Source organism: Hypanus sabinus, chromosome 14 (genome assembly GCF_030144855.1).
Source record: "Hypanus sabinus isolate sHypSab1 chromosome 14, sHypSab1.hap1, whole genome shotgun sequence".
Taxonomy (NCBI): Eukaryota; Metazoa; Chordata; class Chondrichthyes; order Myliobatiformes; family Dasyatidae; genus Hypanus; species Hypanus sabinus.
Window position 1 is genome coordinate 53,635,171 of NC_082719.1, and position 60,948 is coordinate 53,696,118.

General features: G+C 40.9%; 2 long non-coding RNA genes across 2 annotated transcripts; one reads left to right on the plus strand and one right to left on the minus strand.

The window, feature by feature from the left end:
* The first annotated feature begins 32,046 nt into the window (after positions 1 to 32,046).
* Positions 32,047 to 39,208, plus strand: LOC132404411 (uncharacterized). Its single transcript, XR_009515527.1, has 3 exons — positions 32,047 to 32,159; positions 35,499 to 35,645; positions 38,951 to 39,208. It is a non-coding gene; the product is annotated as an uncharacterized LOC132404411 (long non-coding RNA).
* Positions 39,209 to 47,020: 7,812 nt separating this feature from the next.
* On the minus strand, positions 47,021 to 48,076 carry LOC132404413 (uncharacterized). The gene is made up of 2 exons (XR_009515528.1): positions 47,652 to 48,076; positions 47,021 to 47,184 (listed from the first exon to the last, which is right to left on the minus strand). It is a non-coding gene; the product is annotated as an uncharacterized LOC132404413 (long non-coding RNA).
* Positions 48,077 to 60,948: the final 12,872 nt, after the last annotated feature.

The following is a 60,948-nucleotide window of genomic DNA, read 5'->3' on the forward strand; positions in this document are numbered from 1 at the left end:
CAACATCACTTTGATCAAATTTCTTCCTTGTTCTGATGTTTGGTCCGAACAATAATTGAACCTCTTGACCAACTCTGCATGCTTTTATGCACAGAATTGGTGCCACTTAATTGGCTGATTAGATATTTACATTAAAAAGTGGGTGTATAGGTGTACCTAATATAGTGATGTCTGAGAGTATATACAGGTTATGTGAATGTGCAGGGAATGACCAATGGAATTCAATGTGGAAAAATGTGAAGTCATCCTATTGTAGAAAAAAAATAGAAAATCAGTGTTTCTTAAATAGTGAAAGAATGATAATCATGGAGTTCAGACTAAAAGAAACATCTTCTTATATGCACATCAGTGTAGGCACTTCAAGCCATTAAGAGGATAAATGGTACATTGAATTGAATTGACTTTATTTCTTACATCCTTCACATACATGAGGAGTAAAAATATTTATGTTACATCTACATCCAAATATGCCAAGTGCAAACATAGTAATTTTTAGTAATTTATAATAAATAGAACAGTCAAGGTAATATAGAATACACTCAAATCAGCGCGAGTTCATCAGTCTGATGGCCTAGTGGAAGAAGCTGTCCCAGTGCCTGTTGGTTTTGGTTTTTACACTGAGGTGCCGCTTCCCAGATGGTAGGAGCTGGAATAGATTGTGGTTGGGGTGACTCGTGACCCCAGTGATCCTAAAGGCCCTTTTTACACACCTGTCCTTGTAAATGTCCTGAATCATGGAAAGTTCACAACTACAGATGTGCTGGGCTGTCTGCACCACTCTCTGCAGAGGCCTGCGATTAAGGGAGGTACAGTTCCCATACCAAACAGTGATGCAGCCAGTCAGGGTGCTCTCAATTGTGCCCCTGTAGAAAGTCCTTAGGATTTAGGGGCACATACCAAACTTCCTCAACTGTCTGAGGTGAAAGAGGTCCTGTTCCACCTCTTTCACCACCCAGCTGGTGTGTATAGACCATGTGAGGTCCTTAGTAATGTAGATGCCAAGGAACTTGAAGCTGTTCACCCGCTCAACCCCAGGTCCATTAAGGTCAATCGGGGTTAGCCTGTCTCCATTCCTCCTGTAATCCACAACCAGCTCCTTTGGCATTTATTGCAATCGGATATGAGTGGTAACATCTTTCACTAATTATAGGCCTAGTTCTTTTACCTGAATGAGTATGTGCTTGTACTAGACAAACACAATAAAGGTGCACCAGACTGATTCTGGGCATGCTGATTTTGCCAGAAGGGGAGAGATTAAGCAGACTGCATCCATACTATTAAATTCAGGAGAATGGACAGATAGATTTTATGCTGATGTTTCCTTTGGTTGGGTACCTAGAACCAGGATTCAGATTCAAAACAGGAGAAAAGACATTCAGTTTTCTTCACCTTGAAGACAGTGAATCTTTAGAATTCTATCCATAGCATGGATGCTTAGTAGCTGTATATAAAAGCAGGACAGATTGAAAGATGTTTACATATTAAGCCCTTAAGACGTAGGAGGAGAATTAGAGCATTCACCCCATCTAATCTGCTCTGCTATTCCATCCTGGTCGATTTATTATCTCTTTTAACCTTATTCTCTTGATTTCCCCTTGTAACTTTTGATGTCCTGAATAATCAAGAACATAACAATTTCTGCCTTAAAGATACCCAATAACCTGGCCTCCAAACCTGTCTGGAGCAATAAATTCAATACACAATAGACAATAGGTGCAGAAGTAGGCCATTCGGCCCTTTGAGCCAGCACCACCATTCACTGCGATCGTGGCTGATCATCCGCAATCAGTACCCCATTCCTGCCTTCTCCCCATATCCCTTGACTCCGCTATCTTTAAGAGCTCTATCTAACTCTTTCTTGAAAGCATCCAGAGAATTGGCCTCCACTGCCTTCTGAGGCAGAGCATTCCATAGATCCACAATTCTCCGAGGGAAGAAGTTTTCCCTCAACTCCGTTCTAAATGGCCTACCCTTTATTCTTAAACTGTGGCCTCTGGTTCTGGACTCCCCAAACATCAGGAACATGTTTCCTGCCTCTAGCGTGTCCAATACCTTAATAATCTTAAATGTTTCAATCAGATCCCCTCTCATCCTTCTAAATTCCAGTGTATACAAGCCCATTTGCTCCAATCTTTCAACATATGACAGTCCTGCCATCCGGGGAATTAACCTCGTGAACCTAAGCTACACTCTCTCAATAGCAAGAATGTCCTTCCTCAAATTTGGAGACCAAAGCTGCACACAATACTCCAGGTGTGGTTTCACCAGGGTCCTGTACAACTGCAGAAGGACCTCTTTGCTCCTATACTCAACTCCCCTTGTTATGAAGGCCAACATGCCATTAGCTTTCTTCACTGCGTGCCGTACCTGCATGCTTACTTTCAGTGACTAATGAACAAGAACACCTAGATCTCGATGTACTTCCTCTTTTCCTAACTTGACACCATTCAGATAGTAATCTGCCTTCCTGTTCTTGCCACCAAAGTGGATAACCTCACGTTTATCCACATTAAACTGTATCTGCCATGCATTTGCCCACTCACCCAACCTGTCCAAGTCACCCTGCATTTTCATAACATCCTTCTCACATTTCACACTGCCACCCAGCTTTGAGTCATCTGCAAACTTACTAATGCTACTTTTAATCCCTTCATCTAAATCATTAATGTATATTGTAAATAGCGGTGGTCCCAGCACTGAGCCTTACGGTACCCCACTAGTCACTGCCTAACATTCTGAAAAGGACCTGTTGATCCCTGCTATTTGTTTTCTGTCTGCCAACCAATTTTCTAAACATGTCAGTACCCTACCCCCAATACCATGTGCTCTGATTTTGCCCACTAATCTCCTATGTGGGACCTCATCAAAGGCTTTCTGAAAGTCCAGGTACACAACATCCATTGGCTCTCCCTTGTCCGTTTTCATAGTTACATCCTCAAAAAATTCCAGAAGATTAGTCAAGCATGACTTCTACAGATACATTGCCATTTGGATAAAGAAATTCCTCCTCATCTCTCTTCTAAATGCCCCCCCTTTATTCTGAGACTGTGGCCTTTGGGTGTAGCTCATCCACTATAGGATACATCCTCTCTACATCCATTCTATCTAGGCCTTTCAGTGTTTGATGGGTTTCAATGAAATCCATCTCTTCCTTCTAAACCCCAATGAGTACAGGCCCAGAGCCATTTTGACTTTAGCCTATTTTATCCTGTGCCTCCAAGTATTCCAAAACCTCTTCCCTAATAACGGAGCAACACACACAAAATGCTGGAGGAACTCAGCAGGCCAGGCAGCATCTAGGAAAAGAGTACAGTCGACGTTTCAGGCTGAAACCCTTCAGCAGGACTGGAGAAAAAAAGCTGAGGAGTAGATTTAAAAGGTAGGGGGAGGGGAAGAGTAGCACAAGATGATAGTTGAAACCTGAAGGGGGAGAGGATGAAGTAAAGAGCCAGCAAGTGTAAATTGGTAACAGACTGTAGAGTGGTGGAAGGCAGTATCTTGTCAATACAAGTCAAGTCACCTTTATTGTCATTTTGACCATAACTGCTGGTACAGTGCATAGTAAAAATGAGACAATGTTTTTCAGGACCATGGTTTACATGACACAGTACAAAAAACTAGACTGAACTACGTAATAAAAAAACAACACAGAAAAAGCTACACTAGACTACAGACCTACACAGGTCTGCATAAAGTGCACAAAAACAGTGCAGGCATTTACAATAAATAATAAACAGGACAGTAAGGCAAGGTATCAGTCCAGGCTTCAGGTATTGAGGAGTCTGACAGTCTGGGGGAAGAAACTGTTACACAGTCTGTTTGTGAGAGCCCGAATGCTTTGGAGCCTTTTCCCAGAAGACAGGAGGGAGAAGAGATTGTGTGAGGGGTGCATGGGGTCCTTCATAATGCTGTTCCCTTTGCGGATGCAGCGTGTAGTGTAAATGTCCGTGATGGCGGGAAGAGAGACCCCGATGATCTTCTCAGCTGACCTCACTATCCGCTGCAGGGTCTTGTGATCCGAGATGGTGCAATTTCCAAACCAGGCAGTGATGTAGCTGCTCAGGATGCTCTCAATACAACCCCTATAGAATGTGATGAGGATGGGAGGTGGGAGATGGACTTTCCTCAGCCTTCACAATACATTGATTACCTGATAATCCAATGTCAGTCTGCATTCAGAGGTTCCAACTGCAGTCCTGCACATTTTCACTCCCTTGGTTTTTACTGGAGCAAGCTGTGATATACTATAGCTGCCAGTCTTATTGTTTCACCATTGTCATCCTTACTTGAGTCACTAGGGGCCACTGTAGAGGCCATTTCATATCCATCCTGTGGTTCCTCAGGGCTTGGATGGTGTCACTGTCTCAGGATTGTTCAATGTAGGGGATGTTTCCCAAGGAGAATTTTCAGGGAAAAAAGACTTCACTGGCAGTATCACCCTCTAGGCTAGCAGTTCTGCCCAACTGAGGTCCTAACTTTCTGATTTTGTTTCAGTTTGCTTCTAAGATCTACACATTGTATTTCAAATGAATTACAATTATAATTATTTTTGTTCGTTTAGTTAATACACAGATTTGTTCTTTAGACTTTTTACTGTACGGACTGTATCATACTGTTTTTGTAGTTTATCACACACTACTTTCTCAATTGATCTGTAAACTCCCTTATTCACCCCATTAACACTTTCATTCAGTCACACATTCAATCAAGCCAACTGCGTGTTCATATCTTTAACTTGCACATTCCAGGATTTTCCTTTCCCTCGGACATTCTCTGGATCTTCTCACATACCTCCTTAATAAACTTAACATTGTTGGTATACGGCATCTGAATTTTTTATTAATCTTATCAAAATGAAATGTTTTATTCAGTCAGGAGCTCAGTTTTATGTCTTTGACCATTGAGTTAATTGTATGTACTTATTATTATTTTGACCATGGTCTGAAATATTAATGGATTGCAGCTGAAGTTCGGTTGCAGTACAATAGATTGTCCTACACCCAAAGTTTTATTCACACCCCACTGGCTTGACTGTATTGTATCCCACTGATGTGAACATATTTAATTTTTCTTCCATACCCCATTGTCCTGCATCTATTGTACCCCACAACTCGCACTTATTTAAGTATTTTGACACTCCACTGGCTTGTATATATTTAATTATTTGCAGATCTGTTATTTTTTCCGAAACAGCAATGTAATAGTTTCCTCACTCCTGCTTCCATCAGAAGGTGTAACAAAGCCAGAACTGCTTGATTCTTTCAGACAAAGTGGAATTAGAGGGACCTCTTACCTCCTTTTAAAATATAAGTGCTGGAAATTTCAATTTCAACTGAAATTCTTCCAAGTCTTTAAGTCTTTACGTCCATCATTGCCGAACACACCAAATTGCTGGATTATGATGTCTTTTCTTTCAGAAAGTAAGAAAGAGACATGAAACTTGTTGCTTCACGATCACGTTATTAAGCGCTAATAGGACAAAGAGATTTGGAAACGGGGAGAAGCAAAGGTTAGTCACTCAGAACAAAGAAAGGGAAAGAATAAAGATGGTGGAGCAACATGTTCTTTGCTTCATATACCCCAAGAAATATTCCATTCAAATTCATGGATAAGATTTAATCAATCAGATAGCCTGTATTCAAATAATGCGACATCAGAGAAGCTTCCAGGATCATACAAATGTAACCACCAGGAGACAAACTGAACAATTGTGTATGCATACTGTGACCACTAATAAACATACCAAACAGTTTTTAATAAACTGCAAAGAAAATAACGATTGTACTGTCTAATTCAACAATGTTGACTGTGTTTTGTGAGTTGAATCTTGTTTTCATAATTACTGCAAATCATTCCAGTGATATACTCTGGAATAAATGACTAGTTCAAAATATGGCCAACTGCCAACCTGGTAACACTTGCTGTTTACATTTTAGGAGCTGTTTCCTTCTCCTCTGTGCAAGGGCACACCCCCTTGCTAAAAGGTCCAATCTCACCACAATTCATCCCATCCATATCTATTAGAATCCCTGGAAAAAATGGGAAGTTATGTTAGCTGACGTAAATAACATCAATTAAAAGGTAATACACAATGGTCAATACTGCTGCCTTGGAGCTCCAGAAGCGTGGGGCTCCTGATCTCCGGCACTTGTGCCTGTTCTTGGTGTGGTACTGGTTTTCCCTGGGTGCTCTGCTTTTCTCTCGCATAAAGGTCAAGTTAATTAGCTACTGTAAAGGGCTCACAATGAAGTGCGCATGAGGCAAGAAACTGAGGGGTAGCTGTGGAGATGGGGATTGTTAGGGATATAAGAGGAAAGATATAATTGGTATTGTTGGTTGCTTGGTGGTTGGCATTGAGAAGGTGCAGCAAAGGGTTGTATGAATTTGTGTTCTCAATATATAATGCTTATTTAGCTAGTTATTTATTAACAACAACAACAACAACAATAATAATAATAATAATAATAATAATTATTATTATTATTATCATTTCTTACTTTTTGTATTTGGACAGTTTGTTGTCTTTTGCACACTGGTTGAATGGTCTTTCATTGATTATATTATGGTTCTTATTCTACAGTGGATTTACTGTGGATTTACAAGAAATTGAATCTTATGGCTGAAAATTGTAACATACATGTAGTTTGATAATAGATTTAATTTGAATTTTAAAGGAATCCAGGAAATGGTAACTTAATTATGTGCATCTGTGAACTGAACTATTTTACAAAAATGTCTATTTCCTACCTTCTTTTCTGTAACCCATTTGCCATTACATATCCCATGCCTTTATTGTAGTCTGATATTAAACTATTCAATGGAATGATAAAATTGGAACTATGGCAGGTAATAAACATTTTCTATTCGACCCAGGCAATGGATTTAAAATGTAGTTCCTCATTGTCATCCACTAGGTGTCACCATTTAATCATGTTAGCTACATATTGATGTCTGAGACAGACTAAGTGAGGCTGACAACTTTTTCCAGTGGCAAAATAGGCATAATGTGTTTCAGTTGATCCAACCTATCCAGGAATTGATCCCATTGTTAGAGCCCATTTGTCAGGGGCACCAGTTCATTTTAGATTTGTGATACCTTCTGAATATTCTGGCCTGGAATTCGCATCCCTCATGTAGCATGGACATCCAGCCCCTAACCCTGACTTGACATTACCAACTGAGATGCCTATGTATACTAATCTCAATTTCCTGCTCTTGGCCCATTTCCTTCTATCCCTTTCCTACCCAAACATTTCTTAAATGTTGTGATTGCACTTGTCTCTACTACCTCCTCTGGCAGTGTGTTGGATAAACCCTATCAGCCCGTGTGAAAATCTTGCCCGCCAGATCCTCTTACGATATTCCTCTTCTCATGGTACACTACCACCTCCCAGTATCTCACTCCCTTGCACGTTGCCCAGTCTGGACCATATTCTTTAAAGTTCTTTGAGCTGCTGTCTGCTGAAGAGGGAGACTGACATTGATGCCTTCAAGTAGAGCAGTAACCATCTCAGTACAAAGATGTCAAAAAACGTAAGAATGAGCTTCCATTGCTTCCATTGGACCTTCAGATCCAAATGCACTCTAAGTAACACAGGATAAATAAGAAATGCATGCATTCAGAGACTAGTGGGTTAGAACAGTCCAGTTCCTGACCAAATGATGGGAGCTTATTGAAAAGGTATGACAGTAATCATTATGGATATTAAACTATACATGGTGGTCTGATTACATATAGTGGTGCTAGAAAGTTTTTGTACTCTGTAGAATTTTCACTATTTCTGCATAAGTATGACCAAAAGTGTGATCAGGTCTTTACCTAAATCCTAGTGGCGGACCAATCAATTCCAAGAGTGAGTGAGTTTTGCACAGATCGGTGAGAAAAGTGTAAAAAAGGAGCGTTTTGTGGGGCTCGGTGCATTAATGGCGGAACGGTCGATTTGAGGAGAGACTGAGCTTCGCACAGGTCGGGGAGAATTGCGCAGACGCAGCAGCTCATCATCGCACAAAGATGCTGAGAAAGGTCCGAAATAAAAGAGAGACACAGCACAGCGGAGTGGTGGGTAGAGTAGTGTAAGTCAGAGTAGTAAGGCTCTGGCTCAGGCTTTGGTGAGGACGGGCGAGGTCTAGGCCTAGGCCTAGGCCTTCTTGCCCCACCCTCTGACAAGAATAGTGGGTATGACTGCAAGGCTGGCTTTCTGTTCTGGGGAGACCTACCTGGGGGATGCAATAGTGGCCATGCCTCTGGCACTGAGTCTGACCCAGTGGCTCAGAAGAGGGTGCCGGCAATGATAGGGGACTCAATAGTTAGGGGGACAGACAGGTGATTTTGTAGGCATGAAAAAGAAATAGGGATGGTAATTTGCCTCCCAGATACCAGGGTTCATAATGTTTCTGAGCACGTCCACAATATCCTGAAATGGGAGGGTGAACAGCTAGATGTCGTGGTACATAGTGGTACCAACGACATAGGTAGAAAAAGGGTAGAGATCCTGATAACAGAATACAGGGAGTTAGGAAGGAAGCTGAGAAGCAGGACCTCAAAGGTAGTAATCTCAGGATTGCTGCCTCCGCCTTGCAACAGTGACTACAGGATTAAAATGAGGGGGAGGATAAATGTGTGGCTGAAGGATTGGAACAGGGGGCAGGGATTCAGATTTTTGGATCATTGGGACCTGTTCTGGGGCAAGTGCGATCTGCACCAAAAGGATGAGTCAAAACTGATTCCGAGGGGGACCAATATCCTGGCGGGGAGATTTGCTAATGCTCTTGGGGAGGGTTTAAAGTAGACTTGCAGGGGGTGGGAACTGAAGTGAAGAGGCAGAGGATGGGGATGTTGAAGCACAAGTACAGACAGTTTATAGGGAGTTTGTGAGGAAGGATAGGCAGGTGTTAGAGCAAAGATGCATTCAGCCTGATGGTTTGAGATGTGTCTATTTTAATAAATGGAGTATCATAATGAGGCAGATAAACTTAGAGTGTGGATCAATACGTGGAACTGTGGCCATTACAGAGACTTGGATGTCTCAGGGGCAGGAATGGCTGCTGAGTGTGCCAGGCTTTAGATGTTTAAAAAAGAACAGAGAGGGAGGCAAAAGAAATGGGGGTGTGGCATTGCTAATTAGGGATAGTGACACAGCTGCAGAAAAGGAGGAAGTCATTGGGTTGGTCTATTGAGTCAGTGTGGGTGGAAGTCAGAAACACAAAAGGGGCAATAACTCTACTAGGTGGTTTTTATAGACCCCCCCAATAGTAACACAGACATCGAGGAGCAGATAGGGAGGCAGATCCTGGAAAGGTGAAATAATAATAGGGTTTTTGTGATGGGAGATTTTAACTTTCCTAATATTGATTGGCATCTCCTTAGCGCAAGGGGTTTAGACGAGGTGGAGTTTATTAGGTGTGTTCAGGAAGGTTTCCTGACACAATATGTAGATAAGCCAACTAGAAGAGACGCTGTACTTGATCTGGTATTGGGAAATGAAACTGGTCAGGTATCAGGTCTCTTGGTGGGAGAGCATTTTGGAGATAGTGACCACAACTCTATCTCCTTCACCATAACGTTGGAGAGGGATAGGAGCAGACAATGTGGGAACACATTTAGAACATTACAGCACAGAAACAGGCCTTTTGGCCCTTTTTGGCTGTGCCGAACCATTTTTCTGCCTAGTCCCACTGACCTGGACCTGGGCCATATCCCTCCAAACCCCTCTCATCCATATACTTGTCCAAGTTTTTCTTAAATGTCAAAAGTGAGCCCGCATTCACCACTTCATCTGGCAGCTCATTCCACACTCCCACCACTCTGCATGAAGAAGCCCCCCCTCCCTAATGTTCCCTTTAAACTTTTCCCCTTACACCCTTAACCCATGACCTCTGTTTTTTTTCTCCCCCGGCCTCAGTGGAAAAAGCCTGTTTGCATTAGTTGGGGTAGGGGAAATATAGAACTTGGGAACAGATGTTCTCAGGGAAATGCATGGCAGAAATGTGGCAAATGTTCAGCAAACATTTGCATGGAGTTCTGCATAGGTGGGTTCCATTAAGGAAAGGAAAGGATGGTAGAGTTAAAGAACCATGGTGTACAAAGGATGTAGAAAATCTAGTTAAGAAAAGAAAAGTTACCAAAGGTTCAAGAAAACTAGGTACTATTAGAGTTGTAGAAAACAACAAGGTTGCTAGGAAGGAGCTTAAGAATGGAATTAGGGGAGCCAGAAGGGGTCATGAGGATGCCTTGGAAGGTAGGATTAAGGATAACCCCAAGGAATTCTACAAGTATTTGAAGATCAAGAGGATGAGCCATGTGAGAATAGGACCAATCAGGTGTGATAGTGGAAACGTGTACATGGAGTTGGAGGAGGTAGCGGAGGTACTTAATGAATACTTTGCTTCAGTATTCACCAGTGAAAAACACCTTGGTAAGGAGGCATGGGATCCAAGGGGACCTTGCTTTGTGGATCCAGAACTGGCTTGCCCACAGAAGGCAAAGAGTGGTTGTAGACGGGTCATATTCTACATGGAGGTCAGTGACCAGTGGTGTTCAGCAGGGATCTGTTCTGGGACCCCTCCTCTTTGTGACTTTTATAAATGACCTGGATGAAGAAGTAGAAGGGTGGGTTTGTAAGTTTGCTGATGACACAATAGTGGGGGTGTTGTGAATAGTATGGAGGGTTGTCAGAAGTTATAGCAGGACATCGATAAGATGCAGAACTGGACTGAGAATAGGAAGATGGACTTCAACCCAGATAAGTGGTTTACTTTGGTAGGTCAAATTTGAAGACAGAATATAATATCAATGGTAAGAATCTTGGCAGCGTGGAGGATCTGAGAGATCTTTGGGCCTGTGTCTATAGGACACTCAAAGCTGCTGCGCAGGCTGACAGAGTTGTTAAGAAAGCGTATGGTATGTTGGCATTCATCAATTGTGGGATTGAGTTCAAGAGCCATGAGGTAATGTTACAGCTATACAAGGCCTTGATCAGATACCACTTGGAGTACTGTGTTCAGTTCCGGTCACCTCACTACAGGAAGGATGTGGATACTATAGAGAGAGAGAGTGCAGAGGAGATCTACAAGGATTGGAGGGCATGCCTTATGAGAATAGGTTGAGTGAACTTGGCCTTTTATCCTTGGTGCGACGGAGGTGAGAGGTGACTTTGATAGAGGTGTACATGATGATGAGGGGCATTGATCATGTGGTTATCCAGAGGCTTTTTCCCCAGGGCTGAAATTGCTAACACAAGGGGGCATAGTTTTAAGGTGCTTGGAAATAAGTGCTGAGGGAATGTCAGGGGTAAGTTTTTAAACACAGAGAGTTGTGGGTGTGTGGAATGCACTGCCAGCAGTGGCGGTGGAAGCGGATACAATAGGATCTTTTAAGAGCCTCTTAGATAGGTACATGCAGCTTAGAGAAATAGAGGGCTATGTGCTAGGGAAATTCTAGGCAGTTTCGAGATTAGGTTACATGGTTGGCACAATATTGTGGGCTGAAGAGCCTGTAATATGCTGTAGATTTCTATGTTCTATGTTCTAAAACTAGATAAAGAGAACCCACTTAAATAAATAACATGAAACATTATACTTGTTCATTAATTTATTGAGAAAAATGATCTAATATTATATGTTGGAAAAACTATGTGAATCTTTGCTTTCAGTAACTGGTGTGACCCCCTTGTACAGCAATAACTTCAAACAAGCGTTTCCAGTACTAGTTGCTCAGTCCTGCACATCGGCTTGGAGGTACTTTAGACCAAAACTGCTTCAGCTCTGGGATGTTGGTGGGCTTCCTTGCATGATCTGCTTGCTTCAGGTCCTTCCAGAACACTTCTATAGGGTTAAGGTCAGGTCTTTGACTCAGCCATTCCAAAACACAAATTTTCTTCTTTTTAAACCATCTGTTGTTGATTTACTCTTGTCTTTCGGATCATTATCTGGTTACATTATTCAACTTCTATTAAGCTCCAGGTGACAGACTGCTACCCTCGCATTCTCCTGTAAAATGTCTTGATACAAATTTGAATTCATTGTTCCCTCAACAATTGCAAGCTGTCCAGGCCATGAGGCAGCAAAGCAGCCCCAAACTATGATGCTCCTTCCACCATGCTTCACAGTTGGGATGAGGTATTGGTGTGTCGTGCCCTTTTCCCTCCAAACATAGCAAAGTGCATGTCTGCCAAAAAGTTCAGCTTTTGTCTCATCTGTCCACAGAACACTATGGAATATGTAGGTGGTCTTTTGTACACTTGAGACGTGCAGCAATGTTCCTTTTGGACGGCAGTGATTTCCTCCGTGGTGTCCTTACATGAACACCATTCTAGTCCAGTGCTTTTCTTATAGTGGACACATGGACAGAGACTTTCGCAAGTTCTGGAGATTTCTGCAGATATTTTGTTGTTACTCTTGGGTTCTTTTTCACCTCCTTCAGCACTGTACTTTGTGTTCTTGGTGAGATCTTTGCAGGATGCGCACTCCTAGGGAGGGTAGTAACAGTACCAAGTTTCCTCCATTTGTGGACAATTTCTCTTACTGTGGACTGATGAACAATCAGGTCTTCAGAAACGCTTTTGCAGCCTTTTCCAGCTTCATTCATCTCTAAAATTCTTCTTCTAAGGTCCTCGGAATGTTGTTTTGATCAAGGCACAGTGAGAAGGGCAAGCTCTGTCAGTAACCTGAAATTTACAGGGCAGGGTATCTCTACAACCCATATCACCAATCTCATCTCATTGGAACACCTGTCTCCAAATAGCTTTCGTAAAAGGCATTACCACAGAGGTTCACATACTTTTTCCAACAAACACACGTAATATTGGATCATTTTTCTCAATAAATAAATTAATGAACAAGTATAATGGCTTGCGAGTCATTTATTTAATTGGATTATCTTTATCTAGTTTTAGGATATGTGAAGGTCTGATCACATTTTAGGCCTTATTTATGTAGAAATAGAGAAATTTCTACAGGGTTCACCAACTTTCTAGCTTCACAGTAACAGTTTATGAGGCATTGTTACTGGGGAAATTAGGAGCCGATCCGAAGCATGCTGGAACCTCATTACTGCGAAGTAGAGGATTTTAAACTAAATATGGGCAAGGTTTCAAAATTACGAAGATGTGGACAATCAGAGAGTAAAGGCGATACAAGAAAGGTATGAATATGGCAGTGACAACAGGCACAGGAATGAATAGAGAATAAATCAGCAGAAAAGATCAGAGGTTACAATCACAATTAAAGGATAAAACTGAATACATTGTCTCTGAGTTCATAGAGCATTCAAAACAAAACTGATGAACTGAAAGCACAAATATCAATTATGTTTGATTAGTTATCACAAGGTTAATGTTCCAGATGACACAGGCTGGAACATCAGTATTAAAGGGTCGTGACATTTAGACAGAATAGGAAGCTAGGGAAAGGTGGAGGAATAGCTCTGTTATTTAATGATTCTCTCAGCACAATAGAAAGAGATAACCTAAGTTCAGGCAACCAGGATATTGAAGCATTTTACAATGAGATGAGGAATAATAAAGGCAAGATGTCACTTGTGGGTGTGGTGCATACAGGCCCCATTAATGTAATCATAGAATTGGACAAGTATAAAGGAGCAATTAATGGGGAGGTATGACTGTAATCAGAGTGGATTTTAAACTCCACAGGGTGGGAAAACAAATGGGCAAAGATGGCTGAAATGAGGGGTTCACATAAAAGTGGTTTCTTACGACAACTTCGAGAACTTTAAATCGAAGCAAGAGGCGCCAAGGGAAGAGGTAAAAGTAGAGGTAAAGAAGCTCAGAGAGAAGCTGTTTTTTTTAATATAACTGATCGGGGCAAAGAGGCTAGACTGTGCAGGCGCGTGACATAGCGCGCCAAAGGTTTAAAAGAAAGACCGCCATATTCAACGGCCATCAGCGTAGCAGCCATTGTTGGAGTGGACTGAGGCAGAGTGGGATGACTTTGGCTCAATCAGGCTTCGGCGAGAACAGGCAGAGGTGAGATTGAACGGGGCCCGACTGCGCAAGCACGTGAAGGTCGGCCTCTGAGATCAGCGGGGGAATTTAAAAAGCGAACAGAGGCTGAGGACGAGCTTCACTCCAGGTGAGGTAAGGCTGGGTAAGATCCTTTAATTAATCTAATTAGCTTAGGAGTAGGTAATGGAGGCAGCAGTTAGAGCAGTCCAGTGCTCCGTTTGCAGTATGTGGGAAGTCAGAGTGAGCACAGCTGTCCCTGATGACAACACCTGCAAAAGGTGCAACCAACTGCAGCTCCTGACAAACCGTGTTAGGGAACTGGAGCTGGAGCTGGATGAACTTCTGATCATTCGGAGGCAGAGGCAGAAACAGACAGGAGTTTCAGGGAGATAGTCGCTCCTAGGAGTCAGGGGACAGGTAGTTGGGTGACTGTCAGGAGAGGGAAGGGGAATAGACAGGAAGAGCAGAGCACCCCTGTGGCCGTTCCCATCAACAATAAGTATACCATTTTGGATACTGTTGGTGGGGACGACCTACCAGGGGCAAGTTGTAGTGGTCGCGTCTCTGGCACTGAGACTGGATCCTCAGCGCAGAAGGGAAGGAGGGAAAAGAGGAGAGCAGTAGTGATAGGGGATTCGATAGTTAGGGGGACAAATAGGAGGTTCTGTGGAAGAGATCGAGAATCCCGGATGGTCTGTTGCCTCCCTGGTGCCAGGGTCCGCGATATCTCGGATCGAGTTCTCAGTATTCTCAAGAGGGAGGGTGAGCAGCCAGATGTTGTGGTCCATGTAGGGACCAATGACGTGGGTAGGAAGAGTGAGGAGGCCCTGAAAGGTGAGTTTAGGGAGCTAAGTGCCAAGGTAAAGGACAGGACCTCCAGGATAGCAATCTCAAGATTGCTACCAATGCCACGTGCAGGTGGGTTTAGAAACAGTAAGATAGTGCAGATCAACACGTGGCTGAAGACATGGTGCAGGAGGAAGGGCTTCAGATTTATAGATAATTAGGCAGTTTTCCCGGGAAGGTGGGACCTGTTCCAGTGGGATTGTTTACATCTGAACTGGAGGGGGACAAGTATTCCTGCAGGTAGGTTTGCTAGAGAGGCTCCAGTGGATTTAAACTAGATGCGAGGGGGGAGGGGAACCAGAGTGTAGGAACAGATGTATGGGAGAAGGAAGAAAAAGAAGACAGTAAAGTTCTTTGTACTGTTTGAGATAAACAGAGAGGAAGAGGTGGAGAATTTCTTAAATGCATTTATTTTAATGCTAGGAGCATTGTAAGAAAGGTGGATGAGCTTAGAGCATGGATTGATACCTGGAAATATGATGTTGTAGCTATTAGTGAAACATGATTGCAGGAGGTGTGTGATTGGCAACTAAATATTTCTGGATTTTTTGCTTCAGCTGTGATAGAATTGGAGGGACAAGAGGGGGAGGTGTGGCGTTGCTTGTCAGAGAAAATATTACAGCAGTGCTCTGGCAGCATAGATTAGAGGGCTCATCTAGGGAGACTATTTGAGTGGAATTGAGGAATGGGAAAGGTGTAATTACACTTAAAGGGGTGTATTATAGACCACTTAATGGGGAGCGAGAATTGGAGGATCAAATTTGCAAGGAGATAGCAGATATTAGTAGTAAGCACAGGGTGATGATTGTGGGAGATTTTAATTTCCCACACATAGACTGAGAAACCCATACTGTAAAAGGGATGGATGGTTTGGAGTTTGTAAAATGTGTGCAGGATAGTTTTTTGCAGCAATACATAGAGGTACCGACTAGAGAAGGGGCAGTGTTGGATCTTCTGTTAGGGAATGAAATAGGTCAGGTGACAGAGGTATGTGTTGGGGAGCACTTCTGGTCCAATGATCACAATACCATTAGTTTCAATATAATTATGGAGAAGAATAGGACCGGACCCAGGATTGAGATTTTTGATTGGAGAAAGGCTAAGTTTGCGGAAATGCGAAAGGATTTAGAATGAGTGGATTGGGACAATTTGTTTTATGGGAAGGATGTAATAGAGAAATAGAGGTAATTTAAAGGTGAAATTTTGAGGGTACATAATCTTTATGTTCCTGTTAGGTTGACAGGAAAGGTTAAAAATTTGAGAGAGCCATAGTTTTCAAGGGATATTGGAAACTTGGTTAGGGAAAAAAAGAGATATCTACAATAAATATAGGCAGCATGGAGTAAATGAGGGGCTGGAGGAATATAAAGAACGTAAGAAGAATCTTAAGAAAGAAATTAGAAAAGCTAAAAGAAGATACGAGGTTGCTTTGGCAAGTAAGGTGAAAATAAATCCGAATAGTTTCTACAGTTATATTAATAGCAAAAGGATAGTGAGGGATAAAATTGGTCCCCTAGAGAATCAGAGTGAACAACTATGTGTGGAGCCGAAAGAGATGGGGGAGATTTTGAACAATTTCTTTTCTTCGGTATTCACTAAGGAGAAGTAAATTGAATAAGGTATTGTGTAAGGTAAGGGAAACAATTAGGGAAGTTACGGAAACTATGACGATTAAAGAGGAGGAAGTTACTCGAGCTTTTAAGGAATATAAAAGTGGATAAATCTCAGGATCCTGACAGGATATTCCCTAGGACCTTGAGGAAAGTTAGTGTAGAAATAGCAGGGGCTCTGACAGAAATATTTCAAATGTCATTAGAAATGAGGATGGTGCCGGAGGATTGGCGTATTGCTCATGTGGTTCCATTGTTTAAAAAGGGTTCTAAGAGTAAACCTAGCAATTATAGGCCTTTCAGTTTTACATCAGTGATGGGTAAATTAATGGAAAGTATTCTTAGAGATGGTATATATAGTTATCTGGATGACAGGGTCTGATTAGGAACAGTCAGAATGGATTTCTGCGTGGAAGGTCAGGTTTGACAAATCTTATTGAATTTTTTGAAGAGGTTACGAGGAAAGTTGACGAGGGTAAAGCAGTGGACGTTGTCTATATGGACTTCAGTAAGGCCCTTGACAAAGTTCTGCACAGAAGGTTAGTTAGGAAGGTTCAATCATTAGGTATTAATATTGAAGTAGTAAAATGGATTCAACAGTGGCTGGATGGGAGATGCCAGAGAGTAGTGGCGGATAACTGTTTGTCAGGTTGGAGGCCGGTGACTAGTGGTGTGCCTCAGGGATCTGTATTGGGTCTAATGTTGTTTGTCATTTACATTAATGATCTGGATGATGGGGTGGTAAATTGGATTAGTAAGTATACAGATGAAACTCAGGTAGGTGACGTTGTGGATAATGAAGTAGGTTTTCAAAGCTTGCAGACAGATTTAGGCCAGTTATAAGAGTGGGCTGAACGATGGTAGATGGAGTTTAATGCTGATAAGTGTGAGGTGCTACATTTTGGTAGGAATAATCCAAATAGGACATACATGGTAAATGGTAGGGCATTGAAAAATGCAGTAGAACAGAGTGATCTAGGAATAATGGTGCATAGTTCCCTGAAGGTGGAATCTCATGTGGATAGGGTGGTGAAGAAAGCTTTTGGTATGCTGGCCTTTATAAATCAGAGTATTGAGTAAAGGGGTTGGGATGTAATGTTAAAGTTGTACAAGGCACTGGTAAGGGCGAACTTGGAGTATTCTGTACAGTTCTGGTCACCGAATTATAGGAAAGATATCAACAAAATAGAGAGAGTACAGAGAAGATTTACTAGAATGTTACCTGGGTTTCAGCACCTAAGTTACAGGGAAAAATTGAACAAGTTAGGTCTTTATTCTTTGGAGCTTAGAAGGTTGAGAGGAGACTTGATAGAGGTACTTAAAATTATGAGGGGGATAGATAGAGTTGACGTGGATAGGCTTTTTCCATTGAGAGTAGGGGAGATTCAAACAAGAGGACATGAGTTGAGAGTTAGGGGGCAAAAGTTTAAGGGTAACACGGGGGGGGGGGAATGTCTGTATTCAGAGATTGGTAGCTGTGTGGAACGAGCTTCCAGTAGAAGTGGTTGAGGCAGGTTCGGTACTGTCATTTAAAGTAAAATTGGATAGGTATATGGACAGAAAGGAATGGAAGGTTATAGGCTGAGTGCGGGCCAGTGGGACTAGGTGAGAATAAGCGTTCAGCATGGACTAGAAGGGCTGAGATGGCCTGTTTCCGTGCTGTAACTGTTATATGGTTATAACCCATTCTGGAGCCAGACGGGAGGCTATATTAGAGCTGTTATTGTTTCAGGTTTTCAGGTTTAGGCTTTAATATCACTTGCATAGGTTGTGAAATTTGTTAATTTCACTGCAGCAGTGCAGTGCAATGCATGATAAATATAGAGAAAAATTGAATTACAGTAAATAAATACTGTATGCCTATTAATTAGTTAAGTTAAAATTTGTAGTACAAAAATACAAAGAAGATTCGGAACGAAAAGGCAACGGGAGAGCACCTAAGGATTTCCAGCGGGAAGACATTTTGAGTTCTCAGGGGAAGAGAGAGGCCAGACTGCGCAGGCGCGTGACGTCAGCCAGTTGAGCGCGAACAGTTTAAAAAGAAGGCAGCCATATCCAGCGGGCAGCGGAGTGAGAGGCAGCAGGGTGAAAGGGCTTTGGCTCCACAGGCTTCAGTGGTAACGGGACGAGGTGAGGCGGTTGTTGATTGCAATAAGAGGTAGTATGTGTGTGAGGCCAGTTTTCTGTGGTCGGTGTCAGATGTGGGAGGTCCTGGAGTCTCCCGGCATCCCGGACGGCCACATCTGCACCCGGTGCAGAGATGCAACTCCTAAGGGACCGTGCTAGGGAACTGGAGCTGCAGCTCGATGACCTTTGTCTGGTCAGGGAGAGTGAGGAGGTGATAGAGAGGAGTTACAGGCAGGTGGTCACTCCGGGGCCACGGGGGACAGAGAAATGGGTCACAGTCAGGAGAGGGAAGGGGTGAGAGTCAGGTACTAGAGAGTACCCCTGTGGCTGTACCCCTTGACAATAAGTATTCCTGTTTGAGTACTGCTGGGGGGGGGGGGGACAGTGGCCATGCCTCTCGCATAGAGTCTGGCCCTGTGGCTCAGAAGGGTAGCAAAAGGAAGAGGAAGGCAGTAGTGATAGGGACTCTATAGTCAGGGGGTCAGACAGGCAATTCTGTGGACGCAGGAAAGAAATTTGGATGGTAGTTTGCCTCCCAGGTGCCAGGGTCCGGGATGTTTCTGATCGCGTCCAAGATATCCTGCGGTGGGAGGGAGAACAGCCAGAGGTCGTGGTACATATTGGTACCAATGACATAGGTAGGAAAAGGGAAGAGGTCCTGAGAGAAGACTACAGGGAGTTAGGAAGAAAGTTGAAAAGCAGGACCTCAAAGGTAGTAATCTCGGGATTACTGCCTGTGCCACGCGACAGTGAGAATAGGAATAGAATGAGGTGGTGCATAAATGTGTGGCTGAGGGATTGGAACAGAGGGCAGGGATTCAGATTTCTAGATCATGATCATTGGGACCTCTTTTGGGGCGGGTGTGACCTGTACAAAAAGGACGGGTTGCTCTTTAATCCCAGGAGGACCAATATCCTTGCAGGCAAGTTTGATAGAGCTGTTGGAGAGGGTTTAAACTAGTTTGGCAGGGAGGTAGGAATCAGAATGTGAGTGCAGGGATTAAGGTAGAAGGACAAGGGCATGATGCTAAGAGTTCCGAGTTGATGAGGAAGGACAGGCAGGGGACGGAACATAACTGTAGCTAGCTAAAGGGGTTGAAATGTGTCTATTTCAATGCTAGGAGTATTAGGAACAAGGAGGATGAACTTAGAGCATGGATTAGTACGTGGAACTACGATGTTGCGGTCGTTACTGAAACTTGGTTGGAGGAAGGGCAGGATTGGATGATGCAGATCCTGGGGTTCAGGTGTTTTAAAAGGAATAGGATGAGAGGTAGAAAAGGGGGGAGTGGCATTGCTGGTCAGGGATAGTATCATGGCTATAGAAAGGGAGGACGCTGCAGAGGGAGAGTCCACTGAGTCGGTCTGGGTGGAAGTCAGAAATAGGAAGAGATCAATCACTGTGCTGGGAGTAGTCTATAGGCCCCCAAATAGCCCTCGGGACACCAAGGAGCAGATAAGCAGGCAGATTTTTAGAATGGTGCAGGAAATACAGGATAGTAGTTATGGGTAATTTCAACTTCCCTCATATTGACTGGCACCTCTTGAGTGCAAGGGGAATAGATGGGGCTGAATTTGAAGGTCGGTGACTAGTGGAGTGCTGCAGGGATCTGTCCCGGGACACCTGCTATTTGTGATTTTTATAAATGACCTGGATGTAGAGGCGGAAGGATGGGTGAGTAAGTTTGCAGAGGACACGAAGATTGGAGGAGTTGTGGATGCAGCTGTAGGTAGTCAAAGGATACAAGAGGATATAGACAGGCTGCAGAGTTGGGCAGAAAAATGGCAGATGGAGTTCAATCTGGACAAGTGTGAGGTGATGCATTTTGGAGGGACAAACCAGAAGACTGAGTACAGGATTAATGGTCAGTTACTTTAGAGTGTGGATGAACAAAGGGACCTTGGGGTTCAAATCCATACATTCCTCAAGGTCACTGCACAGGTTGATAGGGTAGTTAAGAAGGCCTATGCTATGGGATGCTAGGCTTCATTAACAGGGGGATTGAGTTCAAGAGTAGACAGGTCATGTTGCAACTCTACGAATCTCTGGTGAGACCACACTTAGAGTATTGTGTTCAGTTCTGGTCACCTCATTATAGGAAGCTATGGGGAGGGTGCAGAGGAGATTTACCAGGATGTTGCCTGGTTTGGAGAACAAGTCATATGAAGCAAGGTTGGCAGAGCTGGGACTTTTCTCTTTGGAGTGTAGAAGAATGAGAGGGGACTTGATAGAGGTCTACAGGATTATGAGAGGCATCGATAGGGTGGATAGTCAGTACCTGTTTCCCAGGGCACCAATAGCAAACACCAGAGGGCATATGTACAAAATTAAGGGAGGGAAGTTTAGGGGAGACATCAGGAGTAAGTTTTTTACACCGAGGGTTGTGAGTGCCTGGAATGACTGCCAGGGATGGTGGTGGAGGCTAAAACATTAGGGGTATTAAAGAACCTCTTGGACAGGCACATGGATGAAAGAAAAATAGAGGGTTAGGGGGTAGTGTGGGTTTAGTACTTTTTTTAAGAATTATATGGGTCGGCACAACATGGAGGGCTGAAGGGCCTGTACTGTGCTGTAGTGTTCTATGGTTCTATGGTTCTAGTGAGGTAGTGTTCATGGGTTTCAATTTTCATTTAGAAATTGGAAGGCAGAGGGGGAGAAAGCTGTTCCTGAATCGCTGAGATTCTGCCTTCCCGATGGTAATGATGAGAAGAGAGCATGTACAGGGCGGAGGGAGACCTTTATGATGGACCTTTCTAAGGCACTGCTCTGTGAAGGTGTTCTAGATACTACAGAGGCTAGTACCCATGATGAAGCTGACTTATTTTACAAGTTTCTGCAACTTACTTTGATCTTGTGCCGTGACCACCCCACCCACCCCGGCACGCCAGACGGTGATTCAGACAGTCGGAATGCTCCGCACAGAACATCTGTAGAAGTTTTTAAGCACAATGAAATATGATTAAGGAATGTCCAATTTGCAAATACTATGGTAGAATTGTAGAGATAGAGATTTGAGATCAGACTGAGGAGGTTGGAATAATATGCAACAACAGATTGAGGGAGAGAAAAAAAATGTTCCAAGTCCAATATTTTAAACAAGTGGAGTAACTGTGAAAGCTGATCTAACTAGAGTGAACTGGCAAAATAGATTAAGGATCAGTCAAGATGCAGTGGCAGATATATTAGTGGATATTTCAGATATGAATCAATATGAAAAAAATCATTTTAAATTTAAAGTAAAAACAAAATTGCACGGAGACAAACAAGTGGCAAGTCAAAAAAATTGGACAAAATATAAAAATCAGGCATGAGTGTCTAAAATAGTAATACAAATGAGATAAAGTCAAAAACAATAAGAGTTTTGTGTGTGAGAGTGCTTGCATAAAATGGCAGACGCAGCTTTCTGTATTAATGGGGATACAGGTAGGTGCTTATACAGAGAAGAATGTAGTCAGTTGTCAGGAGTGATGGTTTTCAGTAATGTTAGAAGTTAATTTGCGGGGTTGACATAGCATGCAAATCAGGATATGGATGAACGTGGGACACTGCTTACTTATGCAGATCTGATAAGATCAGCAAACTGCTCGTAGTAGCTTGTAGTCCTCAGTCTCTGCATATGTGCCCAAAGGAGGGCTATAGCCAGGTGATTAGACTTGCCAAAGTACAGGCAAGGGATAACACAGTAAACATTATTGAAGGTGGTGTAACAGTAATCTAAGTGAGCTGGCTCCTCTGGTTCTGCAGGTTACATGTTAGTGATATCTGTCAGAAACTTCTTCAAGCTGGCCTGATTGAAGTTCCCCAAAATTATCAGGAAGGCATCAGGGTGCACTGCTTTGTCCCTGTTGATCACAGTGCTTACCCTCTCCAGTGGCAGCTGGATCTCTGTCAGAGTGTTCTGCGACAAGGTTGACAGTAGCAAACTCCTTCAGCAGATTGAACGGATGACACTTGACCACCAGATGTCCCAGGTGGGGGGAGCAGGTCTGACACAGAACTGCAGTGTCTGTGCACTCTAATGAGTTCATCATGAAGCAAATATCACCATCTTTGCCTTTACCTAATGCCACCTTCCAGTCCGTTCAGTGGAAGGTGACGCCTTTGGGTTGGTTACTACGTCCAGAGTGTTGTGGTTGAGCCATGTTTCTGTGAAGCAGAGTACACAACAGTCCCTGATCTCCTCTGGTAATGCAGTCTGGTTTTTAGATCTACAACCCACACAAAATGCTGGTGGAACTCAGAAAGTCAGGCAGTATCTATGGAGGAGAACTTTGGCCCAAAACATTAACTGTTTAATCCCCTCTATAGATGTTGCCTGACCTGCCAAGTTCCTCCAGCATTTTGTGTGCGTTGTTCAAGATTTCCAGGATCTGCAGAATCTCTAATGTCAGAGGTCTGCAATGGTAATTAGTAAGGATGATAGAGGGCGGGGGCATTAGGGCCTTGTGCTTCAGTTTTACCTGGAGTCTCTGGCAGCCACGTTTCTGAGACAGTGGAGATATTTCCTGAGCCTCCGGCTGCTGTACCCACTCTCTAGGTGAGCTGGAGATCCAGGGTCTGTCGGTTCTGGAAACCATTAGTTCTTCGAAACAATGATATCTCCTGCAATCTCTGTGGCTGGAAATGTTATCTGTAGTAGTTCCAAATGGGAATATTTGATAATTCTATTGGCACCTGCGCATAAAATTTTGAGTGTGAGCAAATTTCTCTTGATGTACGAAGGAGATCGTTCTAACCGATGCACCACAGCCTGACACAGAGACCCCAATGCACACGATCGGAAGAGGCTGCGGAGGGTCTTAGACTCAGCCAGATCCCTCATGGGCACAAGCCTCCCCATCACACAGGACATCTTCAAAAAGAAGCTCCTCAAGTAGCAGCATCCACAATAAGGACTCACATCCAGGATGGTTGTTAAAGCAAACAATGTACTTCACTGTATGTTTTATTACATGAGTATCAAATAAGCTTGAATCTTGAATACCCTCTTCTCATTACTACCATGAGGGGGAAGTACAGGAGTCTGAAGACCAACACTCAATGATTCAGAAACAACTTCTTCTGCACTATTTGTTGTGTAAGTTATCATCATTTTATGTCTTTATACTGTACTGCTGATGCATAACAACAGACTCCAAATTATATTAGATAGTAATAATAAAACTGATTCTGATTTTGAACTGCATGCAGCATCTTGGGATGCCATGTTGCAACCTTATTACATATTGCATCATATTAATATTAAAATTGAACATTATATAAAAATGTGATCTGGAAGATTATTTAATTCCTTAATGGACTCAGTGGCCTGTTGCATGATTTTTTCATTCACATCACCTCAAGTAATGAAAGAAAGATAGCTAAGGATTGATTCGAAAACTCATCGCAATTAAACAGTGAAACTGCTTCCTTTGATGATTTTTCTTCATGTAAGAAATTAATTAGTTATTTGTATTGATGATTCATTTTATTCAAAGTTTACATGTCTAAAATTCAAAGCATTAAAAGTACCTTTTTGATTTATTCATGACAACAGTCTAAATCTGCGAGAGGAATAAAAACAATACAGTATAGGTTGAGTACCCCTGAACTGAAATTCGAAAATCCAAAAACCTCCAAAATACAAATTTGCTTTGAGCCCTGACATGTCACAAATAGAAAATTCCACAAGACACTGGGGAAGTTCCCAGGTGATGCATAGGACCTGAAAATTGAAGGTAATCGTGAATATTCAGCAGGCTGTTTACAGAAATTTAAGAATAGACACCATATTCAAATTTTAAAGATTCGTGGTGATAAAGCATCTGCTGATCATGAAGCAGCTTAAAAATTCATTGATGAATTTGTCAAGATCATTGCTGATGAAAATCTAACATTCTGAATGACTGAATCAGTACATATATGTGACAAAAATTGCTAAAAGGTAGTACATAATTTCAGAATCGGGAATGATGGTGATGCCAAACAGTGAATTATCTTTCTGAAGGTTCAATGTACAAATTATTGTTCCATCAACAAAATTATTAAAAATTTTGTATAAACTAACACCCACCTACCCCCATCATAGCTGGTGTGGAACAGGTGATTATTTGAAACTGATTAGAGATATGAAGACAATTGTAGCGCTGGAACCCGGTAATATATGTAGTTGGGGCGGTCATTCAACCCCAACAATTAGTAAAGGATCCATCTCTGACTGCAGACTCTTCACACCAGCCGTACATAAAAAGCTGTGTATGTAATGTAAATGGATTTCATGTGTAGGCTTGGGTCCCATCCACAAACTGTCTCATTACATCAATGCAAATATTATTCTATTTCCTACTTATTCATGTCCCCATCCAAGAACCTCTTAAACATCTCTATTATATTTGCCTCCAGCACCACCACAGGCAGCACCTTCTTGGCATCCACCTCTCTAAAGATTTGCCCTGCACATCTCCTCTGAATTTACCTCCTCTTACCTTAAGTGCATGCCATAACTATCAAGTCTCCCATCACTATTGCTCTAGATTTACCCTTCCCTGCTGAGTCTCAGAGCCAGCCACAGAGCCACCAACCTGGTTGTTACTACTGTGCCCTGATAGGCATCATCCTAGCAGTAGCCAAAGGGGCATTATTACTGAGGGAAATGGTCACAGGAGAGCCATATAATGACACTGTACTCCCCTTACTTCTCTTGGTATAGTCACCTGTCTATCTGAAGCCTGTACCTTGGGTGTGACCCCCTCAGTAAAATTCTCATCTATGAAATGCCAGATGACCCTGAGTACCTCCCGATCCTTTTCCATTTCCTGACCTCGCCTGTCAGGAACTGCTGATGGGTGCATTTCCCCTATAGGTAGTCATCAGGAAGATTATGAGGTTCCCTGTCTTCCCACATATTGCAGGAGGAGTATTCCACTGTGCTATCTACCATCCTGTCTATACTGAATCATAGACTAAGGATGAACAACAAAATAAAGACTTACCTGTGCCTTCTCACTTAAGCTTTTTCTTTAAAGACCTGATCTCACTTCCCACAGCTGGGCCACTTAGTCCACCTTTTCACACCAAAGCCTCAGCTCTCCATTCTTACACTGGTCCACTCCAACGATGACCACTCCATTTGAGCTTAACATCTTTTCATTGGCTGCTTCTAATTAGCTTATTAGCCAATCAACTATTAACTAATGATTTACAGATGTGTCACTCGCTCAAAGTCCCAACTTCTTTAATCCATCAAGTCCCAAGGCCTGCTCCTTTTAAAGTCTCACGTATCTCAGCCCAAGTCCCACTCCTCTTAAGACAAACTCACTTGAGCCTTTTCTATTCAAATGACTGTGTCACACTATTCTATTCTAATTATGTGTTTTTTTTCACCACGTACAATCTATACACCTGTTGCTTTGTCAGGCTTTTTCTATCACCCTTTGGCAATGTTTGCAATTCATACATTGGCCTTGGAACCTTTGAACCCTCAAAACTAGAATGGAAACAAGTCATCTTTAATGCTAAATGGCTGCCCAAGGAAAAGAGGGTTATACAATGAACAAGCCCTGCAGTTTTTCATAACCCCTACTCTGTGCAATGTTTTTTAACATTTCAGCTCAATTTATTATTTCAACTCTTCTAATTCTCCCTCCAGAATAAATCTTGGTTTATCATTTTATCTTCTCTCAGATTTGATATGGACAAGGTTTGTAATAAGTTCTTTTACTACCAATTTGTTATCCAATTCTGTTTTAACATTTATCCTTGATTTGTATATCATCTCATTCCTTCTCCTTCTGTAAACAAGGGACCTCAAATTCATTTACAAGTAAACTATGCAAAATGCTTATATAATTGGATGTAAATCAGGGGTGAATCCTTCTCACTGCAGTCGTTGTGATTTTAGATGGCTGGGATGAGTGGAATGAAAAACATGTTTGCAGGCTTAATTTGAGGGTGTGGATATTTTAGTGGACAAAGTTTACGTACACAACTTCAGAAGTGGCAGAAAGCCACTGACCTGTGTCCTGGAGTCAATTGTCGAGTGGGCAGCAGCAACTTGTGTAAGTCAGTAAGTCTGATGCCGAGGGATGCTGACTGGTAACCCAGAAAGGAAGTAGGGAAAGGTTCAATAAAGGCTGGGCTGTGATTGTCCTTGTCGGGCCAATGAGATATTTTCTGGAAGGTGTTTGTTTTTGGTTCTGCTGTAAAATGTAATTGAAGATATTCTCCTGTTAATAAGCCAAAAGGGTTCTGTAAGATACAGCTTTCTCAGACACAACGGCCTCTCCAGGTCCTTCCTGAAATGTTACTGTCTCTTTAAACATCTTTGTTACAATCACAAGACACTGCTGGATATTAAGAACTTCAAGTACTGCAGGTCCATCAGCAGGAGCTGGAGAAGCTGGACTTGGTGCAGATCGTGTTGCTGCCTGCTACAGAAAGGAGTCAGAGTCGGAGGTAGCGTGTAACCTAACAGCAGATGATTGTCTTGGATGTTTTTGTTGTGATCACAAAATCCTGTTGGACATTGGAAATGTAGAATACTGCAAGTCTGCTTCACTGGTTTATTAGTGCGACTGACGGCAGAGGGGCTGCATAGCCTCAGTTGCTGCATGGACAAGGCATCATACCATAGGGTTGTCTACTGCAGAGGAGGCACTGGAGGCAGAGGGGGGTGTCAATTCCGGGTTGGGGACTGGCCCCTCCTATCCAATGTTCACTTGGTGGTTTTACAAAAATTCCAATAGGCCACTGCACCATCTTTGACCATGCTGAAGAAAGAAACTAAAAACTTAACAAATACTGTATAAACAGGAATAGATCTTCAGCCCAGCTTGCAGCCTCAGTCAATGTAACTCAAGATGTATTTGTTGACTCAGTGGTCAGTTACAGTTTATTGACAAGACAAAATTAAATTAGAGGGCCATTTGTTGAAGCCATTTTGTGCAGAAATGTCAAATGTAAGTTCATCCTGGCACTGGTGAAAAATGAGGGAAATGGATTTTCTGCTGCACATTTCTGCCAATTTGGTTATCCATGCAGAGCTGAGACAGTTTGGACTCTTTACTGGTTTTCCTTTGAATTACCTCTGTGATAATAGAGAGACTTTAGATTTGCATTTGGGAGAATATGTCAAGAGGAGGAAGTTTATGCAATTTTTTTTGTTATTTCCTTTTCCAAAGGTAATTGGGATAATCAATCAGTATTTCCATGATTAGTCATCCTCTTGAATTCAATCTTGTAATTGTGTCCTCCAAGAAACAGAGTCCATCTCTGCAACACACACAAAATGCTGGAGGAACTCAGCAGGCCAGGCAGCATCAATTGTATTTGTGCTGCTGCATTGAGTGGAATACCCTTCTGTGGATTGAAAATGGACACTAGTGGTTGATCTCAGCAGGCCAGGCAGCAGCTATGGCAAAAAGTACAGTCGATGTTTTGAGATGAAACCCAGTCCTGCCAAAGGGTTTTGGCCTGAAACGTCAACTACATTTTCCCCATAGATGCTGCCTGGCATGCTGTGTTCCTCCAGCATCTTGTGTGTGTCGCTCGCATTTCCAGCACTGCAGACTTTCTCTTACTCATGGTTGATGACCAGTAATGAGGGTAAACTTTCGTCCATGCAAGTACTAGTTGAGATGTTTTACACTCCAAAGCAGGCTCTGTCAATCAGTGCACAGTAAATGTAGCGGTAAATGAACATGATGCAAAGGCTATGGGGCGTTCACTTCCATCACTCATAACATGTGACGTGACTGCACCCATACCATAAGGCAAGCTACCACAGGCAAGCTTCACCGGACGATGTCACCATTTCCTTTACCTTTTGGAAAGCCACCTCCACTGCCTTGTCCATTGTCATTTCCTCCTGGTCTGTAGTAATGACTTCATGGGGTGGAGCACAGTAGCCAGTCTTGGCAAGAAGCTGCTACAGTAACTGACAAATCCTATTAAAGGACTCCAACTGTGACACATCCTTTGGCCTTAAAGCATCCACCACTAATTGAACTTTCTCAGCATACTTGGGTAAATCTTGTTTATCAATGGTGTAACACAGGGGTGGGCAAACTGTTTGACTTGAGGGCCACAAAGGGTTCTAAAATTTGACAGGGGGGCCGGACCAGGAGCAGATGGATGGAGTGTTTTGGTAATACACCTCATAAGAGAAAATAAAATGTCATGGGATATGTAGAAAACATGTGCTTTAATTTCAATTGAAAATGAACAAATGCAATACAACAAAATATCTGTCTTTGAAGTCCCATGGTATTTAACTATTTATTGAAATGATTCTTAAAACACTGAAAATTAAATGAATAAAACACAGCTTTTTTAATAGTAACAGTTATTCTTTTAAAGCACTGAAAATTCTGTTATCCTTCAAGATATTATCATCATCACTCTCCTCCTGACTGTCTTTATTTCAAAAACGGTAGGAGATGCAGGTCTACTTGTCCTGCTCCTTCTTATTCAATTGCCCCCTGTGCCAAAACTCAACAACGACCCGCACAATGACAGAACAGTGAGAGCGCGCCAGTATGCGGAGCGCGTTATTTGATCTGGAGCGCATTTTTTATTTTGAGAACGTACGTGCACCTGCGCACTACTCATGTCCATCACTTAACAGAAATGACATGTAACATGTAAGGCTTATTGAAAAAAATATTTTCAAATGCATTTTTTACATAACACAACAAAGAAACTTATTTTTAATTTCAGTGGGAACAGTGTTGTTGGTCTCCCTTTTTAGCCAGCGCATCAAAGTCTGGATTTAGTTTTGTTGTGGCGATTCTCAGGATGGATCTGAGGTGTTGGTCAGTTAACTTGGATCTGTGGCTGGCTTTGTTGATGTTCATGATGCTGAACGCCTGTTCACACAAATAGGTCGAGCCGAACAAAGAGTAAAGCGCAAATGTGGAGTAATACGCTGCACCTCAACAAAGGTCAATGTGTAGCGGTGTGCTACATGCAGCGCTAAAATTACGACACGGAGTCGGTAACTACTGTCGAAGAAAAAAACTTTATTCGAAATCCCCAGCCTCACTTTTAAGCCTCCCTCAACCTGACCCCCTGCGCAGAGGCTCCAAAGCTCTGTGCTCGCAAATCCCCGCAGGCTATCTCCCTTAGCCAGAATGCTGGCTAATTGTGAGCCGGTTCGGATGTGCCAGGAAATGGGTCGCCACAAATGTATATAGAGTGTGTCATCTATTGGGAAAATGCCAGAATTGCGGGGAAAAAACATTAACAAGGTTTATTAATATAATTTCATCAAGTTCTGCGGGCCGGATTAAAAAGCTTAATGGGCTGCATATGGCCCGCGGGCCGTAGTTTGCCCATGCCTGGTGTAACCACAAAAGTGATGCTTAGTTTAAAGAATTCACACTTGTTGCATTGTGCTCTGAGCACATGATCTTCTAATCTTTTTAACACTGCCTTGAAATTTTGGAGATGTTCTTTTGGCATCCTTACCAATGACAATGATGACATCCTGGTAAGACTGAGTGCCTGGACAATCTCGTTGCACCTGGTTCAGATCTTCTTGCGGGAGTGCAGGTGCAGATGCTACTCCAAAAATAAGCCTATTAAGCCCTTTGTGAGTGCTTATGGTGAGAAACACTTTGGACTCTTTTCCATCTCCATCTGAGGGTAGTTTCCTCCGCTCAGTCCACTTTGGTGAAGTGTTTTCCTCCAAAATGGCTTGCAAAGAAATACTGTGTCCTTGGTAGAGAGTATTGATTTACTTTCAGTACTGGGTTGATGATGACCTTAAAATCACCACAGATTCTGACAGACACAATCTTTTTAGCTATTGGAAACATTGGCTACTTCTTCAATTCTGCAATGTATACTGAAATGGACTCCCCTTCCTTTTGATTCTGCTCATGAAACCTAAAGCATTCTGCTATCTACAATGGTTTCATTTCTAAATGTACTTGCATTACTTAAATATCAACAAAGCTAATTTCAGCTGGTTTGGTTGGAGCAGTCAAACTTCTGAGCAAACTGTATGCCTTTAAACCCAGAGTACTCAGCAAAACTGGCACCTGCTTTTTATTGTCTATATCATTTGCTTCAAAATATTTGCTCAATTCACTCAATATACAATATCCAGTTATCTCTTGTGTAGTCATATTTATGTATCCTCCTGATGTAGCCAGGTATTTCTGATCTTTGTTAATTGATGCTGTTTATCACCTGGTACTCACTGATTATGAACTCGGGAATTGTCAGTTTTCTGACATTTCTTAACTCGAACATCTCTTTCCCTTCCCAAAGAAGTACTGTTTTTATTTACTTGGCCATTTCTTGCAGTGCTCTTTTTTGAACTCAAACGTCTTGCTGCATTTTTTAAGCTTGAAATCTTGCTGCACTTCAACAGTATTCATCTTGATGCATCCGTTAAAACTTCCTTGTTGCCTCTGTTATGCTTTGTAACCCCAAACCATAAAACTAATTAAAAGGAAGCAAGGAGTCAGGAATGCATGTCTTAGTTTCGTTTTTACCTTTAGTGAGCCACGCACTTATGACGTGGTGGTGAGCTGACGGATGCCAATCACGTACTTTTACATATAACCCATAATGATTTTGTAAACAACAAAGAATGCTTAATCAAGCAATATATTTACAATATTACTGAAATGCTAAGTACACAATAGTGGAAGCTGAGTGTCCCGTGTCGACCAAAGATGAGTGAACTTCCCCAGAATGAACAAGACAGGGCCCTTCACCACAGGTACTACTCCTTTCTGGACTCCTCATACACCCCTGTCCTCCATATATATGATGTGTTAATGTATGGAGTGTAGTGAGCATATGCTGCAATGTAAATCAGCGTAGAGTGTGGGCGGCACTTTAATGTAGACAGCAGAGCCACTGTCTCAAAGCGTCAGACACTCTAGTTCCATCGTGATCTCGGGTCCTGTACACGTAGGGGTTGGACATTCTCATTGCGACCACGTGGGTTTCCTACGGGTGCTCAGGTTACCTCCCACATTCAGAAGCTGTACCGGTTGTTTGGTTAATTGGCCATTGTAAATTGTCTCTAGATATAGGAGAGTGGTAGATTCCAAGGAGCAGCAGATGGGAATGTGGTGAGAATTTTTTAAAATGCACGAAGGGAGGATTAGTGTAAATGCATGGTTGATGATTGGTGCAGACTTGGCGTGCTCCAGGGCCTGTTTACTATATCTTGCTATGACTTTGTGACTGCAATACAGACCAGCCTCTTCCCTTTAGATAATTTGTCTGTTTGTTCCTGCCTTGGTGTTGACATCTGTCTGGCTTACCAGTGATTACCAATGGAGGGAATCTGGAGGAGAAGAAGGAATAAGGGTGTCTGCACCCAGATTAACACAGACCATGACTGAGACTCAGATTCTAATTATAACTAAAGACACTGTGGTTACAAAGGAGACATTGGACTTGAATTGGATATTGTAACCTTCCTGTGCATTGTCTGTAATGTTTAACCAGTAAGACTTTTTATTATGATCAAACATTGATAATTAAAAAAAGAACTGCAGAGAAATAAAGTACCTATACTTGGTCAGGTACTACAATAGGACGGATAAAAAGAAGATTTTGATGCTTATTTCAAGTATTTTGACCAGAGAAATTATATCACAAATGAGAAAAAAGGTAAATGTATTTCTTGCTATTTTGGGTCTTACCAGATTTTGGAACTTCTCCAAGGTTGATTGCATCAACATAATTAGCAGGTTTGTCTTACACAATGCTCACAGAAACATTATCAACGCGTTTCAACTCTGAGTCAATTCTCACTGAAAAACATTTCAGAGTCAGTATCAGTACCAAGAGGAAGGAGAAGCTCTTGCTGACACCATCATTACACTGTCGTGTCTGGCAGGCTCCTGTGACTTTGGTGCATTCAGGATCATGCCTGTTGATATAACTCTTTCTGTGGTCTCTGAGGGGGAAACTGACCATATGCGGCTGTTGTTTCAAGAGTTTTAAATCAAACTCTGATATTTTGTTGGATTTGGAAATTGCTTCTAATGACTCAAAGGAGTTAAAGTGCTCTTCTGACCCAACCTATATTGTGTGGCAAAGAGTCAACATAGTCCAGACAGCAACACAAATGCCAAAACATGAAGTGGACTTCTCCCTTTCATTAGCGAACAGAGAGCTCCCAGAAACAGTTTTTCCAAACAACTACCATGTGGCAGAACCAAGTGTCACTCAATTTCCTGAAGATTTCATTCACACAGTGTGGAAACATAGATTACTTACAAAGAATGTGTTTAAGTGTAAAAGCGTTATTCATGATTAACATCAAGGAGAATATTTTCTGGTTGTGTCTGACATCCGCTTGAAATGGCTGGAAGTGCTAATGGCCACTGACAGGATTGTGACTCTTCTGAGGTACGTATCTCCCTATAGCTATGGATTACCAAGGGAGTTTGTGTCAGACAACAGTTCTTAGTATGCTGCACACAGATTCAAGATCTTCCTGAAATAAAGTGGGACTCACTATATTTGTTTGCACCATATCGCCTGTGATTAATGGTGCAGCTGAGCTGGGTTTGCACAGTTTAGAGAAGGCCTGGATGAAACAAGATTCTTGTTCCATTCTTGCTTCTTAAAAGTTTGCATACCAGAACACACCTCTCACACTGATCATAAGAACACATGCTGATTTGATTCAGAATGTCAACATTGCCCTCAGCTGGCCTTGTTCAAACATGATTTTCCTTCCACTATTTCCAGTGCAACACTAGAGAGCTCAAAATGAGATGACCAGGTCTATCTAGATGTTCTCTCAGATGGATAGATGGTGATAATCAAGGATTTCAGACATCCAAAGTGGCTGTTGATATCTAGAGTGGTGGTCAAGCATTCAACCCTTTGATCTACATGTTAAATGTGAAATAGACATGTTCATGTTCAGTGTACAGCCATCATGACTTCCCAATGCTGAAGCATATGCTGGTAAATATATGGGTTTAATATTATCACATGTACTGAGGTACAGTGCATAACTTTGTTTTGCATAATTTCATCACGTCGATGCATAGTAGAGTCTACAGAATAAAGTGTTACAGTTACTGAGGAGGTATACACAAAAGTGCAAAGCTATCGCAAGCTAGGTTGCAAGGTCAACAATCCATTTGGGGACCATTCAATAGTCCTACAGCAGTGGGATAGGGCTATCCTTGAGCTTTTGTATCTTCTGCCCTGTGGGTAGTGTGGGTAAGCTCTTTCAGTTCAGTGACATGGAAGACTGTTAGGCCTGCTCCCAGCCTGCACATGTAGGCTCCTCCTAGTCTTCACCCAGTTAATAGGATTCACCTCCGCTTGTTCCAGATGCATCACTTGCAGCCTATTTAACCTAGTTCTCATCTACAATCTTTGTTCACTCATCGACCCAGCCAGCCTCAACCAGTTACTCCTAGCTTTCACTTTACCTGGTTAAGGTTTACCTTGTTGCCTATTGTGTTTAGTTTCTGTTGTCCTTTGTTTTGAGGCCCCTCGTGGCTTGTTACTTTGGGTCAATTATTAAAGTTATTGTTCACTGCTAAGTCATCACTGCTGCTCTACTTCTGGGTCAAGCCTCCTCTACATGGGTTTGTCAGAAGCCTCCTGACAAACACTTGGCTCCTGCTAGTGAGGTTGCAGCTGAACCCTTTCCTCATGCTAATGATCATCTGGCAGCTCCAGCCCATTTTATTCCTTACATTTTACGCCAAATGAAGGTGATAGACTTAAAATTGTACAAATCAGACTATAATTTGTAAGTGGGCACAATAATTGCCTGAACCTTTTCTGAGATTGAATAATCTGCTTCAGCTCAGATATTAGTATGTGTTATGTTCTGTGTTGATAAATGCTTAAAACTTGTATACAGATAATCCCCATGTAACAAGGGCTTTGCTTTCCAAGAAAATAGTCTGAATGGTGATTTTCCATAACACAAAGCTATGTCATCTGTAAATATATGAATAAACACGAGTGAAAAGAAGATGCTTATTAATTTATTTTTCACATAAATTCCATGGGAGTGAGTTTCTGGATAGCAATTAATGAATTCTATAAGGACAAATTTTTGTTACCTTAATGGTCTTGATGCAAGTTGTCCTTTACTTCTGTTAACTTGTGTAATTCGTGTGCTTGTTTGCTATTAGGCATCCATATTGGTGGCTTATCAAAATTCGCCAGCAAGGGAGTCTAGAGGAGCAGAAGAAATAAAGATTATTGCACTCTCGGTTTAGGGTACATGAGTCAGGCACGCTTCCTATTATTGTAACTAAAGTTATTATACTCCCTACCAATATCAATCTGCAGCCCACTAACCATCTTTAGAGCCTTGTTTTAACCCCTAACCGATGTCCACTGAGCAGGGCAGTGAATTTATCCTAGTTCAGCAAACCCCTCTTTAAGTGTATTAAAAATTAATCCCATGCAAATTTTCAAGCATCCTCACCTGGGTAATTACGAACACCTTTTCTGTTTCAATGGATGCTGTATGAAATGTTAGATACTTTCAACATGACCTATTTTTATTTCAGATTTTCAGCATCTGCAATAAATTGCTTTCAGACACTTCAGCCTTTTTTTCTCCTACTCATCACTCCTTTCCACACTGACTTTCCTCTGCATCTCTCCCCTTCCTCATTTGTGCACCATTCTTCTGTCCTACTCCCAACTCACCACCTACAAACCCTCAGCTCTTTATGGACTAACCTCATCCTCCTTTTATTGACTTTTTAAAATTCTTCTTTTTTGTTGATTCTTCTTTTTCGCTTCTAAGTGCTAGGCTTTCTTTTCCCCTTACCTTCCTTTCTTCCTCATTCCCTCTTTAAACAGGCTTGCATCTTTAATCACCCCTTCACTGATCATCCTCCCTGAACCCTTGCCTATTGGGACATGTTATTTATTGGGACACGTACTTTCGGCACAGACTAGAAGGGCCGAGATGGACTGTTTCCATGCTGTAATTGTTATATGGTTATTCTCCAGCCCTGCTTGATCTGAATCCCAGTCTTCCCGTGTGCAAGGCCACTGTTTATGAAAATCTGGCAGAGAAGTCATTGAAAAAGTATGACAATCATTCCAATGTGCATGGTGCAGGAGCACATTTATAACATGAGAGAGTGTATGGTGCAGGTGAGTCGGATCTTAAACAGGAAGACAACAGCACTGTTCACTCTTGTTTTTCCAATGTCAGGCCTACTTCTCAGCTGTTCTATATTTAGTCATTCTCCAGTTAGAATGCAGCAGCCAAAGTTATTTCTATATTAATTATTTTTGGTTTTCATGAAGTCAATTCAGGATAAGAAACTACAGATGACATGTTACATTCCAAAGGATACAGGATATCCCATACAAAATGTGGTTATGCAAGGAATGAATTTGGTTCTCATACTATCTGGCAATAAGATACATAAAGTAAGTCAGTAATGTGATAGTGGCAAGTCAGTTGTATGATTGCCTAGTTCAAAACAATATGGGAAGATTTTATCTAAAGGATGTTAAATGAATGCTAGGTGTTGTTGATCTAGAAAGTGCATTCATTTCTGGAATTGGATCTCAGTGTATGCCCCTTGGTATCAGTGGAGGAACATGGAGCATTCTTTTAGATAGGGAGCAAGAGTACAATAAGGTTAGACACTGACTGTGGCACACAATGGTAGCTCAGGGTGCAGAGGTGCTAATGGGGAAAGCACAAAATTTGTAATGGTGGTCTGAATATTTAAAGTGAACCTTCTTCTTACCTCTTAGGTGCAGTCTTCAGAGAACTATTGTCTTAGCTGGTGAAGAACTAAAAGAGTAAATTTAACTATGCTGTGGCCATTGACAGACAAACAACAAAATGTGTTGGCTTTCTCATGTGCAACTGTGCAGCCAAATGCCAGTTTCAAATACAGTCCCTGAGCCCCCTTCACACTGCATGACAAATAGATCTTTGCCCTGGCAAAAACTTCCCTAAACTTTCAAAGTTCCTGTTCCTTCCTTTCAGTATTACCAGTGATATCCAGATGCATCGTGTATGTTAAGTCTTTCCTTCCTGACCTGAAGCAGGTTAAATTAGGACTCTGAATAATTTCTCCCCTCTTTCTTTGCATGTAGTTAAAACCCAAAGTGAAGATAAAACAGTGAAGCCTATTTGTCTTCTGCTCTATTCTCATTAGCCAAGACCTTAATCTTTATTTACATACTTACCATGACATAGATGAAGATTATTCGGCCCATTAAGTCTATGCTAGCTCAATTCAGAACAATCTGCCTAGTCCTATTCCCCTCTTATTTCCCTATAATCTATTCTTCTAAATATACTCTCATTTATCCTTTTCAATTTACCCTGTCTTTAGCTTCCCAGAAATAAGGTGCACATTGTATCAAGACTGTTGGTGGCTCAGCAGACCATGCTCTGCAATTTGGAATGCCAGCATCTTTCTACGGGGCGTCCAAGGAGGGGTACTATCTCCAGTGAAGGGGCTTATTGTGTCCAGTCTGGGGCCACTCACTCAGCTTTGATCCCCACCTCTTACCTGTGCCTCCAAGTAGCTGTTCACATGCGATAGTAGCCACACTCCCAAACACTGCTTCAACAGGTAGATTAATCAGGTGAGGGTAGTCGGCAGCACTCATACCCCAGTGAGATAAGTACGTGCCTGTTTTAGCTTGCAAAGTCAGCTCTGGCTGTCTGGGTGAGTGAGATCCAACCACCAGGAGGGTGATTCTGCAATTCTCCATGCAGAGCAAAAGGCATGACGAGACACAGAAAGAGTCATGGTCATATACTGCAAACAAGGAAGTCCCCAGTTGTGACAACTGTTCGTCCCACTGGACCCAGCTTCCAAGGTTGAGAGAGTGGAACTGCGTCAGTGCAATGGGTTTTCCACTTTAAAAATTCTTCTGCACAACTTTCCTGTCATCATTAGATATGAGAACAGCTGCCATCTTTCTTTGGAGAAGCTCTCAAAAATGAAGGAAATACTCAAATGGAAGAATGCTATTTTTAAGACTGAAATAGGCAGGAACAATTCTAAAAAGATTAAAAAATATACGAGCCTGACAAAGATCAGTAACTGACTGCAATGTATTGTCAAAAAGAACTGCTTCCCTCCATACTCATGTTCAGTTCCTGCTTGTTACCTAGTCACACACTGACCACCAGAGTCTAGAATTCCCGAAGGCTTCTGCTTATTTATGATCCGGATATCTTTGATTCCTTTATGCTGGCTTGACACAGGAAACAACTTAGCACTGGATAGATATTGACTGGAATCTGTTTTTAATTTTCAGTCATCTACATATGTGGAAGTTGCAGTAATATTAAAATCTATATTTAGATATGTTGCTACTTAGTATAGTATTTATGTGAATGTTATTATTTGTACATTGCTGTATGCTGAGATGCACAAAGATGCCTGGACACCCATCTTTCTCTCACTTTGTGCCTTCAACTGACTGGATATTACTTCTCTCACTCAGAGAAGAAGGTCTAACTCTTGATGTGATATAGATTCTATATGTATCTGAAGATCTCATTTGTGGTGACTCATCTGAAAAAAGTAATACTAACTTAATAATAATTAGTATTTGTATAGTACCTATAATACATTAAGATGCAGGCTCAGAGTGCTTTGCATAGATCAAAAAGTTAAGACAAAATAGTCATAAAAATATGAGAGAGAAGATTACAAATCATAAGTAAAGACAAACATTATGTAGAATACAATGTAATTGAAATACTGAATTATACAAATGTAATCAACATCAACAGGCATTAAGTAATCCTATTAAGCAAAGGCCAAATTAAAAAGTAGGTTTTTACAAGAGTTTTGAAACTAGCCCAGCATATCTCAGTTGGTAGAGTATTCCAGATTTTAGTTGCATAAGAGCGAAAGGCCAATCTACTGGCTCTTATGTGCTTGGCTTCGGAAACACAAAGCAAACCAGTATTCGCAGGTCTAAGGTTACAACTAGGGATGTAAGGGAATAGGCTCTCCAAAATCTACAGAGGAACTATATTATTCAGGGACTTATATACAATTAAGAGAATTTTAAGATTGACGCTAAAGGACATAGGCAGCCATAACTGGTGAAATGTTCATGTTTTGGTGAAGAGTCTTGCTGCTGCATTTTGACTAAGCTGCAGCCTATTAACAAATATATTTCATAGAAGGTGCTGAAAAGACTACATTACAGTACTCTATTCAGCTAGAAACATAAGCATGTATCAATTTTTCTGCACCCTGTGATGTTATAAGAAATCCTACTCTTCCTTAAATGAAAGAACACTGTCTTAAAATATGGATAATATGTGATTTATAAGATTTATAGGTGTAGCTATTATATCACAAAGGACTTCACAGCACAGCATTTTTTTTATTGTGTGTGAGCATTGTGGCATTCTCTTTCTAAAAGTGCTTTGTGGATGATTAACTGTTTTTTGGTTTTTGCAGGTAATAGTTCTTCATCTAAGAAGAGTGCAATATCATGCAGGTCCAGCTTGCATCAGTCTGCTTCATAAGATTTAAGATTCAGGATTCAATATTATTTAATGTTACTTCCAGTACACAAGTGTAAAGGAGAATGAAATAATTGTTACTCCAGATCTGATGCAGCACAAAAATCACAATAAGATAAAGAATGCAATAATAAAAACATGATAAATTCAGAATAAATACATATCATAGCTTATTGACTGCACTGTATTTCCATAAAGTGATGCTAGGCACAGGAGTGTCTGTACATAAGGGGACTCTGACAATAAATGATAAAGTAGTGATGGTGCGTTACTGGGTAGAGGTGTTGATCAGCTAATTGGATCTGGACATTTCTAAATTGCACTGCAGGTGATAGGATTGGAGTTATAGTATTAACAGTAGCCAGTCAAACGCTGTTTAATTTTTCTGCTAATATCAGGAGGCTGACTGTTTTCTGTTCTGTGTCCACATAATGCTGGAAGCAGATTTTCTGTAATGTCAGGTATCCTTGACAGCTAAAAGGTGTTGTACACAAGATGGAGCAGTTACACAGGTTGTACAACAGCCTTACTTTGAAACTACATGCAACTTAGGAAGCTCTAGAAGACCTGTCAGCAATTCCAAACGAGCAACAAGGCATCTAATCTGGAAACTGCTTTTTTCACAAAAAAACACAACAATTAGAATTGGCTTAATGCACAGTTTTGAGACTATTCGTCAGTAGCCACCTGGTGGTATCAGCACTGGACTCTGAGGTGAAAGGTCCCGAGTTTGAATCTGGCTTGGCTCCTGACAAGCTTTCCATCCGCACTGGGCTGAAAATCAAGTTAGCAACTCAGCTTCATAAAAAACAACCAAATGCTAAGGAAACGGCAGAAGTGCTGCCTGATGTGCCATAAGGCATGAAAAGGAACAACAGCACCAACAATTCTTCAGTACTTTAAAATGCCCTGTTAGCAGCTGCAGTAAAGAGACCATACCCTGAATCCAGCTTTCAATCACTGCAATTGGTTGCCGTCTTCCCAGGGTGATCAATCCCAGGATTTTGTAAATGGTGTGAAAAACTCATTCATCGTTGGTTCTCAGATCCTTCAAGCTGTCCACAACTCATGTTCTCAATATCATTTATTTATTTATTCCTTACCTTTTTTTGCATTTGCACTGCTTGTCTGCTTTTGCACATTGGCTGTTTGTCTGTCTTTGTGCGCAGTCTTTCATTGATTCTATTGGGTTCCTTAGTATCTGCAGTGAATCCCCGCAAGAAAATGAATCTCAGGGTGATATATGGTGATATATACATACCTGGATAGTAAATTTTCTTTTAAATTTGAATTATCATATTGATTTGACTCACACCAGTTTGCAAATGAATCAGGGAAAGCTGATGCCTTACACCAGAGATACCGAGTGGTCACAGTCCTTGCTGTATTTGATCAGTTGTTAGGTGTCCTCATATCACCCAGCTCCTGAGGAGGTGTTGAGCAAATGGTTTGGAATATTGTTTGAACACGGGTTTTTTAATATAACTGATGTTTGGAAACGTGCTGCTGAACTTATTCAGTTCAGTACAAATGAGGTGGAACTAAATGGGCCCAATAAACTCATACATTTCAGATTCTTTGTACAAGTTAGATAAAATATCTCCATCTTTCAATGCACATTAGTTCCCAGTCAACAATACTGAGCTGTACATCATCTTTAAACTTCTTGTGACCCTGTCATTTACAGATTATATACATTATAGATGATGGCAAGAATAAAAAATGAACGGAGGTGAAAGATACATCAGAGACAACTAAATATCTTGACTCTGAATCAGAACGGATGCAACAAATTGGCTTTGGTATTGTTTTCCACTGTCAAAACTCAGAAGAAACTGATCAGTTAAAACACAAAGCCCACATTCTAATGAGGCTTTATAATGTTTGTACTTTTTCTCATTTTGATTTCACAATGACATGATGGAAGCAAAGGGCATATGAAAAAGCAATCTATAGTATAAGAAGGTCAATGCATGTTTGATGGTTCCAGAGCCATTTTAAAATGCTGTTGGGAAATAATCTGACTGCATTATTTTAAATGAAGGAGTCACCAGTAATATTCCTAGAATCATGCTTAGTATAGGCTGAAGAATACTGGTAGTCTCAAATGGAGACTATATATAAGTTCAGCTTTCCCAAAGTCATACTGAAACTATCGGAGAGGCTTGTATTTTTCTTCTAGCAGTTTGCTAGGATGTAATAAAATGTGTAATTAAATAAAACTCATGAATTTCAAAATATATTCATAGGCAGCATGTTTGTTCCATTCTGTGTGGCAAAGCTGATCAGTAAATTTAGACTTGGAGGGCTGTGCTTTATTTAGTGATTCACTAAGTAAAACATTTTACAGCATGCCAATACTATTCCTGTTTTTGAATGGTTTATGGGTGGTCTCCCAATTTTGAGTTTGCCTAGAGCTCCAATAAATTCTCATCATATTTCTGATGTAAAATTTATTTACTTACTTACTTATGGACTTGAGGCTCATGTGGATATACTTCAAGGGAAGCTGAATGAATCAATCAAGAATAATCAGGTTTGTATGGAAGCACATGCACAGAACACATGTTGACTGTGCTGTGCTTTTATTTAGCGAACTTAGCTTCAGGCAAGACAGATATTGAATACTCTTCATTGAATTATTTTTATGTAATTAAGAACATATAATTTCAATAATTAAAATTTCAGAGTATCATAGTTCTAGAAAATGTGACTTAAAAATAGCATGCTGATAACTAACATGAGAGCCTAAAGAATTTTGTTTCAAGTTAACTTCACAAAATTATTTAATGGCTTCTGTTCAACTTTCAACATTGGCAATCTGGGCAAAATGTGATGGAAATATTAAACAGACACAATGCATTCAGCGTAGATCTGGAATCAAGCAAAGTCATATTTCACTTGAGACTGACTTCTAGAAGAGAAAAGGCAGCTATAAACATCTGCTATGAAGGATTAACAATGTAGCTTCCACTGCTGAGACTTGAGCAACCTTAACAACAATGATGGGATTTAATTATTGAAAATAAAAATAAATTTGAAAAATGGAGGTCATGCAACAGCTGCCTGACTTGAGCTGTGGCCAGTTAAAAAGTATTTCAGAGCAAGTAACACTTCCGTTGACAGAGAACCCTGCAGAGGGACCTCTCTTACAAACATTCAGAATTGGCATAAGACTGGGCAAGATAGTGTGGGAAGACAAAGGTACTTAATCTCCTTTCTAGCTGCAACCGTTCAAGCAGGTGTAATGTGGTGTGCAGGATTTCACTTTGAGGGATTCAAGTAACATGTACTTATCCTGAAATTAATGCTCATAACATGCTTTTGGTGTTACTGGTCTTAAGATTTAAGCGCTGGCCAAAATGTGCTCTGCAAGTGTGAGGCCGGAATGGGGAAGCTGCTTTTGCATTCTGTATTTGTGCTGGAATCTGCATAAATCTGAAAATGGATCTACACTGACTGGTTTATGTAAATGTGGCTGTCATTTAAAATGTAATTTCTTCCACCTGCAAAAATCATTCACCTGACATATTTAATAAGAAGAATTGACTCTTTGACTCTTGTACTACATGCTTCTGAATGAAGCATTTAAATTACACAGAAGCCAGTAGTATTAGGGTGAAAGTCAGAGAATGGTACATCAATAAAACAGGCCTTTCAGCCCACCTAGCCCATGCTGACCAGCAACCACCTATTTACAGTAGCCCCTCACTAACCCCCTTTTGTTTTATTCTATTCACATCATATCAAACCCAGATTCTATGGACATTTACAATAGCCAAAAAATCTATCAGACGCACATCTTGGGATGTGGGAGAAAACTTGAACATCCAGAAGAAACCCACGTATTTACAGGGAGAAATGGGAAACTCCACATCGACAGCATCTGAGGTTGGGAGTGAACCAGGGTGTTTGACACCTTGGAGCAGCATGAATCCCACTGATTCAGTCACAGATGAACGTGAAATGGGTTTCTTTAGGAAAATTATCTTTGGTGACTAGTTTAAGACTGGTCATATGATGTGAGTAAAGTGCTGATTCCACTTCTGGGGTTTTGTCTTCATCTTTGATTCAGATAAGTAAATTATACCAAAATATTCATAGCTGGGGTACTTCACCCCACATGGTGAATCTTTCTCTAGTCTCTGGTATTGACAATTCACCTTGACCCCTCTATCTGACTCCTTACTCTTCCTATTCATTGGTAAATGCTAACAATATATTTACCACCTCAGTTTATTTATTCCTCACTCTGACTACGTCTTCTGCATTTACAGCACTGCACTCAGTAAGAACCAGCCCCAATATTGTCATCAAAGCCATCAGCTAGAGCAGATGTGAAACAATCTTCCACTCCATGGACTCTATTTATGGTTTCCAGTGCCTTGGGAAAGAAACCAATATAATAATAAAAAAAACACCCCATACACTTTCTCTTCCATCCCCTTTCTTTTGGGCAAAGTTACAAAAGCTTGAAGACATGCACCACCAAGCTTAAAGACAGCTGCAATCCTGCTATAAAAGGCTTGAAGAAACCTTTTGTAAGATAACGATGAACTCCTGATCTCACTGCCTAACTTGTCATGACTCTTACACCTTATTGACTGGCTGCACTGTTCTTTCTTTGTATGTGTATCATTATATTCTGCATTCTGTTACTGCTGTTCCCTTTGCACTTACGTTTTGAAATGATCTGTAAGTTCTCATTGTACCCTGTTACATGTATCAATAATAAACAAATTTCAATCCCTATTCTTTTTATCTTGATTCCATTCTCTCTCCCCTAATATTGTCCCTACTGACCTTCTTTGTGATACACTTGATGCGTTCCGCTGCTTCAACAGTTTCCAGTTTCCTGGTTCCAATTGGTTCGTTCTTACTGTGACTACGTAAAATCCCTCTACACCTCCATTCCACAAGAGCCCCTTGCATCTTGAACAGGGGCCCAACCAGTTCCCTTCCAACAACACACTCATTTCCATGACTGCGCTCAGATTGAATAACATTTTCCTCAACTCTACTCAGTTGCTCCACAACAAAGTTGTGTCTATGGGGCTGAAGTATATCTGTGTTTTAGTAAGATATGTGTGACAAAGTCCCACTCAGGCCTCCTCTATAATCAGTTTTTTGATACATTGACTTCCACTTGAAAATTGTCATTAATTTGGTACCAATTTCCACCCTGCTTTCTCCTGCATATGAATTTCTCTGTCTCAGCTTTTGGAGAAAGATTAGTGACCAACATTCAATCTAAACCCACAGATCCTGAGTTGTCTCCCTTCTCAGCAATGGCTTCCTTATTCATTGTGGACAAAGCCCTCTAATCTGCCTCATGTACTTCTTGTGCATTTGCTCTCATCTCTGTCTGATCAGAACAACAATACATTCCACTGGTCTTCAGTTTTTTACCCCACTAGCCTCAGCTTTCAACATCTCGTCCTTCACAACTTCCATTGCCTTTGATGAGGTTGCAACACTTCTCCCTGCTTTTCAGCATTTCTAAGGAATTGTACCTTTACTTATTTATTGATCTGCTCTTCCATCTTTATAAGCTACTCCCAGCACTTTCGCTGCTCAGGTTACAGAATTTCACCCTTTGTACAATACACAAAACACTCTCCAAAATTTGGGATGATAGACTCATAGAGTAATAAAGTTGGGAACAGGCTGTTTCCCCCAAATCATTCATACTGACCATAGTGCCCACCAATCTAGTCCCATTTGGCCCATATCCCCCCTGTTCATGTACTTATCAAAATGCCTTTTGCATTCTGTTATTATACCTGTCCTCTGGCAGTTTATTCTACATATGCACCACCCTGCATGAAGAAGTTGCCTCTCAGGTCCCTTTTAAATCTTTCACCTCTCTCTCTAAGTCTGCAACCTCCAGTTTTAATCTCCAGTTTTCTGGGGAAATGATTGCATGCATTTCACCTTATCTACCCTCAATGGCCATTTTATTAGGTACCTCTTCCTCCTTCTGTACAAAATAAAGTGGCTACTGAGTATATGTTCATGGTCTTCTGCTGCTGGTTTAATGCATTCAGAGATGCTCTTCTGCACACCACTGTTTCCAGGCATCATTATTTGAGTTACTATCACCTTCCTGTCATCTTGAACCAGTCTGAGCAATACCCTCTGACCTCTCTCACTTTCTCCTACAGAGCTGCCTCTCACTGGCTTTTTTTTGTTTCTCTCACCATTTTCTGTAAACTCCATAGACTGTTGTGTGTGAAAATCCCAGGAGATCAGCAGTTTCCGAGACACTCAAACCACCCTGTCTGGCACCAACATACATTCCACGGTCAAAGTCACTTAGATCACATTTCTTCCCCATACTCATGTTGTTGTCTGAATGACAACTGAATCTCTTGACATGTCTGCAGGCTTTTATGCATTAGGTTGCTGCCACACGATTGGCTGGTTAGATGTTTGTATTAATGAGCAGGTGTACAGGTGGTCACTAATAAAGTGGTCACTGTGTATGACCCTCATGATTTTATACACATTATAAGGTCAGTCCTCAATCTCTTATGCTCTAAGAAATGAAGTCCCAGCCTGCCTAACCTCTCCTATAACTCAGGTGTTCTACTGCAGTATCCTGGCAGGTATGGAATAAAATTCACTCTCACAGATTTATGTGTAAAAACAATTGCATGGAATATACTTGGTGTGTAAGGTCTTTATACATTAGTGAGATAGGACATTGCAATTAATGAGGGAAGACATTGTAGCTAGTGAGATAGTATTTTTATAAATTGTGGAATTGAATAACTTGTACAATGTTTGATAGCACAAATTGTATGTGGTGAGACATTGTGTTCAGTGAGACTGTACATTGCACATGATGAAGGGAGACGATAGAAATTTATAAGATTATGACAGGCATAGATAGAGTATACAGTTGGTATGTTTTTCATTAGCAGTTTTATTTAAGCAAAGTTCAAAGGAGATCTGTGGGGAGATTTTTTTTACATGTCGAATAATTGGTGCCTGGAATATGCTACAGGAGGTAATAATGGAGGCAAATACAATAGAGCTGATCGAATGGCTCTTCATAATAAATGTGCAAAGAATGGAGGAATTTGGGCATTGTGTAAACAAAAGGGATTAGTTAGGCATTTACTTACTAGTTTAATTAGTTTCGCACTACATTGCTGGGCAAAAGGTCTATCCTGTCTGTACTATGTTCTATGCTCTGTGAGAGTGGACTGACTGCCTATTTGTTAGGAGTGATTTATGTGTCGATATAGGATACTGTATATGGTATGATTCTTAATCACTGTTTACATATTCCTTAATTTTAAGTTTAATAATTTTATCAAGATTTTTGTACAATGTTCTCCTGTGGTTGAGTTTCATGCATCTCTGTCCAATTATCTGAGAAACTGCAGGATAATAGTCACAGATCATGCAGAAATTGTGATCAGCCAAGACGATGGATGTGAAATATTACTTGCAAACCTAAATTGAGAAAAACAACATTTATTTTATGAAAGTAATGGTGTTTTGTGCAGACAAAATTATATAAATTAAGAAGAAAAATTTATATTATTAATAGAGTAATTTCATTGAAGTGTTTGACTTAGAGTTCTCTTAGAAGACTTGTTTGATATTGCAGCTAAGGCAATGAGATATTTCAACAAGGGCACAAATTTAGCATGTGGAAGAAGATTTATTTTATTCACAGTGTCTTTCGGCAATACTGACCTTTGTACACCGATAAATTAAACACTTGCAAATGCTTAATGTTGACTTCACGCTCTGTCTTTATATAAATACTGTGAGAAGTAGTTTATAGAATGGACATGTTTTCCTGGAGAAAGGGGATCCTTGAAGTTACTTCCATAAACAAGAGTACTGCATTCTGCAGGCAACAGAAATATTTGTTCTGGAAGGGATCTTTACGCAAATAAACTCAAGGTGATAATTTTACACATAAAACGCATAGCTCAATGTCAAACCAACAGAAGTGGGTTTTAAATAAATGAGAATTTGAAGAGAATTCATTAATACCAGCACTGATTTTTATTTGCTATTTCTTTTATCAGAGGATGTTTGGGCTGAATGGTAGGCTCTGGTCATCTGTTGTTCCTGCATCCTATTTTTCTTTGTGGGTAACAGGAAGAGCGCTCTTTTAACAGCAGTTACACAATTCACAGTTACTTTCTGAAAACAAAGCAATGAATATATAATTATTGAATTGTTCTTCCTATTATATTGCTAAAGCTTTTATTCCATAGCAATGGTTAAAGTTGGATATCGCAAAGCTCAATTATAAAACAAGTTTTCACAATGCTCAAAAGAAAATATAATCTAATCCATATTGTTTTGTAACTCCAGAAACTAATTGAAAGAAAAACAAAAGGGCTGAGGTGCTTGCCAACTTCGTTTTTTTTGTGATGTGCTCCGATACGACGTGGTGGTGCAAAGACAGATGGCGTTCACGTACTTCTTACATACAACCCATAATGAATTATGTAAACAAAAAATTCTTAATCAAACTATATATATTTACAATATTGCTAAAAAAATACTGAAATATTAAATATTACTGCCTACTTAACTATAAACCAGCTCAATACAGAATGCATCTCACTTCAAATGTGTAACATAATACTCTCTAGTCAGCTTACATATATACTTGTGGCAGTGAAACTATCTCAAGTTCTGGAGTGTCCTCCATGGTGGTTGTAGGATTTGACTCTGGGACTGTAGGAAGTAGTTCTGACAACTCTGGACACCTTTCTTCTCCAACAATTGACTGCTCTCCTCAACTGATTGATGTGACTTCTCCAGATAACATCATATGCAATCTTCACTGTGTAGGAGAGTGGCCCACTTCTCTCCTTAGTCTTTCCAAGTACCCACATTTGATCATCTCTGTAGTTCCTCACCAGGACTCCTTGTACAGGAGTGGAACATCGAACCTCCTTGTTTGAAGAGCCCTCAATTTATCCTGCATGCTACTGAGATGGGGTTTGAGTAGATCCAAGCAAGGGATGATCCAGAAAGAACAATGTTGGTTGTGCAAAGTGCAAAGAGCAAGTTGGCAAGTTAATGATTCAGTGTCAGTGTAGTGTGTTCTGCAGTCATTGCTTGCAGTGTTTTTTAGACTCTGGACAAACCTTTCCCCTGAGCCAGTGGTATGCTGCAGACATAATATGTCATTCCATTCATTTTCAGGAATGATTGAAATTATTCTACAACAGTCCATTATCACTGACTAAGTGTTCTGGAACACCATCCCTGGAGAAGAGGCTTCTCATCACATCAACGTCTAACCACTTGGTTGCTGCATCCACTACCACCATGAAATTTGTGCCCAGGAATGGTCCAGCAAAGTCCACATGCATCCTCTGCCAGGGATGAAGATGCACTGCTCTTGGCATCTTCTGAATGTGTTGGCATCATGAACAGAACACGGCTAGCTGCTTGATTTGCTGATCTAACCCAGGCCTCCAAGCAAAGCTTGAAGCCAAGCTTTTTTTAAAATCTATGCCCAGATGAAGTATGTAGTTCCTACTACACATTTGCTCTCAGCTTGGATGGTAAAACAATTTTCAATCTTCCTGTCAAGAGCAAGTTCATCCCGGCACTAGCAACTTGAATTTCTGCTGCACATTCCAGCCATTCTGAGTTGCTGTTGAGAGAGTAATTTGAGTTGAGAGAGTGTGGGGTCTTTTCTGGTTTCTCCTTGCATCACCTTTGTCATAATAGGGAGATTTTTGATTTGCATTTGGAAGACTATGTCAAGAGGAGTGCCCTCTTTAGTAGATTTTTCAGGTATTTCCTTTTCCAGTGGTAAACAGGATATTCCATCAGCATTTCCATGAGCAGTTGTCCTCTTGAAATTCAATCTTGTAATTGTGTCCTCCAAGAAACAGAACACACCTCATCATTCCTGCTGCTGTTGTTAGTGAAACATTCTTCTGTGGATTGAAAGTGGATGCTAGTAGTTGATGATCAGTAATGAGGGAAAACTCCCCCCTCCCAAACAAGTACTAGCTGCTAGCTGAGATGTTTTACAACACAGACCAGACTCAAGGCCTCTGACAATCTGTGTGTAGATTTTCTCTGCAGTAGCAGGGGAATGTAATGCAAAGGCTACAGACTGAATTCTTCAATTCCATCACTCATAACATGTGACGTGACTGCTTCTGTTCTATAAAGTGAGATATCGCAGTCAGGCTTCAATGGATGATGTGGATCATAATGTGTGACTACAGTGTCTGACATCACTATTTCCTTTGTCTTTTGGAAAGCCACCTCACACTGCTTTGTCCATTGCTATTTCTTCCCTGTAGTAATGAGTTCAACTGTGGAGCACAGTAGCCAGGTTTGACAGGAATCTGTTATAGTAATTGACAAATCCTAAAGAGTACCACAACTGTGACATGTCCTTTGGCTTTGGAGCATCTGCCATGGCTTGAATTTTCTCAGCACACTTGTGTAATTCTTGTGATGGCGTGACCACAGTAAGTGATGCCTGGTTTAAAGAAATCACACTTGTCACTTTGTATTATGAGCCTATAATCTTCCAATCTTTTTAATATAGTCTTGAAATTTTGGAGATGTTTCTTATCATCGTCACCAGTAACAATGATATCATCCAGGTATCACTGTGTGCCTGGCGAGCTTTGCAGCACCTGGACCGTATACTATTCCAAACACAAGCCTATTATAAGTAATTCAGATGTTTGTGAGTGTTTATGATGAGAAGCATTTTGGAATCTCCTTCTGTGTTCATCTGTAGGTAGATTTCAACTAAGTCCACTTTGTTGAAATATTTCCCTCCGGAAGGGTTTGCAAAGATATCCTCTACCCTGGGCAGAGGGTATTGATCTACTTTCAGTACAGGATTGATGGGCCCTTAAAATCATCTGATTGACCCATTCTTTTTAGCTATTGGGCTCCATGGGCTCCACTCAACGTTGGAAATAATTCCTTCAGCCTCCATGCGTTCTAGCTTGCTGGTACTTTGTCATGGATTGTATCAGGAACAGGAAAGACTTTGTAAAACTTGGGTGTGGCATTTTCATTTAACATTATTTTACCCTTGATGTTTTTGAATTTCTAATGCCATCCTTAAATATTACTGTGACATCAACCGGTACCTATATTAATTCACTTTCAGTTCTCTCTATTGCAAGGGATGTGGCATTCATATGGTGGATAGATCTCCAATCAAGTGCAGTTTTCTTAGCCAATCATGGCCCCAGAATGCTGGCCCTCTAATTTTGACCTCAGACAGGCCCAGTGTGGCTTGTTGTTTGTTGTATTTTGCCATTCTATAATTTAAGTTCTTAGTTGGATAACTGCACACTTCAGTTCAGTATTTTTGAAATGCCATTCAAACTCATTTTGTGGAATGACTGAAACAGATGAGCCAGTGCCCAATTCCATTTTAATTACTTTTGGTGTAAGTCTTATTGCTGGTCGCTTGTCAATTTTCATACAGTAAATCTCAAGGCTGCCTAGTCCGGTGTCACTCTCATCATTATCAGATTTTTCATTAATAACATGCATTTTGATGGTCTTTTTGAATCTGCAACTTGATTTTTTTTTTAGCTTTTTCTCTTCCCTGTGCAGTCCTATGCATACTTGTCTCCCTGACATGTTCTTTGTTTCAGTATGTGTCCTTTGTTTCATTTTCTGTCTTACACTTGCATTGATCTGGTGCATGTGAGCCCCTGCCACAATGATAACATAATTTACCATATTAGAGGAAGGTTTTTCACTCAGAGAGTGGTTGGTGTGTGGAATGCACTGCCTGAGTCTGTGGTGGAGGCAGATACACTAGTGAAATTTAAGAGACTACTAGACAGGTATATGGAGGAATTTAAAGTGGGGCGATATATGAGAGACAGGGTTTAAGGTTCAGCATAACATTGTGGGCTGAGGGGTCTGTACTGTGCTGTATTATTCTATAATTTCCTCAGCCAGGCAAGTTTTTACTTAAGTGTTGCAACTTTGTTCAAGTCACTTTCATTCCAGAACGCAACTCAGTTGTATCTCTGGATGCTGTTTCCATTGACACAGCAATTTCAACTGTTCTTTTAAATGTTTATTCTGCTTCAGTTCAGGGCTGTTCTTGAATGCTTTCTTGTAAGATCCCCAAACTAAATTATCTCTCAGTACATCATTAAGCCCATTTCTGAACTGACAACACTCAGACAATTTCTTTGGTTCAGCAACGTAAGGTGAAATGGATTCTCCTTCCTTTTTGTTCTGCTTATGAAACCTAAAGCATTCTGCAATCAGCAATGTTTTTGGTTTTAAATGTTCCAGCATTATGTTCATGATATCAGCAAGGCTTACTTTGAAAGTTTTAATTGGAGCAGTTAAATTTCTTAGCACACTGTATGCTTTTCTACCTATTGCACTCAGCATCTCTGGCATTTGTTTTCATTGGCTATTTCATTTGCTTCAAAATATTGCTCAATTTGTTCAGTATAAATCAACCATCCAGTTATCTGTTTTGCAACTGAACATGTCTATCTTTCTGAGGTAGCCAGTCACTGCCTGGTTCAGAACTTGCACCATCTCAGATTGCAAGACCCTGCAGCAGATAGTGAAGTCAGCTGAGAAGATCATCGGGGCTCTCTTCCCGCCATCACGGACATTTACACTACACGCTGCATCCGCAAAGCAAACAACATTATAAGGGACCACACACACCCTTCATACAAACTCTTCTCCCTCCTGCTGTCTGGGAAAAGTCTCCGAAGCATTCAGGCTCTCACAACCAGACGATCTAACAGTTTCTTCGCCTAAGCTATCAGACTCCTCAATACCCAGAGCCGGGACTGACACCTTACTGCCCTATTGTCCTGGTTATTATTTATTGTAATGCCTGCACTGTTTTGTGCACTTTATGCAGTCCTGGTTAGGTCTGTAGTCTGGTGTAGTTTTTTTTTTGTTTTTTACGTAGCTCAGCCTAGTTTTTGTTCTGTGTCATGTAACACGATGGTCCTGAGAAACGTTGTCTCATATTTACTATGTACTGTACGTAGCAGTTATGGTCGAAATGACAATAAAAGTGACTTGACTTGACTTTATTTCTGCTTTTTTAAAAATTTATTATTATCTCCCAGTAGTTACTGTCTATGAATCCATGGCTGTGCTCATTGCTTTGTAATTTTGTCCATATTCTGCCATTTTCTAAGCTCAGACCTCTCTCTCCCCTTCTGAAGAAATGCATGCTGCACTTCAACGGGTAGGTAATCAACTTGGGGGTTCGTATTAAAAACTTATCATTGCTACTGTTATGTTTTGTAACTCCAGAAATTAATTGAAAAAAACCCATGCAGGAGCTGGGACACTTATCTACTTCATTGGTTTTTAGTGAACTGCTTCCATATGACATGGTGGTGCAATGACATATGCCATTCATATGCTTCTAACATATAACCCATAATGAATAATGCAATCTATCAAATGCTTAATCAAGCAATATATTTAAAATGTTATTCACATATTACTGAAATATTAAATATACTACACATGTATTTGAGAAATTAATATCCAATGACACCAGAACTTAAAAGGTAAATCTAATAATGTCCACACTGGGAAATCTTAGCATGCAATGGGAATGGTTTGCTCTTACAGAATGGCAAAGTGTCATTGTATGCAGATTAACTGGGTTCTTTTGCCTGCTGAAGGAAGAATGTTTCCTCTCAAGAGAGGATGGCATGACAATGTGACGCTGGAAAAAATACTCCTGTGCTGAAATGGAACCAACTATGCCCATTTATTGATTGCTTTAAAAAAGCCACTATTGACCTTTCATTATTATCTGCACTGTGAGGTGACATTGGATGTTTGTGGAAGCCTCTGTTATGCAGTAAGGAAATTGCATTTCAGTTTAATTTCTGTCAGATTTTATCACTGCTGAAAATTAAATTGGGCAGTGTGGAAATAAGTTTGCAATTTTCTATTCATTTAAACATTATTGCCATTTTCATCTCCTTTAATGATTAGCATTTTCCCAGACTCTCATTCAAACACAAGTTTTTAGTCAAGATCTAGATATTGGATAAATTTCAGAGGAACTGAAGTTAAATTTGTAGGAGTAGATTACAAGCATATTGTGCTCAGCACTTGTAAGACTTTGCTCAGTCAGTTTATGGTGAGCTAATAAAAACACTTCCTTGAAGGGAAGTTGCTGGAAAACAAAAGCAAAGGTAACCAAAGTGTAAAACATTCAAAGAAATTCAGCTAGGCCCTGGTCAAGATTTGAAGGGGTCACAGTGGAGAGGAACCCATACAGCTGGGAGTGTTCAACAATGCAGAGTGATCAGAGACTAGAAATATAAGGTGAGAGCAACTGCCTGGGTCTAGTGTCAGGTGATGGAGAATTGATTATCAGAGATGAGAAAAACAGAAGAGCTTTTGCCCGATATTGGGGAATAAATACTATATGGAAGTGAATCAGCTCGATTCAGTCCTCAAGTGCATTTTGATTGGATGATCAAAGAGTAAGAGATTAGATATGAGAGTGGGCCCAATATGTGCTAAGTGAGGGCTGGTTCCAGATCAACAAATTGATATATGCAGGCAGGTTAATCAAAGGACATGATTTTGGGGACCATGTTGGGGATTATGGAGATGATGTGGGTCCACAGGTAGAATTGATGTCAACATAAAAGAGACAAAGGTGACTTGAACAGACTGGATTTGTTAAAATTAACTCCCTTTACACCCCTTGCAGGTTTTGCAAGTTCCTTGAACAACTATTTCTATGCGAGGAGCCTATTCTTGTTACAGACCAAAGAGTTCATCACAAAAACAGTTGATTTGTTTGATCAAAAGAAAGGTTTGCCTTATTTGCAATATGTGCATTGAAATATACAGTGAAATGCATAAATTGTGTCAAATTAAATCAAATCTGCCCAGTTTTGGAGTTATTTCAGGTTTCAGAGTCTGATATTTAGTTTTTAGTTTTCAATACCACTTGTGTATTGAGTAAAGATGCACTAAATATGATTGTAGGATTTGACTGAATATAAGTTTTCGAAATGCAGTCTTTGTAATTTGTGATATTTTAGAACAAGTGATTCAATTTTGTGAAATTTTAGCAATTGTGTTTCCAGAGGTCATCTTCTTTTTCATGGTCTGTTTGTACAATCATCTTTATATCAAAGACTAGCGCTGATTGGCCTTCTATATCCATGAATGGTTTAGCAGAACCACATGCATCTAATTCGGTAGATGTTCTCACCATTTGCTTTTGTCAAAGCTACAACCTGTGCCCTGCTAATCGTAAACCTAGTCACGCACGCACGCACGCACACACACACACACACACACACACACACACACACACACACACAAACACAGAAATACATTATTCTTTCTCAAATCTTGCAAATGCTGATCCTCTTTATCTTCTATTACTCCTATAATTTATTGGTTTTAGAATCTATTTATCTATCTATTTTTGCTGATGAGCTCTGAATTTGAATTTTCTTGTTAGCTTTTCATGCCTGCTTGTGTGTGTAAACCTTCTTTATTTGTTTTAATGCCCATCTCAGGCTACATCCACACTACACCAGATAAATCCATAACTGAAGCTTTTTCTCTTCGTTTTTACCCTTCGTCCACACTAAAATGGCGTTTTCGTCCCCCGAAACCGGAACTTCTCAGAAAAGCTCTCCAGGGTGTGTAATTTTGAAAACACTGCTTGGGCAGATCAGTGTGGATGGGGTAACCGGAGAAATCTGAAAATGCTGTCATGACTTGCCAGAACAGATTGTGACGGCAGCACACCATTTCATTGTTTCCTTGATTGCAACCTAACAATTACAGAACAGACGGTAACGAGACTGAAGCCAGAAAAGTTAGAAATGTACTCACCGAATACTTTGACCCATAACTTACTTAATAATTAAGTATACTCACTTTGCCCTGTTTTCTGTCCTTGCTCTATATGAAGGTGGTTTCCCTATTTATACAAGTACTTCTCTGACAATAGACGTGTAACAGCCTAATGTAACATTGTATGGAAACACAAGATAACACTGATGCAGACATGTTTTATACATTTAACAAGGGACTTTATTAATGCTACAGACTTTGTCAGTTTTTCAATGTTCATCATCAGCTGGGTCATACTGTCTGCGAACTCCCTGTTGGTTGCCTTCATACACTCCAGTATTTGTTATTTTCATATACTTTTGTCCTCCTGCGTGAAAGCTAACAGCTGTCCATCGTTTTAAGTTTTTCTAGTCTTTAACTGAACAAACGCTCACTGTCTTTCACAGTGAGTTTCGACACCAAGCATGTTGCTTGTTTTCGGTAGGTGTGTCCTGCACATGCGCAATAGAAGGAGATTCACTGAAATATCCATTTCAATGTGGACAGAGATATCTTTAAAAATGCATAGTGTGGACACCTATCGTTTTTACGCGAAACTGGCGTTTTCAAAATTATCCGGTCTAGTGTGGACGTAGCCTCAGTGATAGCTAAAGAATTCCACCATATCTCAGTAACAATTAAAGGACTCCACACTACATAATTTGCATCAAAAGAGTTCAAGATATCTATCTTCTTCCAGATAACTTTCTTTAATCTGTTGTCATTACTGATCAAGACCCTTCTTTGCAAACCACCGTATCATCCTCTTGACATCACATTAGCTGTGCAACCTTTCCCATTATCTACCAACATCCCCCCCACCCAAACTCACCCACCCCCACAGCACTCCTCCATCAACCCCCACCCCAGCTTCAACCTGGCCGTTTCAATCACCATTTGATCCAGTCCCTTTGGACTAGCTCACTCCTCCTGCTATTTCTGCAGCAGTAGGTGAGCAGAGAAATTGTCTATTTTGCCTGAGACATCAGGAGCTATTTGGAAAGCTAATGCAAGCTTTCCTACGGGTCATAGTGATGTGAGGGTGCTTTGTTAATGTTAAGCAGCAAAACTTCCATCAACACAGGCAGTACATGACCCAAGAGCATTGGAAGTTTCTCACATTTTGTCAAAGATATTAGCATTGCTATGAAATAAGTGCAGAGAATATTGGAATTAGCAGAATAGGTGGCAGACTTGAAGATAGAAGTAGGACAGACTTGGAATGGAAAATGGATTTAGAGATAAAGTAAGTGGGAATAAAGAATTATTATCCACTTACAATATACTTTGTCAATGGGAAAACCTACAGTCCTGCAGAGAGGTGAAACATGAACCTATGTTCTAAATCCTGACATGGTGAGTTATTAATTTTAATAGTGAGTGGGAACAGACTCAGCTGCATTTGATTCCACTCTGAGCATTGACGTTATTGAGGCAGAATATCTAGAAACATTATTTGGCAAGGCTTAAAACAACACTCCCATCCTCTAGGTCTTGCAAAAAAGAAGTCACACTACCCCTCCACTACTTTGTGCATTATCTGTGACTTCCACTGTGGCAGTCAAAGATCCCATGGAACAATAGGATGGAGTGACGGTGGATCCAATGTGATGATACAAAGCCTGCTGGGAGATAACTTACTAATGGCTAGTCGTCTCTTCAAAAGAAGTCCACACACACAACACCCTCTTGAATCAGAATCAGAGTCATCAATCAGTTTTTGCTGCCTTTGTAACAACACTGTAGACTAAATGGAAATTAAACAACAGTAATATTTTACAAATTAACTTTGAATTGATATTCAGAAGCAAATCTGTTAAAGCTGACATATCAGGAGAGATTGGTCAAGCAGCCCTTAATCAGTATAATAATATAATAATGTTTTATAATATAAAAGGAAAAGTGCAACTCAATTAATTTGAACAAGGTACTTAAAGATCTGGCCTTAATATTCCCTTTCTGAACTACAATATTCTATTATTATAATTCTGTGTTTTGGACATTCGTGCACTCATTTTGCACACATGGCATTAGAATATAAGAAGCAGAAGTGAGAAAAAAGCATTTGCCCACTCACCCCTCTCTGTCATTCAATAAGATCACGGCTGATCTTTCATGTCCGTACCCTTTTCCTGCACTAACCATTTACCCCTTGAAACACTTTACATCATTTCTCCTGGGGACTAGAGCTTCTAGCAGCAACATCAACAAGAGAATTGCAGAGATACACCATCCTCCACGTGAAGAAACCCCAACCCTGCCTTGAATGCTTGACCACTTATTGTAAGACTGTCCTTTGGCTCTAGACACCTCAGCAAGGGAAAACATTGAATGCGCATTCACCGCACAGCAGTTGTAACCTACAGGTGTTCCAGCTGCTGCAAGATGGATTCTATTTATTCTAACGGTACAGCTGACAGATCTTCTGAACAACCTTAAGCAAAATCTGTAAAAGGAAGTATAAGGAGTCAAATCACAGATGTTGCTATAATGGTACCTTCTCTGACGGGAAGTGATTCTCCTCATGACGGCCTCCTGCTTTAATGACACACATATAATAGCAACAGTAACAACAACAGGAGCTGCTGGAAGTCCCAGCAATGAAACATGATTCAATTTGAAGTCTTAATGCACACAAGTTACAATATTCTTGGTACATTTTGGCAATGTTACACACAGAATTGGGAGGAATTTTTCTGCAAGCTCGGCACCAACAAAAAGCTTCAACTTTTCTTTAGGAGTCAGATTTAAGTCTTTACTTCAATTTCTTTCCCAAGTTTAATCTTTCATTTCCGTAAGGTATATTGTTTTGTTGCATTCCACACATGGAGCCTTGCTGTCCCTGCCTCTCGATCAGAAACAGGGTTTAGGAGTGTTTAGATTAGGAGAAAATTACCTCCAATTTTGTGCCTTCCAGTTGAAATTTTAAATTGCAAAACATTTTAGCTCTGGGTTAGTGCTGGGCTATGCTGCTGCTATTCCCAGAGTTCTCAGCAGTTTCCTCGGCTGCTTTCCTGTGCAGATGTTCAAGTATACTATATGCTTCATCTCATCTCAACTCATCTGCCCAATGTTATTATAGCTACTCCAGTTGTGTTCATCTCACTTCCTGGCTACTGGTGTTGAAAGGGACAGTAGAAAATGCCATCAGCACATTAGAAAAACCAATGAATATTCAGAACACAGTGATGGGGAATGGAAGAAATATGGTCATGTATTTAGGCAACACACACAAAATGCTGGAGGAACTTAGCAGGTCAGGCAGCATCTATGGAAAAGAGTACTGCTGAGGTTTCGGCCTGAGACCCTTCAGCAGGACTGTAGGGCTCAGTCCAAAATGTTGACTGTATTCTTTTACACTAGCTGTCTGGGCTGATACCAAAGCTATTTATTCAGTCAGTGTCAAGCTACATTAATCATTTATCCTGTATAATCTGGTCAATTTTTCCTCTGAGGCAAAAAAATCCAAATATACATTCTGCCAGCAAAATGCTTAAACATTGAAACAATTAGTTGGACCACCTAGAAAGGTTTAAAATTTTATTTTACATCTATGCTGTTTCTGCCAGACGCACATTGCACAGGAGAGCTGCTGTTTAAAATGGAACTTTTAATAACATGAGAATAATTGTTCCAGTTTGACTTATACCATTGAAGAGATCTAAATTAATTAAAACTGAAGTAGTTAAACTGCAGTCCTCATGTCAATCTTGAATCAGGCAGAAAATAGTGTCTAACTACACAGAGACATAGCAGCATAAGTATCAGTGTCAATAGCCAGGAGCCCTTAAGAGTAACTGAATCTGTAACATAAGCAGTAAAGTGTGTTGCAGAAGTCCCAGTTGGATGTAATAAAACATGTTTGCAGGTTCCTTCCTCATGCCCCCAATTAACACTGACATTAGCACCCTGGCTGCCTCATATATCGAATAACTGCTTCAAACATTATATTGATGTCGTTTGCAGGCTTCTGACAGTTTTACTTTCAAAACAAACAGAGCACAGAGTCCAGGGTCCTGGTGAGATGATTGTTGTTCTGAGGTTTAAAATGCCCATGCCATCAATGGGATTAACCAGCCCCACAACAGAGGTAAATCACAACCTTTTTCTCGGACAAGTTTTGCTTTGGGTACTCCTGCTGCTGGGTTCTTCAAACTGGCTCTCTGTTCCAGAAATTCAGGATTGCCTCGCTGCACTCAGGTGTCAGTAGTGGCTCGGTTGTTATCACTCTCACCTCTGAACCAGAAGCCTGTTCATTCAAGTTCTGTATCACCGGTTTGAGCGGAACATTTAATTTAAATATGAAAAAACATTGCACAGACTTTCATGGAGGAGCCATCCATCTTTTCAGGCACAACAGACCCTATGGCATCAGCTTGAGGAAGACCATGGGACTGTATTTTATGTTATTTGTCCACTTAGTACATATGATCCAAAATCTCACAATGTGACTATGCACTTAAGTACATCATGGACATGTCCTTCCCCAGCTTTGGTGGTACCTATTCGAAGCATTGCCTGAAGAAGGAAATTTCCTTCATCAAAAATCCCCACCATCCAGGCCATGCCATCATTTCTCAGCTACCATCGGACAGGAGGTGCATTAGCTTGAAATCCCGCACAACCAGATTCAAGAACAGCTATTTCCCTTCAACCATAGCATCACAGTTTAGTGAAGTTACATCCACTTTGACCACCTTTACACTAACATGTTACTATTTTAGTTTTAATTGTGTTCATTCTTGTAAAACTTGCAGTGGCTTAAAGTTTGCTTTGTTTGTCACTTCCCCGGCTACAGGCTGACTCAATGGCCTAATGGCCGAGGGTAAGATATAGCGCTCTTATTTCTATTTTTTAAGTTAATCACATAGGTTGGTTACAGATCAAGGTTCATCAACTACCCTCTTTTACCATAAAAACTAAGTCTGTGGTATATGTTGATGTGAGTGTATCTTTAAGATCTATGTTTAATGTGACTCTTGGTGCATTGCTCTATCAATTAATGCTGTTAGTTAAATGTTGACTACCTGCAAGAAAAGACATGTTATTTTGTGTTGTTGTTTATTAATGCAATAACCGGTGTTGCTGTTAATTGCATTAGTAAACATCAAAACAAAAAGTGGATATCAGATAGTATTACAAAACACCACACCTTAAAAACAACCAGTAAGTCACTAAACACAAGTTCCAAGCAAATTATCATCACCTTATTATCTGCACTTAGTTTTAATTTGTTAATCTATTGAAGAGAACCAACGATCTATTTTGTTGTCTGGATTCTACTCACTTTGTTAACATTAGCACAGACAAAAACAGAACAATGCTGCTGAACTGCAAAAAGATAAACATTGCGTAAATGCCTACTCCAAAACCAGCAATACGTTTCAGGATAAAATACTTGAAACAATATAACACATAAAAACAAGCTGGATGAACTCAGCAGGTCAGGCAGCATCCGTTGAAATGAACAGTCAATGTTTTGGACCGAGACCCTTCGTCAGGACTGAAGAAGGAGGGGGCAGGGGCCCTATAAAGGGTGGAAGATGCCAGGTGAAAAACCAATCAGGGGAAAGATCCAGAGGTGGGGGAGGGGAAGCAGGGAGGGGATAGGCAGGAGAGGTGAAGAAGGAATGTAAGGGGAAAGCACTATGGGTAGTAGAAGGAGGCAGAACCATGAGAAAGGTGATAGGCAACTAGAAGAGGAGGCAGAGTGAATGTAGGATGGGGGAAGGGAGAGGGAGGGAATTACCGGAAGCTGGAGAATTCGATGTTCATACCAAGGGGCTGGAGACTACCCAGACGGTGGATGAGGTGTTATTCCTCCAACCTGAGTTTGGCCTCATCATGGCAGTAGAGGAGGCCATGTATGGACATATCAGAATGGGAATGTGAAGCAGAGTTGAAGTGGGTGGCAACCAGAGATCCTGTCTGTTGTGGTGGATGGAGCGGAGGTGCTCGATGAAGTGGTCCCCCAATCTGCGTTGGGTCTCACCGAAGTAGAGGAGGCCGCACCGGGAACACTGGATGCAATAGATGACCCCAACAGACTTACAAGTGAAGTGTTGCCTCACC